General features: G+C 42.5%; 2 protein-coding genes across 8 annotated transcripts; one reads left to right on the forward strand and one right to left on the reverse strand.

The window, feature by feature from the left end:
- Window positions 1-3,668: 3,668 nt before the first annotated feature.
- Window positions 3,669-21,619, forward strand: C6H14orf180 (chromosome 6 C14orf180 homolog). Its single transcript, XM_048853924.2, has 4 exons — window positions 3,669-3,752; window positions 5,498-5,621; window positions 9,287-9,313; window positions 16,518-21,619. The coding sequence occupies exons 1-4, from the start codon at window positions 3,735-3,737 to the stop codon at window positions 16,718-16,720; spliced, it is 372 nt and encodes a 123-aa protein (XP_048709881.1). The 5' UTR covers window positions 3,669-3,734; the 3' UTR covers window positions 16,721-21,619.
- Window positions 3,730-51,927, reverse strand: TMEM179 (transmembrane protein 179). 7 transcript variants are annotated; one of them, XM_048853922.2, is made up of 6 exons: window positions 51,090-51,921; window positions 41,984-42,121; window positions 40,149-40,227; window positions 7,539-7,632; window positions 5,042-5,087; window positions 3,730-3,866 (listed from the first exon to the last, which is right to left on the reverse strand). In XM_048853922.2, exons 1-5 carry the CDS (start codon window positions 51,389-51,391, stop codon window positions 5,068-5,070), a joined length of 633 nt encoding a protein of 210 aa, XP_048709879.1. In that variant the 5' UTR covers window positions 51,392-51,921; the 3' UTR covers window positions 3,730-3,866; window positions 5,042-5,067. The 7 variants fall into 7 exon arrangements, 6 of the variants coding, with proteins under 6 accessions (XP_048709879.1, XP_048709877.1, XP_074986013.1 ...); XM_048853920.2 differs by lacking the exon at window positions 7,539-7,632; XM_075129912.1 differs by lacking the exon at window positions 5,042-5,087 and having other exon boundaries at window positions 3,746-3,866; window positions 51,090-51,922.
- Between the last annotated feature and the right edge of the window lie 20,162 nt (window positions 51,928-72,089).

Raw genomic sequence — 72,089 nt, forward strand, 5'->3', positions numbered from 1 at the left:
TGGCCTACCCACAATGCATGATCCTCTTGCATATTCTTCCCCGAATTTGCTCATAGGAGAATTCCATGCAGAACGTGCTGTACATGATTATAAATGAGCACTGTGGATCAAGGCAGTGAACTTTGCTTTAGAACTGCCCGGTGTATACAGAGCCAGAGCCAGTGTTCTGTCTTCATCAAGTAACTTCTATTGTATTGTATCAGATCTATAACTACGTTTGATATTACGAAGTTTACGGTAACATTTGCAAACAGCAGTTGATATACGCCCTCAGTGCACAGGTGAATTCCTACTGACACTGAAGGGAGTTGCAGATACGATCAAAGGACAGTACATAGCTCTGTGTCATTAATGAAAACTTTTGCAGCAGATTAGTAATATAGAGCATGAAAAGTGCATGGCTCCCAGGCATGAGTATGAGTGACCCTCATGGATAGCAATAGGAATATTGTAGGTTCCTGCATGTTTCTTTGCATTCTATTTTCCTTTACTATGGACGATTGGCCTCATGATACAATGTGTCTGTAGGTATCAACAGAATTAAGAACTACATGCTCTGAAATAAATGAAAGCTGAGCTCTTTCTGTGTCGTTTGATTCATACGAACACAGTTTTAAATATTATCAGACCATTGGTAATTGCATGGCTTCCATTACCTTTTTTTTGAAAACACTCCATGACAATGCCTGCACACTGAAACAACTGTCAAAAGAAAAACTAATCTTCATCCTTCTTGTTAGAGGAGACACACAAAAATTCCCCTTATGAATGATTTTCACAAGAACATGATTTTTGCAGGCCTTCCTGTCTGATAGATATTACAAGTAAGAGCTAGGCTGTATTCCATTCTGTGGGTGTCCTGCTGTGTGGGGATATCTTTCAGGGGTGAATTTGTTTCTCCAGAGGCAAAAAAGTGCTAGTACACCTTTCAGGGTTAACTAGGTGGTGGGGGCAATTAATATTTTTTCTGATGTATTACGTGATGGTGGAAAAATCACACTTTACCATCACAAAAACTCATCTTGCTGCCTACAGGTGCATGGCTAAATTATTAATGGAGGGTACACAGAACCACTAACGGTGGAATACTGAATGAAGGATCAGTTGACACTCAGGAAGTTGGAGAAGATATGGAAGACTCCCTTCTAATTAATCACCTTTCTGTTTTGTTATACTGATCTGCAGCTTCCAGTTACAACTGCACCCCTTGCTGTATGCTATTACGTGATTTTGTTTTCAGATTGTTCAAGATTAAGTTACTTCATTATTAATATATATGCACTGTGCATGAACATAAATATTATATATGTACTTGTGTGTAAACCTATTGGAAGTGTTAATAGTTAAGATAAACTAAGTCCATTATTGCAGTGTGTGACTATTTCTATGACCCTATTTGCAATAAAACCAGATTCAATGATATGAGAAAATTGCTAGGTTTCGAAATAATTGAACCAGGCCAGATGAATCCCCACAAAGGCATCATTTACAAAGTACTTCGCTTGTCTAAGATATTAATTCCTGCTGGAGGAAATGGAAAGAGAGTTCATACAGTTACACTGCTATCCTCTGGGCGTAAAATGGTTTTATTGTGGTATGTTTATTTCCTAGACATCTTCCAGTGGGGGACTGCAGGAAAGTACGGTATGTGCGGTCAGTCCTTTCGAGTAGGCTGCTCATGCGTATTCACTGGGAAGTCATTCATGAGGCTTCGGGGTTGGGGTTTTTTTTTTTCATTTTTTTCTGCTGTGCAGATACTTAAACCCCTTTTTCTTGTAAAGACACATATTTGCATACAAAATGGGAGCCATTAAACTCTGCATTTGTGAACACAGTGCGCTCTGTGCGGCCCTACTCTCCCCCTTCTGTTTCAGATAGGAAATAGCCATGGTAACCTGTGGAGGGCGTGTTGGCTTTAATGATGAAAACTTCACTATAGAAATCGGCCTCAGTCCTCAACCACTGGCTAACAATATTTTTGTTTTGTTTCAAAAACATGGTTAGTTGTTGACTCTTGAGTACTTGTAACAAACAGCTTGCGGCAATCTACGGACCTAGAATTTAGTCCCAGAAATTATCCACCGTTTACATCAGAATAATGAGTATGTTTACAAAAATCACGATCTGCTCATGGGCAATTAGCAAAGCGAGAAAGAGGTGAAATTCATCAGACAAACGCTTGGTTCGGAATTAGTTGTCCAGCTGTACTTCTGACATACCTTGAGTGAAATGAGATCAATGCTTTGATAGGAAATAACTTAAAATAGGATGATGAGGTTTGGAGAGGACACTCTAGACCTTTACAAAGTAACCTGTCCCGATATAGTAACACTGACTTCTTCTTTCAGCATCCCCTTAAAAAGCTCACTGCAGTTATTTGCATGAAATCCTTCCTATCATACATTAAACTCCGTTTGATTCTTAATGTATATGCAATTTTAGGTGACTAATCTGCGATCAAAAACACTTAGCAGGAATGGATCAGTCGCTGTTCTGAAGTTTGAGCTTATCGCATTTTTTCATGCTGGAACATGAGGGCTCAGGTAACCACTGCTTATTCAGACATTTACAATGATTGCTGTCAACGTTCTCAGCATCGAGAGGTGAATAGTTAGAGTGGCACTTTTAAAGGATCCTTTCTTAGAGCTGATTGGCAATTTTGCAACCATGCTATTTTTTTTTTTTGATGGACAACGGCTTTTCAAGTGAACTGTTGTCTTATTGTTGTCAAAATTTATTTTTGTTAAAATTGGAGGGGGAGGGTGTCAAACTGGTAAGTGTTTTTTTTTATTTTTTGAGAACATTAAAACCTTTTTTTTTCCAACCTAAAACTGTCAGTTTTCATTTACTGAAAACCAAAAAATGTTTGGGTTTAACTTTTTGGAAGACCCCTCACCCCAAAATCAAAAACAAATTTTGTAAATAATGAAAAGAGTTTTGTTTTCATTGAATTTGGGGGGTTGGGGGGAAGAAATCATTACCCAAAGTTCTAATGTCTAGGGCTAGATTGCAGCTTGACCTATGCATCTGTGCACGAGAATAAGCTTGAATGAAAGATACTCCCCCCCCCCCATACACTTCTACATGGGCTACATTAGTATAGGGGTATAGAGGTAAGGGAGGATATTCACCTGCTTATTACCATCCTGGGGCATGTGGGTAGGGAATGGGTGGATATTTGGCTCCACCCCCGTACTTGCTGGCCAGAGTAGCTTAGTCAGCATATGGATGCTGGTATAGACCAGCAGCAAATTATGACACCTTTGAGGCAAGGAGGAACCGAGGGAGGAATTGTGACTTAGTACTTCTGGGACAGTGCAGTTTATACACCCTTCCTTGCTCAGGGCTGTGCCTCATGTCAGAACCTAGCCATATGGCTTCATACTGATTTGGGCATCTGTTAAAATTTCATATAAAAATCCTACAAACTAGAACCTCAGATGCGCTGAGGGCCTCCAGGGAGCTCCTGGGTAACTTCATCTCCCAAGGAAATCCCTGGTAATTGAGGCCCCTTGAACCAGGAAGCCCTCAGCAACCTGCCTGCATAGGGTCTTATATGAACAGATTTAAGAAAGACATTTCCCCCCTAAAGAATGTGTTGATACAGCGCAATTCAGGTCTTCCAGACACAGTGAAATCCTTGCAAGAGGCATCAGAGAGTGGATTGCCAGAGTTTTAGAAGCCCGGTAGCTGTTAGCCCCCTGCAGCATGAGGAAGAGTCTTCGGTCTCTCCGATGTACAGGAAAGAGAAGGTAAGGCGAATATCTGAGTTACTTCAAACAGCTCTATTTACATGCAGCTTTCAGTGGAGAATCCCAGCTCATCAAAAACTAGCTGCCGTCCTAATCTGAGTGCTGCTTTCCTGTCTGCAAGTGAAAAGCAAACTTCATTATACTGTCATGCTTTTAGCCCACAGTTTATATTTATATAAATGGTGCAGTCATTTGGCAGGTCCTCAGCTGGTGTATGTCAACAGAGCTTTATCTTCAGTGAAAAACGTGAACACCAGCCCCATCCCCAGCACAGATTTCTTCCCCTGGTGTGCCAATGCACACCATTGGAAGGAGAGGACCAAGGCTCTGTCCATTTCCCACCCTTGCCTGCTACAATGTGCAGGAAGGAAAGTAGCAGCTCCACAGAGGCTGTTCTTCCTCTCCCAGTTGGTGAGGTGGGTAACAAGAGGACAACACACGCCCCATTCTCCCCTGCTGAGATTCATTATCGCACCAGTGTAACTGAGAGCAGAACTAAGCCCACTCATCCCGCTCAGTAATAAATTTGCCCCATGTCTAAGGAGTATTTACCAGGCACTGCTTTGTGGGGATTTCATCAAGCTCTGTGGAAGAGCCTACAAGCAGAGTAGGTAGGCATGCCATCATGGATAAATAGCCCCGGGAAAACAAAACAATAAGCTCTGCTTGTGCTATTTATGCAGTAAAACAATAAAATATCATATTTCAGTGATCAGCACTGGGGTTTTTGATGGAAAAATGTATATTTAATGATGACTGGCCTTCACTGTTTGACAAGGGGCTGTTAAAGCCCCTTTGAGAGTGAATCACATCTCTCTTCCCAACTAAAATTCTATCAATGATTTTATTATAATATCTGTAGAAAATTCTAATGTTAAAATCCCACTTTATTACTATAATAATGAATCTAATTTGTGAAACGTGTAAAGTGAGGCCATAACTGTACTGGAGAGAGAGATATGTGATCCCACTACAGCTAAATCATTTCCTGATGACTTGCGCCCACATATTATCAACAGAAGCAAGATTAAGAGCTGAGCTATTTGCAAGAGTTTGAGATTGGGCACAGTTTCTAAAAGGAAAGCCCAAAATAATCATAGAAATGCAACAGTCATTGTGAAAAACACAGCCTCATTTACATGCATGGATGTAGAGACATTTTGTCTGTGATCTACTCCATCTAACTCCTTTCCCCTTAGCAGAAAAGCCTCACTTTTCAGTTGCCTATCCAATAATATCAAAGTGGAATTGTTGGATATGTCCATATTTATCTTAAATTCACTTATTACCTATTCCAGCTACTTGTCCTGCATGTCTATTCATTTGCTGGTGGTTCTTTTGGAGAACATGCAATGAAACAGAAAGGCAGCAAGTTTAAAACTGATAAAAGGAAATACTTTTTCATATGCATATCTAGTCAGTGGAACTCACTGCTGTGATATATGTTCCAAAAAGAGTAATTCTTGCCTTTTTATGTTTTAACCAAGTTCTGTTCTGTCATTCCTTCTGGTGATGACAAGTTATAGTGAACTCTAGATCTATGACTCTGAAAGGAAGTGCAGCGTTACTTCGCTGTAAATACTGCAACGATCTGAATGTAAACAATGTCGCAACAAGTGTTTCAGATCATGTCTTTTTAAGGACATCATACAAATACTGCATAGCCATATAAAGTTCAAAACTTCATTCAAAAGGCATTATTTCAGTTTGAATAATGGCGTTTTGTGCTTTGATCAATTATCTAGACGAATTGTAGTAAATGTCCGCCTTCAATACTGAGAAAAAGGCCACCCGTGAACCAAGCTGTGAGTGAAAAGCGAAAAGCAGAGAGAAGGGTTCGATTTCGTGAGCCAGAAATCACTGGATATGGTATGTTTAAGATATTAAAACTCTTTATACTCTCCCAAGAGTGGCATTCTTTCCCTCATGCTCAAATAAATTGGTTAGTCTCTAAGGTGCCACAAGTACTCCTTTTCTTTTTGCGAATACAGACTAACACGGCTGTTCCTCTGAAACCATTCTTTCCAGTGTTTCCACATCTTTCCAAATCCCTCTCCTCACCAGTGTCTGTTATCATTACTCATTGTGTTATCTGTGTAAATCAGGAAAGTTTCTTGAGGCACAATCCTTCAGCACAGGTGGTTATGATCCACCTTTCTGCCTTCCCTAGGGGCAAAATAGGCCCTGGCACAAGTTAGAACAGTCACAGAGCTATTTTCACTGACCTCCTGGAACAGTCCCCTAAAGGAGCATTCTAACAGCTCACGATCGACAGAGCAGTAGGTTCTGGTCACATCCCTTTTTCCCCCTTCTCATCTCATCTCATCCCATCCCATCCCAGAACACCCCCTCGGTGGCCCAGGGATGGAGGTGGTGCCCCTTTAAGAAAGATTTATGTGCTGTTTATGTCACTCCGAAGCAAAAGGGATTTAGCCTGGGATTTCAATGGGCGTTGGTCAGGTTCATGTTATCTGTGGGGCTTTCTAGTCATTCAGGATTTGGCACATGAAAGGATCCAGTAAGTTGCCCCTAAGTTCTGTGGATGTCCACTTAAGTGCTTAACACCACGTCTGAGGAGAAATTATTCTTTCCCATCTCACTCCCAGCATTTATGTCCATAACAACAGTGACAATTGCAATAATCTCTCTCTAGTGCAAGTTGGGCAGTGTGGAATGGAATTCTAAGGGATCTGATTCTCCTCTCATTTAGAACCATAGGACCACAGGGTTAGAAGGGACCAGAAAGGTCACCTAGTCTAACCCCCTGCCAAAATGCAGGGTTTGTTGTGTCTAAAGGCAGATGGCTATCCAGCCTCCTTCTGAAAACCTCCAGTGAAGGAGCTGGATAGCCAAGGCAGTCTGTTCCATTGTCCTGCTATTCTTACAGTTAGGAAGCTTTTTCTGAGATTTAATCTAAATCTGATATGCCGTAGTTTGAATCCATTGCCTCTTGTTCTGCCATCTGTGGCAAGAGAGAATTTTTCTCCATTTTTATGGCAGCATTTCAAGTATTTGAAGACCGCTATCGTGTTCCCCCTTAATCTCCTCTTTTCCAAAGTAAACATATCCAGTTCCTTCAGCCTTTGCTTGTATGGTTTGAATTCCCTCCTTTTAATCATCTTTGTCGCTTGCCTCTGGATCGTTTCCAGTTTCTCTACATCCTTTCTATACTTTGGTGACCAAAACTGAACTCGTTACTCCAGCTGAGGCCGTTCTAAGTAGAATGGGACTGCCACCTCCTATGCCTCTGTTAATACAACCTACGATTGCATTTGCTTTTTTTTTTTTTTTTTTTTTTTGCAGCATCATCTCATTGCAGACTCATGTTGAGGCTGTGATCCAGCACAACTCCCAGATGTGCTGCTGCTAAACCAGTTTTCCCTCACTCTGTATTCGTGCATTTGTTTTTTCTTCCCTAAGTGTAGCACCTTACATTTGTCTTTGTTGAATTTCATTTTGTTGTCCATAGCCCAGTTCTCCAATTTATCAAGATTCTTCTGAATTTTAGCTCTATCCTCCAAAGTGTTGGCAAGCCCCCCTCCCCTCAGCTTTGTGTCATCTGCAAATTTGATCAGTCTGCTCTCTATACCTACATCCAAGTCCTTAATAAAGATTAATAAAGAATAAACAACAACAGACTCAAACCATATCCCTGTGGAGCCCCACTTGAGACCTCCCTCCAATCTGACATCATTCCATTAATAGATACTCTTTCTTTGCAATTGCTTAACCAATTCTGTGTCAACTTAATGGAAGTTCTGATGAGCCCACATTTCTCCAGCTTACCTATCAGCATGCCATGTGGAACTGTGTCAAAAGCCTTGCTGAAGTCCAGGTATATTATGTCCACCACTTCCCCCTGTCCACCAAACCAGTTGTCCTATCAAAGAAGGAAATCATAGACTCATAGAATATCAGGGTTGGAAGGGACCTCAGGAGGTCGTCTAGTCCAACCCCCTGCTCAAAGCAGGACCAATCCCCAACTAAATCATCCCAGCCAGGGCTTTGTCAAGCCTGACCTAAAAACTTCTAAGGAAGGAGATTCCACCACCTCACTAGGTAACGCATTCCAGTGTTTCACCACCCTCCTAGTGAAAAAGTTTTTCCTAATATCCAACCTAAACCGCCCCCACTGCAACTTGAGACCATTGTTCTCCTTGTTCTGTCATCCGCTATCATTGAGAACAGTCTAGATCCATCCTCTTTGGAATCCCCTTTCAGGTAGTTGAAAGCAGCTATCAAATCCCCCCTCATTCTTCTCTTCTGCAGACTAAACAATCCCAGTTCCCTCAGCCTCTCCTCATAAGTCATGTGTTCCAGTCCCCTAATAATTTTTGTTGCCCTCCGCTGGACTCTTGCCAATTTTTCCACATCCTTCTTGGTAAATCAATGCCGGCTGTTAGCGATCGCTCTTTCATCCTCCAGGTATTCGCAAACTGAATATTTTATACGTGCTCTAGTAGCTTCCCAGATATCAAAATTAGGCTGACTGGTCTATAATTCCCCGCCTCCTCCTTTCCCCCCCTTTTAAAGATGGACACTACATTAGCCCTTCTCCAGTCTTCCAGGACCTCTCCTGTCATCCATGAATTTGTAAATATTATTACTTGCACTGGTTTCCACTGAATCCTAGAAATGTAGGACTAGAAGGATCCTCCAGAGGTTATCTAGTCTATCCCCCCTGCTCTGAGGCATACCTAGCCCACCCCTGACAGGTGTTTGTTTATTCTGTTCTTAAAAACCTCCTATGTCAGGGATTCCACAACCTCCCAGGTAACCTGGTCCAGGGCTTAACTATCCCTATTGTTAGAAAATTTTCCCTGATAATTAACCTAAATCTCCCTCGCTGCAAACTAACCCATCGAATTACTCCTGACTCATAATGAAGTGTAATTGAGAGGAGAATTGGCCCCAGGTTTTTTTAAGACATGAAAAATTCCCAGCCTTTCACTTCAAGAGCCATAACAAATTTTCTTTATTGCAAACAGCCTGTGATTAAGCCTCCCTTGCTGTTTGTCCACACAGTGCTATTAATACAATTCAGTTAGAGGCTGGTAGGAGAAAGCTTGTTGGCGCCACTGACATTTTTCCATTCTCTGTATGTTCATGCTGGGTTGTGCTCGAGCGGCCCTTGCCAAATAGGCACCATTCCGGGATATTGTTAGATGAGGAATCCATGTTACAATAGTGTTTGTTTTAAACTTAACTTCCTACCTCAGCCTGCTGGTCTGTCTCATTTTCATGCTGGAAATGATTCAGATGAGGCGTTCCTTCTTGGCAACGGCTACGAAACCTCTCATCCCAATCACAACAGCAGCAGTCTCTGGATCTTACTTTCCTGCTCCATTGCTGTCTGTTTTCCATTTCTTCCTGAAATGCTTCTACCGTTTCACACTTGCCATTTTTAGGTAGCAACTTTCACTTATTGGGCCAGATGGCCCAGATTCTCATCAGGCCTCCTATCTCCTATTTCACTCTGCTACCCTGAGGCGACCTTGGTTAACGTGTAAGAACATTTTCATTCTCTTTTCTAGACATTTCCTGCTGGGACTACAGAGTTGGTAAGTTGACGTTTTACATTATAACTGTGAGCTATCCCTGGCACTAACCTGAGATTGCCTACCTGCTGCTGCGATTAATTGTGCAGCGATACTTCATGAATAGGAATTGTTCATGATGTCCGTGTTTTTGTGTGTGCGTGAAGCACAATATGTGATCAGTTCTGCTTCAGTATTTTAAATCAACAGAAGGTAAGACAAGTAGAGGAAACAAGAATTCAGTCCCTGGAGCCATGTTTAATTTAAACATAATTAATACATTTTATGGCAATAAAATGGGTCCAGGTTTTTCACTGAGATAGGGAAGTGAACCCCCTCCCCAGCTAAGCTGTAGTTCTCTCAGCTGACTTCTACCCATGGTGAATATGCAGTTCATTAACGCACTGGTGACGTGGAGGAAATAATTAAAATAATCTGTTTTCTCTTCTTGTGTGTGCAAGAATATTCAAGGCGAACAAAAGTCATAGAAAAACTCCAACAAATCTCTGTGCAAGTGTTATTGACTATATTACAGGAAAATCTGGAGCCCCCCCCCCCCCAACCAAGACTGGTACTAGAGTTGCCAGGTGTCTGGTTTTGAATCAGAACGCCCGGTCGAAAAGGGACCCTGGTGGCTCCGGTCAGTACCACAGACCGGGCTGTTAAAAGACTGGTTGACGGGGCTGGCAAGCTTCCTACCCAGCTTCATGTGGCTCCCTGGAAGCAGCGACATGTCCCTCGGCTCCTAGGCAGAGGGATGGCCAGGGGGGGCTCCACGCTCCACCCCCGCCCCAAGTGCCAGCTCCGCAGCCCCCATTGGCCAGGAACCCCAGCCAATGGGAGCTGCAGGGGTTGCACCTGTGGGAGGAGGCAGTGAGCACATACCGCACAGAGCCACCTGGAGCCAGTGGGACATGTCACCGCTTTCTGGGAGCCCCCCAAGGTAAGCACCGCCTGGAGCCTGTACCCTCAGCACCCCAACCCCTTGCCCCAGACCTGAACCCCCTCCTACACCCCAAACTCCTCATGTCTGGTCCCATCCGAGAGCCCGCACCCCCAGCCAGAGCCCAGACCCCCTCACACACCCCAACTCCCTGCCCCAGGCCTGAGCCCCCTTCTGCACCCCTGCCCCAGCGCTGAGCTCCCTACCGTACCCAAACTCCCTTTCAGAGCCCGCACCCACATCCTCTCATCCCTGATCCCACCCCAGAGCCCGCACCCCCAGCCAAAGCCCTCACCCCCTTGCACATTCCAGCCCCCTGCCCCAGGCCTGAGCCCCCCCCCTGCTCCCCAACCCCCTGCCTCAGCCCAAAGCCCCCTCCCACACTCTGAACCCCTCATTTCTGGCCCCATCCCTGGAGCCCACAACCCCAGCCAGAGCCCTCACCCCCTCCTGCACTCAAGCCCCTGCCCCAGCCTGCTGAAAATAAGCAAGTGAGTAAGGGTGGGGGAGAGCCAGCAACAGAGGGAGGTGGGATGGAGTGAGTGGGGGCAGGGCCTCGGAAAAGGGGTGGGGCAGGGGCAGGGCCTCAGGGGCGGGGCAAGGATGTTCGGTTTTGTGCAATTAGAAAGTTGGCAACCCTAACTAGGATCCATTGTGCCAGGTGCTGTACACATACATAGTTAGAGATCTTCCGGTTCTAAAGAGGCCCACAGTCTAAATAGACCAGTTTGAAAAAAGGGAGAAGAAAGGAAGTATTATTATCCCCATTTTACAGATGAGGACCTGAGACTCATAGACATGTTGCATCAGATCCTCAACTGGTCTAAATCAGCGGAGCTGGTTACAAGTGATTTGTCCCCAGTCACACAAAACATCTGTGTCAAAGCCAGGAATTCAACCCTGAGCTCTTGAGAGCTAGTCTTGTACCTTTATCACAGACCAGCTGCCTCTTTAGTATTCGAGGCCCTTAGTTGGAGCTGAAAGAAAAGGAGTACTTGTGGCATCTTAGAGACTAACCAGTTTATTTGAGCATGAGCTTTCGTGAGCTACAGCTCACTTCATCAGATGCATACCGTGGAAACTGCACTTTCCACGGTATGCATCTGATGAAATGAGCTGTAGCTCACGAAAGCTCATGCTCAAATAAATTGGTTAGTCTCTAAGGTGCCACAAGTACTCCTTTTCTTTTTGCGAATACAGACTAACACGGCTGTTCCTCTGAAACCTGTCAGTTGGAGCTGAGTATGCTATTTGTAACAAACCGTTTAGCTAATGTGTTTAATGGACCCATGGGGGGGATGGAAGTTCCATTTCACAAAAGATTTTTCAATTTTGAAATCTGGCTTGGTTACAAATTGCAGTGAAAAGTGAAAATTACATAATTCTCTGTGAAGGAAAATACCAGAAAAAAATTCATTCTGAGTTGTTCAAAATGTGTTTTAACAAACTCAGAATGTCTCGTTGTCAAATTCCACTTTAAAATTCTTTTTCTATTGTATTACGCTAGATGATGATACAAAATAAAATGTTTTGAAAAGAGAATTAATTTCAAAACAAAAAATGGAAACATTTCATTCCAAAAAGAACTTTCTTTCTTTCTTTCATTTTTAACAACAAAATTCTGGAAAAATGTACCCATTTTCACCAAGCCTTTTGATTTAAACTGAACTGCATATTCTGATGGAAAACAATTCCTCTGAAGTTTCACCACCCAGTTCAAGAATGTAGCCCTTTTTTCTGTTTCCAAATTAGACATAAGCAGACTGATTTTTTTAAAGAATTTATTTACAATTGTACAACAAACATAGTTAACCCTGAAGATTGTTTTCAATGATCAGAATTCACTTCCACTATACCTGTGCACTGTTCATTATTCATAGCATCTGATTGTTGATCTCAGGGTCTGGCTATACTTCAGGCTGGTGGCGTTTATGCCCAGCTGCAGGAGACATACCAGTGCTAGCTGTAATCCAGCTAGCATGCTACAAATAGAGAGAACAGCAGGAAGAGCTAGCTGACCTGAGTACATGCCTAGCATCTTGGATGGGTGCGTAGCCCTTCACACTACAAATGTCCCTGCAGCTATGCTTTACTTTTAGCACACTAGTTCAATCACATGGGTATGCCTCCTTGAGCTGGGAATTACTCCCCCAGCTCAAAGTACAGACATATCCTCACACCGTAATTTTTTCTGCTCCCTCACTGAAACTTTATAAGCAGGAAGTGAGCATTTCCAACATGAATAGGGACTAACGAATACCTACATTTATATATGAAGTGTGATTCCCTTGTTGCTCTCTGCGTGGTTTACATTTGTGTGATTTATAAACCCTCTGCAAGAACTTCAGAGGAGAGGGAATAAAAAGGCCTGAATCAAAATGGGATTCTCAATTCAGACAATCAGTTCCCAAATAATTTTCACTACTATAAGACTAACTGTGACCTTTTTATTGAAGTCTGTCACCCAGTTAAGAACGAAGAACAATATCAGGTGATTCGAGAGACAAATCACACATTGGAAATATTGAATAGCACATAGTTTCACTGAAAGAACTGGTGAGCAATCCGCAGGCTAAAATATGTTCACATAAACCTTTTGTAGAATAATTCCAAATAACAGACAAATTAATAAAAATCGAAGCCTATTCACAGATAATTTGCAAGCAGAAAGAAGGTCTACATTCAAATGAAGAAATTATTTGCTGCAAATAATTCACCCAACTCTATTAGAGAGCATCGATTTGGCTTCTGGTGAGCTTTCAAATGACTGGCTATTAACATTCTACCTTCTCCCCACACACTTTTTGATACATTATTATGTGCTTGTTGCTTGATTTTATGACTTTTACCTTCCTTTATGTACATCTGTATGACAGCTTAATTGACTGCTATGTATTCCAGGGTTGGTAATAGGAGCTAATTTAAATACACTACAGCTAACGTCGGTCCTTTACCCATAACAATACACACCACATTTTTACCTTCTTATTGATCATGTGCATATGCCAGGCAAATAGTTGCGCACTCTCATTTTTTATTCAGGCATGAATTTGGTTTTCGAGAGCACATTTAATACTCAGAGTGCTTTATAAAGTAACACTGACTGTGCAATGACCATGCAGACCAACAGAGTAGCCATTACTCTCTCAGAAATAGCTCACACATGCTGTTAAGGGGTAAAAGAAGGATGGTTTGTGGCTAAACACAAGCCTGGGAATTAAGAGAGTGGAGATCTATTCCAGGCTTCCTGTGTGACTAGATTGCCACAGCCTTTACCCAGCTGGGCAAGGAAAGGAGAGGGAGTCTGGCGCAGCAGTTGTTGTGGTAGGATATGGGGTGCGGCTGCAGAGGCCGAGGGGGTCGCCTTCGATAGTGAAGGATGGGGCTCTGGGCTGCAGGGATACAACCAGGTGAGCAGGCTGCAGTGGACACCAGGCCCTGATTTCTGTCATTAGAGTGTTGTAATCTTTAAATAAACCTAATTTAGTTGCTACATATAAATTTTTGTTACTTCAGTGCAGAGAACAAGACAGGACTAACATGCCCTCTGGCTTACTCCCTTGCTTAGACTATGCCAATGACAGGGAGTACGGCGCTCTCCGCATCACAGCTGTACTCCCTGTCATTGGCAAATGATCAGGGGAGTCAGGGAAAGGGATGGGAAGTCAGCCCCCACAACCTGCCATCCACAGTAGATGACCAGGCACACAGGGGGTAATGAGCTGTTCCAGGAGAGGGTGTAAAGTAACTTACTCCCACCCCAGAGCAGTGGGGAGGAGCTGGGAAGTACACTATGCACTGCTCCTTACTCAAAGGAGATTGTATGGTTAGAGTCTAGCTCTAAGCCTGGTGTGTCTGTTTCTTTGCCTGTATCATGAGGCTGACCCTTCTCCGATCCACTGGGGCGTTGCAAATCTCAGCTTGTCAGGCAGACAGAGTTGACACAGATGCCCACCACAGAAATGCTGACATGTAGAATAGTAACAATCCTTGCATTCAAGGTAACTGCACCAAATTACGCCAGCTGAGGATCTGGCACCTAATGTCAACACCTGTGACACCATCCAACAGAACTGGCCAGTTCCCCCTTGTTTTGATCTACTTTAACCACGGCCTGTGTCTTTGTTCCCAGCTTCCTTTTACTGCTGTTAACCTTCCCCCATACACACCATGACCTGCATACACTGCACTGACCCATGCTGCAGCAGGGAGAATGTACAATTCCTATCATAGAATCATAGAACCATATGGTTAGAAAGGACTGCAAGGGTCGTAATGCCAAAATGCAGGATTCGTTGTGTCTAAACCAGCCCAGACAGATGGTTATCCAGCCTCTTTTTGAAAGCCTCCAGTGAAGGAGCGTCTTCTCCTCTAGCTAGTTCGTTCCATTGTCCTACTTTTCTTACAGTTAGGCCATTTTTTCCTGAGATTTAACCTAAATCTGCTATGCTGTAGTTTGAACCCACTGCCTCTTGTCCTGCCCTCTGTGACAAGAGAGAACAACTTTTCTCCATCTTTTTTAAGGCAGCCTATTCCTCCAGTTGGGATAAGGCGCAGGAGCACAGTGCAAACCTATTGTACAGGTCTCTTATGCAATGAGAAGCATTGTACACCTCCAGCTATCCTCAGAAGTCAGGGTACTCTAGATGCTTGATGCCAGATCCTAGCCCTTAGACTAGAGGCACAAAGTTACTGTAGTGCCAGCTTAACTGGCCAGTGGAGAATTCCTCCTAACTGGGTGTATCTTCCAGTGGGATAGGGATGTTGTAATGCCACTTCTCCTTTATTAGCCCCCAGTTGGTTGGAAGGAGATTATGCCCAATGGCCCCCAAATGGTTGGACAGAGGGGGTTATGCCCCCATTAGTCCCTGGGCTGTCATCGTGGTAGTGATAGGATACACCATGGAAAAGTTAAACTTCATTGAAACTGGTGGGTGTACCAGGTGTTTGTCACTCAGGATACATGTACAAAACAAATGAGCTCCTTTATGGAACCAGAAAGCGGAAACAACAGGAGAACCACCCAGAACACAGGCACATGGCAAGGCTTGAGTAGAAGTTGAACTATGTGATCCAAGGAATTTGCCTGGGCACTGATATAGCAAATGCAGGTACTGGGGCAGTGATTGGTGGATTGCGTGCCTGTGTAAGAGAGAAACACCAATACCAGACACAGAGAAGGAGAAGAAAGCCAAGGGACAGCAGAACAAGCACTAAGGATGTGGCCCTGAAAAAGGGGTGAGAGAGCTTTTTGGGCAGAGTGCTGTAGAAAAGAGGCTTAGAACTATGAGCAAAGAAATTATCTCCTGTTGTGTTCAGGGAAACTGGACTTTGTATATTCTTAAATAAACAGGATTGCCCCCAAAGAAATATCTGGCTCCATCATCAATTTCTCCTCTTAGTGGAAACAACCAGCAGGATCCTGAAAACTGGCTCACTTCTTGCATCATGAAGGGGTAACAGAAAGATTCACTAAAGATGCATTCTCATATCTAAATCTCTATTTGCCCGTTATTCCTGACCAGCCCCTTCGAGAACGTTGCAATGGCATAGCCCAGCTTATAATAGACAGCAGAATGGCACCCAAGCTGTAAAATGTAGCCCAGTGATTTCCACGTGGGTAGTACACCTGACCCACAGTGATCTGAAATTCCTCAGATTATTTTTACAAGCAAGAAGAAAAGTTTACAATATATTCCTTTTCATGATTAAGCACAGCGGACTCTCCACTGTGATTAGCAAGTTTAACATTGAGAGGCAGACTGGCCCTGCGAAAGCATTGTAAACGTGCCGCTGAGTCGATAGATCCTCATGTCCTTCTTATTTTAATTAGCAGGCCCTGTAACAAGTTAATGTTACAGGGGAAAGGCAAGTAATCTACTTCTTCTCTCTTTATGGAACATTTGTGAGCATTAAATAATTAGTCGTGGTTGCTTAATTTTCTCTAGTATTTAACCTAGTGTTTTGCTTAAATGTATAAAAAATAATTGCTGTGAGGAAATTTGAGAACATGCATTAACGATGGTAATCCTGTTCTTATTGTATATAATTAAACCCTTCTAATGCTCCATTAGATTACATCTTTCATATTCAGTAGCCTCTGTAGGGAGGTGTGACTCGCTGCCATTTAACTGATGCATAGAGAAGCACTCACAACCAGAGCACTGCTTAACCTGCTGTTTCCAGAAAACCAGGACAAAGGCAGCAGTGGGGGTCAAATTTGGGAGCTGTTTCAGACAACACTAAAATAATGCCTGTTTCTTTTCTCTCCCCAACCTCTCCCAGCACATGACAGGCCATCAACTGGATTGCCTTTGCTCCTGTGGTTTTCGCTTTGTTTAGTGCTGATCCTGGCTGTGAGTCTGTACTACAGCAGTGTGAAGCAGAATTTCAAAGTCTTGGAAGAATTTCAATCCCAGCTCGTTATCTTCTTTCTTCAGATAAGACACGTTGCTTTGAAATGCTGGACTTGGTTTATGAGGCAATAACAGTGTCACACGTGTGGAACCGTGCATAGCCCAAGACAAAGATCTTAGCAGATAACATCTAAATGCATATTGCAGCACAAGGCTCACAGCCCATTCAAACCAAACACCAGAGAATGTGCCAGCCTTCCCCTTGAAGACTAATATAGAGCTGACCCTGTGGTACACTTACCTTTTCCTGTAGCCACTTGTTTTCCATTTCTTTTATTATTATTGTATATATTACACTAACACCTAGAAGTTGCAACCAAAATCAGAGCTCCATTGTCCTAGGCAATACATAAATATCTGGTAAGAGATAGTCCCTGCCTCAGAGAGCTTATAAACTGAAGAAACAAGAAAAAGCAAAGGAACAGAAACACAGAGATTAATTGATTCAATCAAGGTCATATAGGTAGATAATACCAGGAACTAAACCCAGGTCAATCAAGTCTCAGGTCAGTAGCTTAACCACAAGACCATCATTCTGCTCTGGTTTTGCTACTGCAATATGAGCAAGCCTTACTTCTTGTGTTCAAAGGCTCTCCAATGCTGTATTTTACACATATGTGAAATGATTGTGAGTAAAACCTTGGCAGACGGTGTTCTCATGTCCCCTCAAGCTTTCTCCTATGTGGGCAAAAGATTGCTCTTGGAAATGTTTCACTGGGCTCCCCAGCATGGAAGAGAGCATGGAAACCCGTTTAACCAGGCTATGGGTATTCGCCTAATATCACACATAACAGAGTTGAATCCCAGGTTAATTATCAAGTCAGAGAATTAAACTACTGAGTTCAATTCAGTCCGTAAACCTCATGAGCCAAGTTTACATGGTTTGTGACATCAACAAACTTCTTCAATTTACTTCTAGCTCGTATTCAGTCAGGGGATCACGTATTCATTCTATGCATGCCCAACGATAGTTTAAGGCTTTGCATAATGCTACAACTGACCGTTTATGAAGGTGGAAAGGACAAAGCTCCATTGTCTTGGGAGGCCCCCCATTAATATCTTACAGTAAGGATATTTATGAAGGGGATCTTTTTAACAATGATAGTGCAATAAATGCTGAATGCCTCTTGTGTGTGTCAAAGTGGATCCCAATGTGTCTATCCAAGTGTGTCTCAGAGAGGGCCAACAAATTCATCTGGCCTATGAGACTTTCTGGACTTTATTTTCTCCGTAGGAATAAATAGCAACATCCTTTCTTTCCTGGTCTTCTTTTCAAGTAAAATTAAAAGAAAGTATTTGGACAAGTGCGCTACTGTATTCAGAAAGATAAAGACTACGTGAGAGTCTGCAACAGCAGAAAAAACCCTGCGAAGAAGATGGAAGACAATGCTTGCAAGATCACAGCCCAAAGTCCCATGTCGTGACAACCAACAAAACACTATGCAAATTATTGTTAGTTGATAAAGAATATTCCATATGGCATTGAGGGGCAACAGCACATCATCTTCCAGGCATCTTAAAGTAGGCAAAGAATTAAATCGGAACAGGGAGAAGCAACCTTTTCTCATAAAGAATGTATGCCTCTTCTCAATTGAAAACAGATGAAACAAACTACAGTATTGAGTCTCAAAAGCAGAAAGAGGTGACTTCAGCAGCTAAGTGGATGCTCACCATAGGCTGTCACAGGCCCACAGGCAATTGCATCAGACAAGCTGCCGGTTTGGGAGTCAAAGGATGCTCACATAGGTGTATTCATCCCTGTGACTTTTTACACAAACCGATTGTGTGCTTCAGTCCAATGGAGGCAAGCCTTGCTCCCCCATTTCCTTTTTTTAAAGTAATAAGGTGAGAGATTTACAACTTCTACGTGAGGTTTCAGAGTAGCAGCCGTGTTAGTCTGTATTCGCAAAAAGAAAAGGAGTACTTGTGGCACCTTAGAGACTAACAAATTTATTTGAGCATAAGCTTTCGTGAGTTACAGCTCACTTCATCGGATGCATTCAGTGAAAAATACAGTGGGCTTTTATGTGAGTAACTCATTAAAACGTTTCTTGAGAAAGGTTAGGAAATGGTATATTAGTGAGATGAGCAGGTAATTAAATAACCTTCAATCCCTCCCTCTGTCTACATAGAAGTGCCCCCCCATTTAGCTCACCTTTTCTGGAGCTGAACTGTAATTTCTGGAAGAGGCACATTGAAAACAGGGGGCTTGTTTTGAAAGGGCAGTTTATTCAGCAAGAGCCATGGTGTGGTACTGCAGGTAATACATACAGCAACTTCAATAGTCTGGGAGAGGACGTGCTAGTTTGTACCACCCTGATATGCTAATGTAATGCTTTACACCTCTCAGAAAACAAATCAGAGAGTTAAGAAGATAAAATGACAACTCCAGAATAAGGACTGGAAAGGACAAGAAACAGGGATGAAATCCACATTTAATAGCATTCTATTTATTCACAAGACGGTAACCACCTTTAAAACAGGTCTACAAATTTTTTGAGGTAAGTTATACACAATAGATTATATCAGTCTCAAACAAATTGTATTCAGCATGCATCTTAGGCCCTTGAAATTATTTAAGCCTAACCCCCTTCCTGTGAGGGAAGTGGTATTATTCTCATTTTACAGCAGAAGTCTCAGATAAATCTAATGCCTGCCCAAGTTAAAACAGCAAGTCAGTAACAGAGCCAGGAATCTCTGATCCCACAACTCCTGGCTCCCAAATCTCCTGACCCCAAATCTCCTGGAATCTCTGAACCTCTGAAAGTTGGACAGGTCACTAACTTGGGCACCCAAATCTCTTGGTTAACCACTAGACCATACTTCCCCCCTGCTCTTATCCATTCTATTTTCTCCTCACACATAAGCGGATGCCCAATCCATCCATTCAGAAGTTCTCTCACACACACAGTCTGACTCACTTGTTTATTCTCTTACTATTCTTTATTCATCACCAGATGTACTCGCACCCTTAACTGGACTGGAATCTTCATTACTGATGTTGTATGGATTGGTGTCAAAAGGTGAAGGTAATGCCTTGATAGGACATAAAATCAGAAAAGCTAAGATGGTGCCAAGCAGTCACAGGACACCCATGACTGGAGTTGGAACTGAAAGGACCCACGGTTCGTGGACTGAATCCTGGATGCTGCTGTTTTTTTAATTATAGCCTTCCCCCCATTGGACGTTGCATTTCTGCCTCAGCTATATGACTGAGATGCAAGTTTTTTTCTCAGCTGAAATGAGTCCCGGTGGAAGATCAGGTAATGCAGTTTGCAAAGGCTTCCAACAGTCTGCAGGGGGAATGAAAATACCCTCATAAGTCAGGAAGGCTAACAGGAGTCACCAGCCTGTTCATAATATTGAAGCTTCCCAATGAGGAGGACAGGGAGCCAGACAGTGGAAATACCACATACAGAATGAGTACATTATTAGCAATAGGGATCTAAAACATGTACTGCTAGCGAGGATCATTTTGTCCTTATGAGACAGGCAGATTACACAGACAGGCTGCAAACACTGCAGGCCAGAATCTCAGCTACTGTAAACTAGGATCTCTCTTTTGACTCTTGGAGTTCACTAGCTGAGAATAAGGCCCTACACTAAAATTAGTCCAGTAGAAGTTCAAATGATAGGCATGAAAACACTGAATTTTCAAATGATTTATTTGTGTATAGCTCTAAATCATAAAAGTGCAATGCACTGTCCAGCAAAAAGCATTCAATATAAAAACACATTCATTCAATATCAATAATGCTAGGGTACATTAGTTACACTGACCCCAGTCCTGCTCCCCTCAAAGCCAGTGCAAATTTTGCCAGTGCTTTCGCTGGCAGAAGGATCGGGCTCATTATTTCCATTTTGCCAAATGTTTACAAAGTATTCTATTAAAATGCTAGTAACTGATTTTCCACATGTAAATAAACTGCATCCCTTTCACTATTGTATAAAAACAACAACCGTAAACATTATTCAGACTCTGTGGTTCTGTGAAATTGCATGCAGTTTATCCCCCAAATCAGCAGTTAATAATCACAGCAATAGATAACACAACACATGAGTGCTAATATTTAAAATATACTGGGCCATATCCTCAGTCGGTGTAAACAGGCATGGCTCCAATGATGTAAATGGAGCTACGCCACATACTCCAGTTAAGGATCTGGCCCACTCTTGGTTTTAGAGATTAAAAATTATGAAAACTGCTAAAATTGTGTCCTAAAGAATCTATTGCACAGACCTGTTTAGCAGGATAAAATAATGTTCATCTAGGCTCTCATAAAGCTTTTTCCAAGTGGATACAAGAAAAGAAGAGACAGTAGTTCACAAATATGTAAATCACAGGACATCTATCTAGAAGAGGTTCAGATGCATTCAGACTCTGCATTAAACAAGCAGTAAAGGTACACTTTAAATCTCTGCAGGCAGGAACATACTAAAGATACACCCTTTAAATCTACAATGACCTTGTTAATGTTCTCCTTTTAATAACGGCAAATTTGCAGTGATTTTGGAACACTCACTCTGTTTTACCTCACAAATCACCAGCTACACAGGGGAAAGGCCCAGTTGTATATTATTTCTTATACTTTGATTTGCCAAAGTTAAAGGCACAGCTTTCAGAGTCAATCAGAGAGATATTTCAATTTGCTCACTCAGAAAAAAATTGGATGTTATACCAATCTAAGCACTTTTGCACCAGTATAACTGTGTCTATACTAGGGCGTCATACTGATATAGTTAAAGCCCTACAAAAGCTGAGAGTAGACCAGCACATTTCTCAAAAAGACTTGTTCCACATGCAGTATGTAAAGCTATAACACTTGAATCAACACTGACCACGTGAGCAACGCTAAGACTAAAATGACTGCCACTTTTGCCTACTTAGGGACTGAAGAACTGGGACCTTTATGCTTCGAATATGAATGTTTAAATTCCTCATGTGAAATATATTAACAACTTTCTTTGCTATCCATTTGCATTCTGATTTATGTGGACACTGCATTCTCCAGTTCCCATGAGCGGTTCCTGTCACAAATAGAGACACAAGGAATAAGGATCGAGTGGTTCTACAATGTCAGTAAAACTCTTTATAATCTTTTGTGCACTCTAAAGTTTGCAGAGATGTTTTGAGGATGAAATGAGCCTGGAAGAAGAGATGTCAGTGGTATTGTGGGGTTTTTTTTTATAAACCTGCAGAAACCTTTTAGTCCTGTGCTGTAGATCACACTATTGATTTCTAAATTGCACAGTTTGAGTTGGTAAATAGAGTATAAGTTTGGTTCACTGATTAGAGTAACATCAATTAGATGGCAGGAGAGCCAAATCTTCTTTGCAAACTAACACCCATGAGGTATCCTCAAGATCAACTGCAAAACCCTTTTTGTTTTCCTGCCCTATTTAAATGGATTTCCTTTGCAGTACCATCATTCTGCAGTGGTTATGAGCGCCAATTCAGTCTTTTCTCCCCTTAGGGATGCTATTCAGCAGGAGCTGTTCAAAGTCATTTGCAAAAGGATTTTGATGACCATAACAAGAAGAGTATACTCAGCTCTGAGTGACTTGAACATGCACCTGGGAAGTCAATGTTTAACAGTTTAAAACCACTTGGAACACTTTACCAAGGGAAGTGGCTAATTCATCATCACTTGGAGTCTTTAAATCAAGTCCAGATATCTTCCTAAAAGATATGCTCCAGTTCATGCACAAGTTATTGGACTTGATAGGGTTTGTGCACATAGCAGGGAAGAATGATTGATTCTCCTGCAGGAATTACAGGGTGAAATTCTATGGGCTTTGTGATGAAGGAGGTCATGCTAGATGAACCTTTAAGGCTAGGTTTACACTACCAGCTAGGGGTGTGGCTCCCCTGCTCATTGAGCTAGTGAGCGTATTAACAGCCGTGTAGCCGGTAGCACAGGTAGCAGGAGTGGCAGCGTAGGCATGGCTTAGCTGTGCCAAGTACATACCCAGCCTCCGCTGCTGCGATCCATGCTACTGCAGCAACCCTAAGTACTCGTGCTAGCTCAAGGAGGGCTAGTGCGGTAGTATGTCTACACAGGCAGGGGAATCAGACCCCCACCTCATAATGTAGACATAGGCAAAATAGATGGGTCAAATATTCCCCTCGCCTAACTCCTTTGACGTCACTGGCAGTATGCCAGCAGAGAATTTGGCCCCATGAACCTATGAATGTGCTTTTTACAATTACCTTCAACAGAAACAGGTTTGGGGCTTGTATGAAAGAACTGGGGAAATTTTCAAAAGAGCCTAAGTGAATTAGGAGCCTATGCCTCATTTTCAAAAGTGGCTGTGGCTTAGGAGCCAACGTTTCTCTGGAAGTCAGTGAGATTTTACTTCTAAGTACTTAAATCATCTTTGAAAATAGACTAAGTCGGATGTTTTTGAAAATTGGAACCATGATGCTTTAAACAGCTACAGTAGCTATTAGAGGTAGAAATATTTAAGAGTTGGGGTATTCACATTAATGCAATATCACTTTAAACACAATCTTTTGTCCAGACATAAGATACTCAAGAATTCCATGAGAAAACACTATTGTACAAATACTTCTCCCAATATTAGAATAAAGAGCAGCAGTGCAAGTAGGGCTGTCCGGTCCGGTCGGCTACGCTGTACTAGCAAGATATTTATAGCCGGTACAGAGTACTGGAAAGACAAGGAGCAGAATGTGCAGCAGCCCCACGCCCGCAGCACCTCCAGTGCAGCTGTTCTGCCCCCAGCCCTTCCACACAGGGTCTCCTCCGTCTGTGGAGCAGCCCCGTCAGAGGACAGGGCGGGAGGTGGGCCTGGGGGTTGCACAGCTGCACCAGAGGAGCTGCTGGCATGGGGCCACCCAGTGGCTTCACGTTCTGCTCCTTTCCCTGCTGCGGTTCCCAGGAGAGCCCTGCAGTTCAGGGCTCTCCTGGGAACCGCAGCAGGGAAAGAAGCAGAACCCCCACCCCCACCCTTCCATGGAACTGCGTGTCCTCCGGCACCCAGTAGCAGTCATGCAGGAGGACAGGGCTTGGGGGGCGAGGCTGGGGGCGGTACAGCCGCCGAAGGAGCTGCCAGCATTCTCCTCCTTTCCCTGCTGCGGTTCCTGGGAGCGCCCTGAATCGCCGGGCTCTCCTGGGAACCACAGTGGGGAAAGGAGCAGAACGAGGGGCCACCCGGCGGCCCCACACCAGCACCTCCTCCTGAGCGGCTGCTGTACTGTCCCCAACCCCCCGACCCCGTACTGTCCTCCAGTGGGCCTGGCTGCTGTACAGAGAACACCCTGCATGGAAGGGCTGGGGCAATACAGCCGCACCAGAGGAGCTGCGGGCGTGGGGCTGCTGGGCGGTCACACGTTCTGCTTCTCCTACACAGCAGGAGGAGGACAACACCCTCCCCAGGTAATGGGGGTGGATCATGGAGAGGGGATGGGGAGAGTGTGGGGGCCCCGGGATGGGGGCAAGGTGGGGAGGAGTCACATGAGGAGGTCACATGCCCCCCGTGGCGCCTCCCCCCCCGTACCAGTAAGAAATGGATTCCACTTGTACCACTAATAAAGAGGCATTATCAATCAGCCAACTTTATGGCTACATTGCAATACATACATTGTGCAGTAAATTAGGTGAATGTACATTTCAGTTATGCATTTCAGACACCATGGTTAGGGTTTCTGAGAGACTGAAATGATTGCCTGATCCTTTTGTGCCTGGAATAAATCAGAGGGTTGTCCTTCTCCATAAAGCGTTAGGATCAACATAATTTATCAGGATTTGGTCGCTTTAAAAAAAGTACAAATGTTTATGAGCTGTGTGTCTGTCTGTGAAGGCTGAAATATAATGCAGAAAAAGTTTACTCTTTCTAAAGGAGGAAAAGAATGGGAATGCAGTGCATTTCGGCCTTGAGGAAATCAGGGATAAAATCATTTTAAAACCAACCAAGATTTCCAACACTGTTAGGTACATGTGCCTTTTTTCATTGTGTGCAAAGTAGAAACTGAATGTGCATGAACTGGTATTCCTCTTAGGACAAACTTTAAAAAGGGCACTGCAGTCTCCAGGGTTTTTGCCTGCAGAACAAACATCTTAATAAGACAAAATAGAACATTTCCATCAGCAAAGATTAGTGATTGGGCAGCCCTAGCTACAGATTTCAGATCTGTATCCGAATGCAAACTTTCCTCAGAGTTCACAGGTGTTCACTCCCAGGACTCTGATTTTGAAGTAGACACAAAAGTTTAATCAAACCCCAAACTAAATGTTCATAAGAGAATATAATTCTGACCCATTTGTATGATCAGCCAAATGTTATACATAAAGGAGAACCAATTCAAGCAGCTGTGAGTGATTTACAGAAAATGTCTGGGATGCAAACACTGGAGGACAGGAATTATAAACAAGGTGTTTGTATACAGCGTAACACCACATACACCAAAATGCACGTGCTTTGTATTAAGTAGTCTGCAGATCATTCTGGTTTGGAGGTTTCTCATTTTAAACTGTACTTTACAAAACTGTTATGTGGATGGATGTGTTTAAAGACAATGCAGAGAATCAATTTTTCACACAATGTCAGTCTGTCATTGATTTTTTGCATCTCAAAATCAGTAGAGGCTAACTGCTAGCAGCAGCACTGGGAAATGAGTATACTAAATCTGTACAAAGAAGCAAGAACTTCTCGGACTAGAATTCAAATAGAGGCTCAGTGTAACTGAGAGTCCAATCCTGCCCTCCTTGTGCACTCAATTATGTTTCTCCTATCAATGAGAGTTTTGAGCGCACAGAGATTGTAGGATCAGGCCCTGGTCCAAAGCCCAAAGAAGAGAGTAGAAACACTCCAGTGGACTTCTGTGAGTTTTGGATCATGCCCTAAATGAGTAATCTCTATAAGAAAAACAAATACATTCAGAAAGGTCCTGATATAATTAGCCACCAGAGACTGACCAGCTTTGTCATCCATTTCAGTGACTTAGTATCAAAGCCCTTGTCAATTTAACCAGATATTTGCATATATGGCTCTGAAGGGGGAAACAAGTGTTCAAATGCTTTTAAATATAAATTGCCCAATTTTCAGCTGGTGTAAATCAACATAGCTCTATTGACTTCAATGGAGCAACACTAATTTACACCAGCTGCGGATCTGGCTTCTTATTATCTCATCTAATTGAATAAAACCAATGGGGTTTAAAATGAATTTTCCCCTCTACAGTCCTACCAGTATATAATCGCAGTTCATATACATCTTTCTTCCCTTCCTTGCATTTACTTTTCTTCTCCAATTGATGGATCATTGTTTAAAAAAAACCATGCTAATTGCTTTGGGTCTTACATCATTTGCTAGGCTGTTGCAGAAGAAGAATTAGTTTTGACAATTGAAGGATTAAGGCTTTCAAGAAAATATACTTTAAGGTATTTGACACCTATTTTGAATAAGCATTAATTACTATGTCCTAATTAATAGTAACACTTCCATCAAAGGGTTAATGTGCATCAAGGAGTCAATGCACATTCATGTTACATTAGGAACTTTGTTCAAAGGGAATGTCATCCTCCAGTCATGTAGGATTCCAATGTATTTCAATCTACAAAATGTAACACTTCTCCTGCCTTCATCTATAACTATGCTGTCTTGTTCAAGATTATATAAAAGTATAAACAGTAATCCCTAATACTCTGCATAAGTGAGGATAAACCTTGAGGGATAGGAACTAGTACTCAGTCACACTAACAATGAAATTGTTTGATAACAGAGAGAGGTATCCATATCTTAAGTGGCATCATGCAGATAAGAAAGAAAGAAAAAAAAAGGCAGTGTAGAAATTTAAGCTATTCTGACATATTCTCTGACTGTCTACAGGGGATTTTACATCAATATCATGGTTTAATAATGGGGATTATCCTAACAACCCCTTTAACATGGCATATGTGTGCATGTGTACACACACACACACACCCCTCTCTAATACTGAACACCTTCATCAACAAATCATGCTTATCTGAGTTTTCTTTTGTTATAGTACATATTTCTCTCAGCAGCATCATAAACAAGCACAATCCCCTAAATTCCCAAAGCAAAGCTGCAGAGTTTTACCTACGTGATGCCCATGAGAGATTCAGGGATGAAACACTGCATGATGCTTTGAATATTTAAGGGACAGGACTTTACAAGCTTTTCTGCCCTTTTAAAAACACTTTGCTCCAAACTATTGTTTTACTTGAGCTCTCTTAAAAGAAGTTTTGGTTTTAAAAAACAAAACCACATTTTTACAGTTTCTCAGCTCGATCAGGTTTTTCTAGCACTATGTCCTCTGTCAGCAATGAACATAACTCCTTAACCCAAGTGGTTTTGCGAACAGGAAAAGGGCACTGGTGGAAGCCAGGGCATCTGGAATGTATCTAACATAGCAGGTTACTTGTGTGTCAATACCTTGTTGGTGTTGTAGCAATTCAACAGAACAGTGTCTATTTGCATTTTAATAAATAAGGCTCTATGTAAACTCTACCTTCGTTACTATCAGCCATTTTATGTAGGCCAAAAAGGTGGTCTTTTGAGTCTGATTTAAACATCAGTATGTCCATGAGCAAAATAAATGCAGGCCACATTCTTAACAAGGGTATCTGCTATGGGCAGCAGCAATAGATATATAGGGGGAGGAAATGGCAAAAACCACTGAAACACTCCCTCCTTACAATCCTTCCCAAAAAAAAAAAAATGCTGAGTTCTGTTACATGAAATGCACAACCTTGTTAAACTACTCGGGTCTCAGGCATGGTTTTGGACAATGCAAATTAAAGAAGAATTTGAAAGGTCAAAGAATGGTGATGCATTAATAATGGTGCCTAACTCAATAATGCCTTGGTAATTTACAGCTAGAAAGAGTAACTTGGATGCTGCAAAATATAAAAGAACAAGTTCACATTCTCATCCCTGGCCGTATTTTCTGCCCTAGCCCTCACTTTGGCACAAGTAGTTTGGCCTGGGTGTTTCAGCTTTAGAATATGAGCTGGCAGAGTGCTTTCTCACAGACTGAAAACTAGAGGAAAACTTCTCAAACAAAAAGGCCCAGTTAGGTTAAAACTAAACTACTTCTGACAACCTAGCTCAGAAGTTCGCCTTCTTCTAAACTAGCTTCATAGCTGCTGATCTCTGTCCTCTTCCTTCGAGCTACTAGGGAACTTTCCTTGAAAAGCTCCTTGCTTTTAAGCCCTAATGAACCATCCTAACTAGCTACCTCAACTCATTCCACCTGATTCAGATGAATAGAGACATTCTCTCACCTGTTTGTATTATATTAATTTGGGCTGGGGTTTTCAAAGGAATTTAAGGGAGTTAGGTGCCCAACTCCTATTGGGTTCCTGACTCCCTTAGTCTCTTTTGAAAATCCCAGATTTAGTCTACTGAGCTGAAGAACAAACAGGATAATGAAAGGGCTTTAATTCCTAGAATAAAAGTTATCTGCAAAACCAAACAGACTAGAAACTTTGAGCCAAATATTCTCTTCTTTTTTGGGGGGGGACAGTGGATTGGGGAAAGACAATCAGGCACCTGCAGGGAGGCAGGCAGTGTGAAAGTGGAGGGAAGGACAGCCTCATCTTCACAGCATCATACTCTTCTCCAGAACCAGTGGAAGCATTCCCAAAAGGACAGCCTCTGTTATCTAGGATAGGAAGTGATGGGGAGACATCCACTTTCTACATCAACAACATGTAACTTATGTCCCACCCAGAAAATTACTTAAGTTAATTCTGAGCATGTGAATAGCACCATGGAAGTCAGTGATATTACCACATGCTCAAAATTAGGCTAAGTAACTTGCTGGATGGGGGCCTTAATGCTGAACCTTAAACTGGCATTAACTTTTACTTGGTCTCCATCTCCATCTTCTTAAAATCCTTCCCTGATGTGAATTCACAGCTGGAGAATGCTGTGGCAGTATGGCTCCTGCAGGAATTTTGTTCCTTTGTGGGTAGGAACCAGTACATGGAAACAGGGCCTCTGTGTAGATGGACCTTGTTTCTAGAAACCCTGTTCAGACAGATCTAGTCTCTGGAAATCGTCTGGAACTCTATGACGTGCAGATTTCAAGAGCCAGCTCCCCTGATTGAACAATTCACAGAGTTTCACATCCCCTACATAGGTTCTTCCCACATATGGGAACAGTTTGGCCGTTAATCCATACACAAAATCTTAGATTCTCAGAAACACAGCAGAGACTGTGCAACAGAAGAATTGTAAGTCTGAGTGATTTTTGTGCCTTCAGACCGTGATTCAGCAGTTTACAGAAGTCAGTGGTATTAGTCACATACTTAAAATTAAGCATTTGCTTAAGCACTCTGCTAAACTGGGGCCTCAGATTCCTTTTGTACCTGATGACTATAGCCTAAATACTAGCAATTATTGTTTACAGTGTTATTGTAGCCATGTTGGTCTCAGAATAATAGAGAGACAAGGTGAGTAAGGTAATAACTTTTATTGGACCAACTTCTATTGGTGAGAGAGACAAGCTTTCAAGCTTACACAGAGCTCTTCTTCCGGCTTTTTCAGACCTGAAGAAGAGCTCTGTGTAAGCTCAAAAGCTTGTCTCTTCACCCAGAGAAGTTGGTCCAATAAAAGATATTACCTCGTCCATCTTGTCTCTCTATATACTAACAAGGCATTCATTCTTGAGCGTAATAATTCCACTGCCCTCTGACTTATCTGTGTTCCTAATCGTTGGATATATTTTAGTGTTTTATAATCTCACCCATTATCCTACCATCTGAGCACTTTCTGTGTAAAATCAAGAGCAATAGCAAAGTCCCTAGTGGACTACATAAAGTAAATGGCCCTTCTCCCTTTTCAGGGTGGCAATACTGAATCCTGGAGCAGCCCCTGGCCAATGCGGGGGAAAATAGCCCAGTTCATAAAAGAACCAGCTATGTGATTACTGAGCAGTTTTTACAGTTTACTGTACTGATAGACATTCACAGATCTACTATGCAGCTATTTATAATAATTTCACATATCCTGTTTGAGATAAATAGCACAAATAAACTCTAATACTTGAAGCTGAATAGTATATAATACCAGGGATCAAATTACATATATGAAAGAGCAAGCATTAATATATTAAGATTAATCTCTTGCTATGCAAGCTGCAGTTACTGCCCGTTAGACTACATTTTACAAAGCAGTAATAAATGCTGGCCATGCCAAAGTCTAAGATGAAACATAAACATAAATAGGCTCTACAATCCCTCCAAAAATATACGGTACGTTTAAGATGCTGTAATATCTTATGTCACTGTATGAATTTTACTGTATCTAACATTAAGTATATAGTCAGATACACAGCTCCATATGTTCTAAAGTGATCAAATCAAATGGGAGCAAGGGTTATAAAATTGTTGTTAATATTTCATATGTATACAGCAAATTTGGGGGTATCAAAGGCCCTTTCCATAAGTAGGTCAGAGCAGTGCTAGCTAGAACAACATTAAAACCACGCTGCAAACTACACTAAAGGGGTGGTCTTTAGCGAGGTTTTGCTAGCACAGTTCTCAGAAAACATCCTTCCCTCAATAATCAGGAAAAGCATGCTAGAACCCTGATAGGGACATCCATCTTCATACACAGGCATAATTAGTTCTGCTCCCAGGATGTACAGGAAAGGAAGCCTATTGTATCATACAGTTCATTGTCTATATCCTAACAGAAATATGGCTTCTGACAATTTCTCATTAAAGGACTGTATAATTCTAAATTAAATTTCAGTTCAGGAAAGCAATGATTTCACACACTCACCAATTCTCTTCACTGCAGCTTGTGCTAATGAATTATAAAATTTACAACCTGTACCATCGAGTGGCTTACATATTAGATCATGCCACTTTTCTCATCCTGCAAAAAGGTTCGTGAAGAGGATCGTCCTAGCAGCAGCTCTTTCTCATGGATCAGGCTGTCTAGCAGGTCTTCCTGCCTGTAGTTGTGATAAACCTTCAGGAAGGCCAAAATGGTAATTCCCAGCCAAGTCAGCCAGGCAGCCCAGAGACCAAACTAGGCAGGAAAAGAGATGGCAGAGAGATTAATGTTGTGTTGTCAAGATACAGCCAACCCTCATTTTAAAGACAGATCCTCGTCTGGATGGACTTCAACGGAGTTGTGCCAGTTTACACCAGCGGATGATCTAGCCCATTGTTTCTCAGTCTTTTCAGGTTGGTAACCCCCTTTACATTTACTATAAAAGTAAGAGTAAAAAGATAACGATAACAATGATAAGCCTATATAATATTATTACCACTATATCTTGTGAAATACACTCAACCCACTAAACCTTCTGGCATTTGTGCTGTATTTGGCTGCTATCAACCCTCTGTGTCTAGTAAAGTATGTATGGAGCCAGATAAGAGAAAGTCTGTAAGGTCTACAATGTTAGCCAATATCATATACAATATTACTATATATATCACATATGTTTGTGTATGAATTGCATTTATGTTATGCTCCTTTCAAAATGCTCTTTACTTATGTTAAATCAAGGGGAGGTGTGAAGTGTTCTAATTTCAATGTTAGGTACAGAGACATCCCAGAGAGACAGGGCAAGACAAACAACTTTCTGGATACTTAGCTAACATGCCCTCTGTACCAAGCTAGAGATGGTGCAGAATGTCTTTAAAGTCTTGCTGACTTTTGGAATGCTATGATCAAAACAAAATGAAGAAACTGTTACAATGTCTGTCCTGTTTTCGTGGAGGGGTTGTGTAAAACCTGTCAGAATGTAAGATGTATTCTACATTAAAACTTACAAATGTGTCCCATCTACCAGATACAGTCAATTATTGGCCTCTTGGTAGCTTCAAAAAATGTGTCAGAGAAGACAGACAAGAAATGAGTGGTAGTTTAAAGTAATACAGAGAAAATTGTGAAGCTTCTCTGAGTCAGGTATAAATACAAGCAGGGTAAGCACAAAATCTTTAAGAGTCTCACCAGCTGCACTTCTGTCTTCCAGATTCATTGGCAATGTATTAACCTTCCTTTCTGTATTATGCTGTATTAATCCCTGACGAATAATCTTTACAATAACAATAAACATCAATAAATGTCAATTACATTAGACCCTTAACACACTTTTGAAAATTTCCCACGTTTTTGTCCTTATTTACATCTCAGTCTACCAATATAAAATGTCTTTAAAAATAGCAATGAAGTAAGTTAGATAAAAAGATATGGAATGAGAAGGTGTTAAAATCACACTCATTTGGGCTAATATGTAGTATCGCATATCTGCATTCGTGTCATTAGTGCAACATCAAAATTGTAGCACTCTCTTAAATGGTCTCAACACAGATTTAAGTCTGCATTAAGTGGCTTTTCTATGCCTTTTGAGACATACTCAGCATGAAAGACTCTAGATAAATCTAGCATAATTCAGTTAATGAGTGAAGATCAAAGAAAAGTTCTGGACAAGCTAGAACCAGCTGAATAGTATTTAAATGCCAGCGATCATCAAACTGGTTAGTTTCTCCTTGCAAAGTTTACCCGGGCCCAGCTCTGTAATTCTTATTCAGGAAACATTCCCAGTGTATTCCCTGAGAGTAGTGCTTGGGTATGAACAGCTATATTGAGCCATCAGTGTGCTATACAAGGACCTGTTTTCCTGGACCATTAAGGATGGCCATTCTTGCTCTACTTGCCTTGAAGAATCATTATCACGGTGCCAAAGAAAAACCCATAAACTGGCTCGGCTGAAACTCTGCTTAATGTACCTTATGATACTAACAGATAGCACTGCAGGAATTTGTTCCCCACTGGGATCTTTTTTCACATGATCTACTTCTGGGGTTCCTTACACACTAGCAGGTCTGTGCCCTGAAATTGCATTTCCTTTTGTCAACATAAAAGAATCTGGCAGATGCACCTTCACTCCTCACTCATGAATGTACAGGAGTTAAAGCAGCATAGGCTGCCCCTGGTAGGTCAGTAGTAGGAATTAGGACAAGATTGTTTGGGGCTAGTTCTCCTGTGTACTACAACAAAGTAAACTTTCCTCCTGCAGGATCTCTGTATATGTTGGCACACACTGTATGAAGCAGAATTTTTTCTTGCACCGTTCCTTATTATAGTCAAAAGAAGGTATCCCCCTGCACATAATTTGTCCAATGACCCTGGTGTCAGCAGCTGGATATATAATTGCAGTTTACTCAGTCATATCCTACCATATACTTCTACACTACCCTTCCACTGACAGTGAGGGGAACATCACACACACACACACACAATTATGGTTGGACATGACCCCTGGTGAAGACAACAATATATAGCAAAGGAAACACAGTGAAATTACACCTACATAAGGAAAATGCAGACGAAGCAGAATTGGTATTTATAGGACCAGAATTTGTAAAATATTAACATAGGTTTCAGAGTAGCAGCCGTGTTAGTCTGTATCCGCAAAAAGAAAAGGAGGACTTGTGGCACCTTAGAGACTAACAAATTTATTTGAGCATAAGCTTTCGTGAGCTACAGCTCACTTCATCAGATGCATTCAGTGGAAAATACAGTGGGGAGATTTATATACATAGAGAACATGAAACAATGGGTGTTACCATACACACTGTAACGAGAGTGATCAGATAAGGTGAGCTATTACCAGCAGGAGAGTGGGGGCGGGGGGGGGGGAACCTTTTGTAGTGATAATCAAGGTGGGCCATTTCCAGCAGTTGACAAGAACGTATGAGGAACAGCCCCGGGGGGGGGGGGCGGGAATAGTTTTACTTTGTGTAATGACCCATCCACTATCAGTCTTTATTCAAGCCTAAGTTAATTGTATCCAGTTTGCAAATTAATTCCAATTCATCAGTCTCTCGTTGGAGTCTGTTTTTGAAGGTTTTTTTGTTAAAGAATTGCCACTTTTAGGTCTGTAATCGAGTGACCAAAGAGATTGAAGTGTTCTCCGACTGGTTTTTGAATGTTATAATTCTTGGCGTCTGATTTGTGTCCATTTATTCTTTTACGTAGAGACTGTCTGGTTTGGCCAATGTACATGGCAGAAGCGCATTGCCGGCACATGATGGCATATATCACATTGGTAGACGTGCAGGTGAACGAGCCTCTGATAGTGTGGCTGATGTGATTAGGCCCTATGATGATGTCCCCTGAATAGATATGTGGACACAGTTGGCAATGGGTCCCCCGCCCCAGCTCTCCTGCTGGTAATAGCTCACTTTACCTGATCACTCTCATTACAGTGTGTATGGTAACACCCATTGTTTCATGTTCTCTGTAATCATGAAATTACACTGTATTTTGCACTGACTGCATCCGATGAAGTGAGCTGTAGCTCACGAAAGCTTATGCTCATATAAATTCGTTAGTCTCTAAGGTGCCACAAGTCCTCCTTTTTTTTATATTAAATAGTAGCAATTTGAGAGAAATAAACCACCCAGATGATTTTTAATCTCTGACTGAAAAATTAATAACAAACACTGTTCCCAGAGCTGTGCTCACCTTAAAGTGAATGTCAGAGCCCACAATGACTTTCCTAAGTGCAGGATTTATGACATTTTGCCTGAGTGGCCGGTCATATACTGGTTATAAAGCACAGAATAGATAAATAGATGTGACACAATGGCAGCTAGTTTACGCTTGTTTTTCCTGCGCTCGAACCATGGCAAAACAAAATATTGGCCAAAGAGGAATGATAAAGTTGGTAGGGGGAGAAAATATTTTATAAGCTTCTAACAGGTTATTACAATGAAAAGAAAATTATAAAAATGTAAGGCCTGATCACCATTGTATTATTTCTGTTTTAAGCCCACGTAACTCCATTGATTTCAACAGTGTTACACCACATAAAACTGGAGATGAGAATGGTCAAGGGTATGAAAAAACTCAGTGAATGAGACTGAAAAGATTGTGATTGTTACCTTACAAAAGAGCCAGACAGAGAGGATATGATAAATAATGAATAGTCTACGGAAGGTAGATCAGGAACTTCTGTTTCTCTGTCTCGTGACACAATAACAAGGTTACAATCAGTGAAATTAAAAGGTAGAAAATTCAAAACCAATGAAAGGAAATAGTTTCTCACACAACACATGATCTGAACAAACTGGGGAAATGGTCTGAAGTGAATAGGATGAAATTCAATAAGGGCAAATGCAAAGTACTCCACTTAGGAAGGAACAATCAGCTGAACATATACAAAATGGGAAATGACTGCCTAGCAAGGAGTACTGTGGAAAGAGATCTGGGGATCATAGTGGATCACAAGTTAAAGATGGGTTTCAGAGTAACAGCCATGTTAGTCTGTATTCGCAAAAAGAAAAGGAGTACTTGTGGCACCTTAGAGACTAACCAATTTATTTGAGCATGAGCTTTCGTGAGCTACAGCTCACTTCATCGGATGCATACCGTGGAAACTGCAGCAGACTTTATATACACACAGAGAACATGAAACAATACCTCCTCCCACCCCACTGTCCTGCTGGTAATAGCTTATCTAAAGTGATCATCAAGTTGGGCCATTTCCAGCACAAATCCAGGTTTTCTCACCCTCCACCCCCCCACACACAAACTCACTCTCCTGCTGGTAATAGCCCATCCAAAGTGACAACTCTCTACACAATGTGCATGATAATCAAGTTGGGCCATTTCCTGCACAAATCCAGGTTGAGACAACAGTGTAATACTGTTGCAAAGAAAACAAACATCATTCTGTGATGTATTAGCGGGAGTGTTGTAAGAAAGACGTGAGAAGTAATTTTTCCGCTCTACTCCGCGCTGATTAGGTCTGAACTGGTGTACTGTGTCCAGTTCTGGGCATCACATTTCTGGAAAGATGTGGACAAACTGGAGAAAGTCCAGAGGAGAGCAACAAAAATGATTAAAGGTCTAGAAAACATGACCTATGAGGGAAGACTGAAAAAAATGGATTTGTTTAGTCTGGAGGAGAAGACTGAGAGGGGCATGATATCAGTTTTCAAATACTTCTAAAAGGTTGCTACTAGGAGGCGGGAGAAAAATTGTTCTTGAGGATAGGACAAGAAGCAATGGGCTTAAATTGCAGCACGGGAGGTTTAGGTTGGACATTAGGAAAAACTTCCTAACTATCAGGGTGGCTAAGCACTGGAATAAATTGCCTAGGAAGGTTGTGGAATCTCCATCATCAGAGATTTTTAAGAGCAGGTTAGACAAACACCTGTCAGGGATGGTCTAGATAATACTTAGTCCTGCCATGAGTGCGAGGGACTGGACTAGATGACCTCTCGAGGTCCCTTCCAGTCCTACAATTCTATGAATAAACTGGAACCACTGTCACAGAAAGTCATTGAGGCCAAAACCTTGCCAAGATTCAAAAAGGGAATGGCCATTTATGTGGAGATAAAGAATACCCAGAGTTACCATAGTCAATGTTAATGGACATTTTGGAAGAAATATTAAACCTTGCCCTTCAGGGGGGTTTCTTGCCACACATGGTGTCAGGAGTGGGAATTGATGCAGTGGATTAACCCAAGGTCAAGACAGATAATTCCCGAGAATGGATGACATGACGAGGGTACTGGTGCAGGCCACTGTGGTAAAACCAATGGCTAGCAGAGCCCAGATGGCCACTCAGCAGGAATCTGTATGAATACAACAAGAGACAAATCAACTATTGGTGATCCAGGAGGCACAGGACCGAGCAACCCTACAAGAGACAGTAAGACAACTGAAAGCCCTGGCCACTCTGGGAGGTGGCCATGATGGAACATGATTCCTAAAGGCCAGCAGTTATCTACAAAAGATTATGACAGAGGATGACATTGAGGCATATCTCCTCATGTTTGAAAGAACAGTCCTAAGTGAGGCTTGGCCCCGAGACCAGTGAGCCAGTATCCTCGTTCCTTTCCTGTGTGGAAAGGCCCAGAAGGCCTACTATGACACCGCAGTGGAAGCTGCTAAAGACTACTGCCAGGTGAAAACTGAAATAAATACTTGCAAGATCCTGAGTGACTACAGCCATAAGAGCCCAGAGATTCCATGAGTGGAGGTACTGGAAGAGTAAAGCACCAAGATCACAACTGTTCAACCTTATCCACCTAATGCAGAAGTGGCTGTGTCACAAGACCCACAGTGCAGAAAAGTACTCTTAGTTTTGGACAGATTCATGAGACGCGACTACCACCAAAACCTATGAGGGTGGGTTGGCTAAAATGATCCTTCCTCTTATGATGATTTGGTCACCCTCATAGCGAGGCATTTAATGGCCAGAGAGCTTTCTTGGACTACTGAATAAGATATGTGCTGGACCAAGAGTTCAACCCCAGTCCCAAAGGCCCAGATCTCCAGAAGTTCAGATACAATTATATTGGGGAGGAGGGATGCCAAAGAGTGGCCTGAGGGCACGAAGGAATTTGGGGAACTGGCGAGAGAAGGCCACGGGATAAGACCTAATGGAATAGGTCTTAGAATAGGAGGATATCCCGGGCTGTGTATTGATGTTATGCTTGTGGTGAACTAGGGCATATAGCAGCTCAAAGTCCTAACATTGAGAGGTCCGTGCATTGTAGTCTGGGTGACAGTGAAAAGGAGTCACTATAAATATTTACACTATGCACTATTTACATGGCCAGTTGGAATGAATGGTACGGAGACCATTGCATTAGTAGACTTAGGAAGTGCAGTTACGCTGGTCTCTGGGAAACTGGTGGGGTGGAACCAGCTGATTCCAGCCAAATGCATGGGAGTAACCTGTGTACATGGGACAGTTAATTACTACCCAGCCATTCCCATACAAATAGAGGTTCAGGGAAACACAAAAAGGGTGACAGCGGGAGTAATCCCAAATCTTCTATATCCTGCATTCAAAGGACAAAACTTCCCAGACATCTACTCCCAATGGAAGGGTTGGAGGAAAACAGTAACCACGGAGCTGATACCATGGCCCCAGGAAGTAGCCCATCTCTTATTTTCTATTATTTAGCCCTTCAGCCCGACACTTATTTTCAGCAACTGGGAAATCCTGGAAGGTTAAACAAGAAAGGAGGGCAGACAAAAGAATGGGGTCCAAAATCTTGGCCCAGAATCAAAAGGTGGTGTTCATGGGTAAGTAGTCTCATCCAGCAGGCAAGGAGGCAACTTAGACAGTTAATGAACTTCAAGCTGAGCCCAATTCAACTGACACTAATCCTGGGGGTGAAACAGAAATAGCCCCCTTTTAGTTTGGACATATTGGTCTCTCATACAAGTATTTTGGGCAGGACCAAGCCAATGATGCTCTGTACCACAGTATTAGAAAGGAAGTAGTCAAAGTGATTGGGGTCCCAGTATAGGGGAAAACCAAAGGCCCAGGCCACATTTTGTGATGAAAAGGACTTATTATATAGAATAGTCTGACTATAGGAGCAAGAACTGGAGCAGCTACTAGTACCTCAAGGATACCAAAGGGCAGTATTAGACCTATCCCACAGTCATTTGTTTGGGGGACATTTAGGGGTGGATAAAACCCTAGACAGAATCCTATGAAGGTTCTCTTGGTCAAGAGTCCACCTGGAGGTCTGACGCTATTGCACCTCCTGCCCTGAATGCCAATTGCAAGGCCCACGACCTCAGTACCCCTACAGATTATTAAAGTCCCATTTGAGAGGATAGTAATGGACCTGATAGCCCACTGGAGAAGTTGGCCCAAGGACATCAATGTGTGCTCATGATCCTAGACCACACTACCCATCACTTGGAAGCTATACCCCCAAGAAACATGATGTCCAAGATGACAGCAAAGGAGTTCATCCAAATTTTATCTTAAGTAGAAATACCCAAGGGACTCCCTTGAAATTAAGCTGCAATAGGATCTTTCAATTACATTGTTTTAAAATTCAGTTTGAAAAGTGAAAAGTAATGCATATTGGAAAATATAATCCCACCTATACATACAAAATTATGGGGTCTAAATTAGCTGTTACCACTCAAGAAAGAAATCTCGAAGTCATTGTGGATAGTTCTCTGAAAAAATTCACCCTATGTGCAGTGTCAAAAAAGCTAACCGATTGTCAGTAACCATTAGGAAAGATTTCAGAGTAGCAGCCGTGTTAGTCTGTATCCACAAAAAGAAAAGGAATACTTGTGGCACCTTAGAGACTAACAAATTTATTTGAGCATAAGCTTTTGTGAGCTACAGCTCGCTTCATCGGATGACCACTGAATGCATCCGATGAAGTGATCTGTAGCTCACGAAAGCTTATGCTAAAATAAATTTGTTAGTCTCTGAGGTGCCACAAGTACTCCTTTTCATTAGAAAAGAGAGATATAATAAGACAGAAAATATCATCATGTCACTGTATAAATCTATGGTAAATCCACACCTTAAACACTGTGTGAGTTTAGGTCACCCCATCTCATAAAAGATGTATTAGAATTAGAAAAAGTACAGAGAAGGGCAACAAAAATAATCAGGGGTATGGAACAGCTTTCATACAAAGATAAATTAAAAAGACTGGGACCTTTAAACTTAGAAACGAGACGACTAAGTGGGTTTTGATATAAGTCTGTAAAATCATGAATGGTATGGAGAAAGTGAATAGGGAAGTATTATTTACCCCTACATATAAAACAACTAGTGGTCACCTGATTAAATTAATAGGCAGCAGGTTTAAAACTAACAAAAAAAAGTACTTCTTCACACAATGCGCAGTCAACTTGCGCAAGTAATTGCCCGTGGATGTTGTGAAGGCGAAAAGTATAACTGGGTTCAAAAAATAATTAGATAACTTCATAGAGGATAGGTCCATCAGGGGCTATTAGTCAAGATGGTCAGGGATGCAATTTCATGCTTCGGGTGTCCCAGAAGTTGAGACTGGATGACCAGGCGTGAATCACTTGAAGTTGCCCTATGCTAGTCATTACCTCTGAAGCATTTGGCACTGGCCACTGTCAGAGACAGGACACTGGGATAGATGGACCATTAGTGTGACACATTATGGCCGTTCATATGCTCTTATCAAAAATGTATTGAGGGTTTGACTTTGCAAGGTGCTGAGTACTCTGGTCCAATCCACCACAACACTTGAGCACATGCTTAACTTTAAGCACTAAAGAAGTCCCACTCAAGTCAATGGACTGTTCACATTCTTTAAATTAAGCACGTTAAGGCTGATATATTTAAGGGGGGGAAGGAGGGATAACGGAGGTAAGCATCCAAATCCCAACACAAGTCAGTGGGAGTTGGGTGCTTAATTCCCATAGGCTCCTTGGGAAAATCCCAGACTAAACATTTTGCTGGATAGGGGCCAAAGTGCTCAGAATTTTTCAGGAATGAGCCTTGCTGAGACAGTTACATTTCAGTAATGAGCAATAAAAACAGTAGGTACAAGTCAACATCTGAAGCTATCTATTTTTAATTTTTACTAAAAAAACATGCCCATCATTATGGCTCCACCCAGCACCTACTGAAGTCAATGGAAACACTTCTACTAGCTCAGCACCAGTAGCATCAGGTCCATGTCCAAATGACTAATGAACTGAAACATTCTTGTATCTTGTTCTGACTTACCTGTGCAATGGCAAACTGATCATAGAAGGCAGAGGTTTCTAAATTCAGTTCAAGATCTATATCCTGTAGTTCTTCACAGCTACAAGAAGAAGGCATTGGGGGGGGGGGGAATTATTTCAGAGATTCCAAATAAACAGACCAAGCATAAGATGAAGTAGCCACTTAAAAACTGTCCTTGCTAGAATGGTTTTCTAAATAATAACAAAAGAGCATAGCTATAAACAACATAGGTATGACAATGTTGCCATTAGAAAGATTATTCTGCTCCCTTTGAAATAAGTATAGGCTTCTTTTGTTATGTCCACTCCCAGAACAAACTGTTAAATAGTCCTAATCAGTTTCCGTTATTCTAAACAGAATTACCAGAATAAAGGCTTCAAAGAGTAAGCAGTTGAATAGTCTATCAAATAAGCTTTCAATTATTGCCATAACTGGGCTGCTTGCCAATTTCCTCTCACATTAAGAGAGAGATTATATTATTTTTTAAATCTATATTTAATTATGTAAATGAACAACACTGATTTTCTAAAATGTGTAACATAACCTTCATTATGCAAATAATATGCTTAAAACCCTCCTTTTCTACCGCCCACCCCAACACCTCCTGCACAAGCACACACATTTGGATCACCCCAGATGTTTGTTTCACCCCTAAATGCAACAAAGTGTACGAGCCTCCATTACCTTTTGACATCATCAGGCAAGGCTTCAGGAGAAGGGATTGTGTGGGTGTTTTTGTTTCAGAAGCTCCAGCAAGGAGGAGATATAGTGATGGTAAAAGAGAGGCTGCCTACTGATTTTACAAATAACTTGGACTTTTATTGGTGGTATGAAAAAAATCCCAGGATTTTGAGGATGTCTTTCTATCTCTTGGTTGATTTCTGAAGGCTCTTCTCTGTCCTTTTCAGTGGTGTCAGCCATCTTGGATTCTTATCCGAATATTCGATTAGGCTTTTTTTTTTTTGACAACTGAGATAGAATTTTTAACCGAATATTCGAATAATTCGATTAATCGTTGCAGCCCTAAACAGAACATTTACTATGGCATTTTGCAACATATGACAATGTGAAACATAAATTTATGCTCTAGTAATAGTGTTACTCAATATCATATGACATAAAATGTCACTTTTTCCTATCTCTTCATTGATATTTGTTTGATTTGAAAAATTCATCTCAAGCTATCATCTGCCTCCTACACTGAACCCAAATATTATTTTATTAACTATACATTCTATAACTCTTAAGATAACGTTGGTCATCAGTACTCTGCACTTATACAGTGGTTTTCATCTGAGAATCTTGGTGTAAACAACACCACTATGAGGCTAATATTTTATACCAATTTTGTAGATGGTAGACTGAGGCACATAGAGGCTAAATAACTCGCTTAGGTTCTTATAGTGAGTCAGTGTCCAAACTAGGATTTGGAACTCAGGAGCCCTGACTCCCAGTTTCCTGCTCTGATCACTAGACCACATTCCCTCCCTCACTAGAGAGTTATCACAACTAGGTTTTCTTTTCACAGCAGTCTATAAACATTGTGTGTTAATTTCTTTCTATCCTTCTTGTGCTTTTCCATATAACTATGACTCTCTAATAGGCAATGAAACATCAATGAAATAACTATACAATGTTCTTCTTTCATGTGGACTACCAGCAGAAGGTTTATTCGTTGTTTTGATCCCAATCTCAAAATCATATCTTTATAAAAAGACTTTCAGGTTTTAAATACCTTTCCTTGTCTGCTTTCCCTGCATTTAATAACTATATTTGGTTATACCTCCATTTATTTGTGCATATGTGAAACAGAAAATTTTTCCTTCAGTACTAACCTATTTGGCATGCTTCCTTTTTCGGTAACAGCATCACACCACATGTTAAATCCTACACTCACTATAGTGCTAGCAATAAAGATGACAAAAACCACAAAGACGCTGATCAGCAGATTCAGGAAGGCATAAAAGAAAGAGCTGCAATAAAAGGGAAGAAAAATGTAACACATAAACAACTGAAACACAGCATCAGCAGTCTTGTAAGCAGCACGCACTGGGCACATATGAAAAATACCAGTCTCCATTTGAAACACATCTGCTTTAATTAAGAACGCCTAATACTATTGACAGACTAAGGATTATGATGTTGGTTCTTATTATGCCCATCACTTAAGCTCTTTCGCTTTTTTCTTTTTTTAAAACGTAGGAGGCCCAATCTGAATCATAAATAGAAAGTTGTGTGATTGCTCACACGCAGCACGGCTTTCATTAGCTCTAATGATTAAAATCACCATTGTTAAAATAAATGTTATTAAATTATATAGTAACTTGAGCTAAAATTATTTCATGACTATAGTGATAATTGGGACAAAAATTGCCTACCAAAAGAAAACTAAAAATAAAACAAAATACTACTGATAACTATAATTATTTTAATCTAGCAGCATGGGACAGGGCTCAGTTGAGTGTGTAGTGTGCACAGCAGGCCAGATCCTCATCTGGTATAAACTAGCATAGGTCCATTGAAGTCAACAGAACTATGTCAATTTACACCAGTTGAGGATCTGGGTCTGCACTGCAGCTTAGAATACGACCAGCTATGACATGCAGTTTAGAATCCACGGCCAGCTCAAGGCATATGATGCGTGTCTTATTTCTAACTGTGTTTGCAGAAACTAGGACTGTCCTTGCCAGAACCTACCCAGCCTGTTAGAATTTGATCACTGACTTGAAAAGCATTTCAGTGTTTAGTTTAATGGAACACTTGAGAAAAATGATGATAGATTCTTCATCCTTATGAGCTATTTGCTGCTGTTACAGGAGATGAACCTTAACAATCAGTATGGGAAATTCTGGGCCCCTTATAATACCAGGGATAAAATCCTGCCCCCAATGACAATTTTCAACCAATGAGATCAAAGGCAATTCCTATTGCTTTCAGTGCAAGGTGTCCATGAGGATCAAAGACAGTGTAGGCCCACCACATTTTCTAGCTGTTTTAGGTCTTTCAGGAGAAGGACTTCAGCGTGGCCAGTCTTCCAGAAACACAAGATCGGTCGCTTGGAGCATTCACATTTATGGCCTGTTTCTATTCTTATTGAATGCAAGTTTTCCCACTGAGTTCACTAGGAGTAGGCTATGGCTGTCACTGGACATGTAAATGTTAAATGCTTTAAGTCATGATAATGAGAAAATTAAATAGAAATTAAATACTTAGCATTAACATAGTGCTTTTTATCTTTAAAGGACAAGTCAATTAATTCCCAGGACCTTCCCATTAAGCACATAAACAAATTTATTCCCATTTTACAGATAGGGAAACTGCAGGGGAGGAGGGGCAGGATAAAGGAAAGAATTTAAGTGACTTGACCAAGCCACAAAAGGAGCCTGTGACAAAGCTAGATTTAGAAATAAGGTATCCCTGGCTCTTTGGCCTGCGCTTAGATCACTAAATCATGCCCCTTACTAAAATTAAGCATTGCCAGTTCTTACAGTGATATTGCATGGAGCAAGGAAACGGCAATACACAAATCTATTTGTCAACTATAAAATTAAATGATTGACTTATCAAATATACACTGAAAGCTTATACAGGGGGCTGATCAAAGACCAATGGGAGTCTTTCCAGTCAGTTCAGTGGACTCTGATTTAGATCAAGCCCCTACTGCAGAAAGCAGTGGCTCACCCACTTAGTAGACAGTTAGCATGAGCATGGAACATCTCCACTGGATGTTCGGCACTGACTTTTCATCTACTTGCTGGTGTAATTCAAGACGCTGATAGTCTTTAAATGTGCAATCTTGGGGTTAGGACTGAAGGTGTTCTCAGTGGAACGACCCAATCCTAAAACTTGCTCCTTCCGGTTGGTCTACCAGAGCTCAACTCTGTAAGCTTCACATCTTACAAATGCGCCATCAAGCACATCGTTTGCACTTTGCAAATAAACAATGATAACAGTGTGATGCAAGACTCATCTTTCCAGGCAACCCTTTCATTAATCTACAGTGCTGTTGTGTTGTCTTTCTTCTTAATCTTCAGCTAGTTTTCTGTTTGTAGTAGTTTGTAGCTGTATGCCACGCATCTGACTGACAATCAATGGATGCTCTGTAAACTATTTAATAAGGTGAATATCCTCATATTTTAACTAGGAGTCACTTCTTATTCATCATGGGCCCAATCCTCCTTCAAGTGAAGTCAATTGCAATGCTCTCATCAACCTCAGTAAGTGCAAGGATGTGCAGCAGCATTGCTGCAGAATTTCCTCCTGAACAACCTTCAATCAGTATAGCAAAGATGTGCATAGTTTATGATGCCCAAAGAGCACAAATTCCTCTACCTCTCCAGAAATAAAGGGCCATTTTCAGGGTTAGTCGCTCATGCATGTTTGAAATGTTAATGGACCTTTGCTCAGTGTTAACACAGCATAACTCACTTAGGATGCTACATTTGCTTTTCAGATTTGCCATGACAAATCTGGGCATGGGGTGGAACTTCCCTTTCCCAGTGTTTTATTAGACAGGCTACATGTTGTCCTGTTTTAATCCATATTTTGACCTTATGTGGCACTAGACTTGCATATTTTATTATAACAATACACATAATCTTGGCTTTCAAACACATAGCAGCCTTCCAAATCCTTTCTTACCCAGATCAACATTTTATTAACTATGAATAGTGTTACCCAAAGGATAATACACAACTGAAATAGAAGAATCTCAAAAGCTACTCATAAAGAACAAATCTCAACAAAAGAATTGTACAACACACCAAAATAAAATAAATACCCAAAATTGGAAATAGATCAAAAATCGTGAAAGTCTTGTCCAAAATACACCATTAAAAACCTTATTAGTTCTGTTTCTTCCAAATAAGCTGTTTTTAAACTATAGGAAATAAAATGCATCTGGATTCAACCAAACATCTACAGCTAATTGAGGTTTATGATATTTGTTTAAAAATACACTTTTTTTCAAAGTGTATTAAAAAGTCTCCTCTTATAGGATAAGCTTCAATCCTGAGAAAGCTAGCTATTGCTTTATTAAAAATCTGTTAGGGCACTTTTTAACAGTGGATAGTCTAAGGGTGGCCAGAGAATATTAGAGAATAATAGCCAATCCTATTATTATTTGCATTACAGTAGCACCTTCAGATCTCTACCAAGATTCACAGATTCTAAGGCCAGAAAGGACTATTGTGACCATCCAATCTGACCCACCTGTATAACATAGGCTGTAGAACTCCTCCCAAATATTTCCTAGAGCAGATCTTTTAGAAAAATATCCAGTTGTGATTTAAAAATTGTCAGTGATGGAGATCCACCATACCCCTTGGTATACTGTTCCAAGACTAGGGCCTCATTGTGCTTGGCACTGAACAAATACATAGCAAGACAGTCCCTGCCCCAGAGAGCTTACAATCTAAGTAAAGACAAGACAAAGGATGGAAGGGAAAATAGAAGCACAAAAAAGCTATTTATCCAAGGTCACACAACAGGTCGCCAGCAAGCTGGGAACAGCATCCCACTCTCCTGACTCCCAATCCAGTGCCCTAGCCACTAAAACAATACAGCCTCCCACTCATTCTGTACATCTTAGTTTACTCCATAACTAAATATTGCTTCCAGTACCCTTTGTGTATTTCTTATTCCACATAATCAGGTGCCAGTTTGATCACTTTATTGTTGCAGGTAATGCTAAGATTGGAACTGAAATGATAGTGAGATAATAATTTTCATAAATAACTATCACCGTAACCACTAGTACCATGTCGGAAAAATGGTAAAAATTTTCATCAGTTGAATCAATTCCCCTTTTTTTCCCCCATGAAAAAGTTTCAAAATTCTGAATTTTTTGACCAGCTGTACTGACCACACAATGTACATTATTTAGTGACTAGAGGAATGAGGAGGAGGGTGTGTGTTCCTAAACTGAGTTCTTCTAGTGCCTGGAATTCCTAGTGGTAACTCACAAATGGCCAGATTCACTGGAATGTCCCAGCTGCTTTGCACTGGCCTGATGGCACAAAGCATCCATATACCCGTTTCAACTGGCTGGTTTCAGAGTGGCACAAGGCAGCAGGAGCATACCAGTAAAACTAGAGCAATGCTTATAAATGCCTGCAAGGATTCACAAGTGCAGTATGAAGAGGCTTGGCAGAATTTTATTTTTATTTCTTTAGAGTTTGATAGATAATATTGATGTTTATTTTTAAGTGTTTTTTCAGTTAATTTAAATTTTCACAGTTGTTCAAGACTATGGGTTTTAAGCATTTATTTCTATTTTTATCTATTGAGCAGATGTTTTCAGAGAACTATCCATAATGACTCCAAGATCTCTTTCTTGAGTGGTAACAGCTAGTTTAGACCTCATCATTTTGTATGTATAGTTGGGACTAGGTTCTCCAATCTGCATTACTTTGCATTTATCAACATTGGATTTCACCTACCATTTTGTGGCCCTGGCATCCAGTTTTGTGAGATCTCTCTATATCTCTTTGCAGTCTGCTTTGGATTTAACTATCTTGAGTAATTTTCGATCATCTGCAAACTTTGCCACTTCACTGTTTACCCTTTTTCTAGATCATTTATGAATATGTTGAATAGGACTGGTCCCAGTATAGATCCCAGGGGGCCATGGCCCCATTACTTTTAAAAGTGGGAGAGCCCTCCCACTTTTTACCAGCCGTAAGGGCATGTGACGGGTGGCAGAGGAGTGAGCGCGGTCTTGGGGGGGGGGGGAAAGAGGTCGTGTGGGAGCAGGGCTTAGGCAGAAGCAGCAGCAAGGGGCAGGGCCTTAAGGAAAGGAGCAGTGCAAGGGCAGGGGCTTAGGGAGAAAGGGCAGCACGAGGGGGGGGGCTTGAGGAGAAGGGGGGACACAGGCGCGTAGCCTTTTGGGGAAGTGTTGGGGTGGGGCCATGGTTAGGGTGCCCGTGGCCCCCCCACTTTTACAGAGCTTCCATCGCTTCTGGACCCTGCTATTTATCTTCCTTCATTGTGAAAACTGACCATTTTATTCCTACCCTTTGTTTCCTATCTTTTAACCAGTTACTGATCCATGAGAGGACCTTCCCTGTTATCCCTGACAGCTTACTTTGCTTAAGAGCCTTTACTAAGGAACTTTGTCAAAGACTTTCTGAAAGTCCAAGTACACTGTATCCACCGGATCACACTTGTCCACATGTTTGTTGACCCCCTCAAAAAATTGTAATAGACTGATGAGGCATAATTTCCCTTTACAAAAGCCGCATTGACACTTCCCTAACATACTGTAATCATCTACGTGTCTGATAATTCTGTTCTTTACTATAGTTTCAACCAATTTTCCTGTACTGAAATTAGGCTTACTGGCCTATAATTGCCAGGTTCACCTCCGGAGCCTTTTTTAAAAAGTCAGCATTACATTCGCTATCTGCCAGTCATGTGGTACAAAGACTGATTTAAGCAATAGATCAGATACCACAGTTAATAGTTCTGCAATTTCATATTTGAGTTCCTTCAGACCTCTAGGATGAATATCATCTCGTCCTGGTGACTTATTACTGTTTAATGTACCAATTTGTTCCCAAACCTCCTCTCTTGACAGCTCAATCTGGGACAGTTCCCTCAGATTTGTCACCTAAAAAGAATGGTTCAGATGTGGGAATCTCCCTTTTTTTTTTGGTCCTCTGGTTTTTGGTTGTTGTTTTTTTAATTTGGGTATACTTATAGTTTGAGCCTCTATTATGGTGTTTTTAAAAAGTTTCCATGCAGCTTGCAGACGTTTCACTCGTGTCTATTCGTTTTAATTTCTGTTTAACTAGCCTCCTCAGTTTTGTGTCATTCCCCTTTTTGAAGCTAATGTTAATGTGGTGGGTTTCTTTGACATTTTCCTCTCTACAAGTATGTTAAATTTAATTACATTATGGGCACTGCTACCGAGTGGTTCAGCTATATTCACCTCTTGGAACAGATTCTGTGCATCACTTTGGACTAAATCAAGAATTGCCTCTCCCCTTGTGGATTCCAAGACAAGAAACAGTCATTATTGATATCTAGAAATTTTATCTCTGCATCCTGTCATGAGGCAACATGTTCCCAGTCAATAAGGGGATAGTTGAAATCCCCCATTATTAGTGGATTTTCTGTTTTTGTAACCTCTCTAATGTCCCTGAGCATTTCACAAGAACCATCACCATCCTGGTCAGGTGGTTGATAGTATATTCCTAGTGCTATATTCTTGTTCAAGCATGGAATTTCTATCCATAGAGATTCTATGGTACAGTTTGATTCATTTAAGATTTTTACTATATGCTTTCTTTCACATATATTGCCACTCCCCCAGCAGTGCAACCTGCTCTGTAATTGTATATATTTTGTACCCTGACATTACTATGTCCCATGATTATCATTCTTCCACCAAGTTTCTGATATGCCTATTTATCAATATCCTCATTTAACACCAGGTACTCAAGTTTACCCATCTTACTATGTAGACTTCTTGCATTTGTATGTAAGAACTTATAAAATTTGTCAATATTTAGTTGTCTGCCTTTATGTGATGTAACTGAATGGGATTCTTTTTTGTTTGACTGTTTCTCTTCAGTTCCTACCTGTACTTTATCTACTTCTATCCTCTCCCCTTTACTGGGATATAGAGTATCCCTTTAATAGATCCTGCCCTACATGATGTGTCTATCCCAGCTGTGTACTTCTCTGCACCTGTCAGCTTTCCCCCTTCCCTCAGTTTTAAAAGTCCTCTCCGATCTTTTTAATTTTACATGGCAGCAATCTGGTTCCATTTTGGTTTAGGTGGAGCCCATCCTTTCTGTATAGGCTCCTCCGTTCCCAAAAGGTCCCCCAATTCCTAATAAACCTAAATCCTTCTTCTAAACACCATTCTCTCATCCTCGCATTGAGACCCGGTCATTCTGCCTGTCTAACTGGCCCTGCGCATGGTATTGGAAGCATTTCGGAGAATGCTGCCATGGAGGTCCTGGACTTTAATCTCTTACCTACCAGCCTAAATTTTCTACCTTTCCCTATGTCATTGATACCTACATGAATCATGACCACCGGCTCCTCCCCAGCACTGCACGTAAGTCTGTCTAGATGTCTCAAGAGGTCTGCAACCTTCGCATCCAGCAGAAAATTCACCATGCAGTTCTCCTGGGCACCACAAACCCGACTATCTATATTTCTAATAATCAAATCCCACATTAATGTTACCTGTCTCTTCCTAATAACAGTGGTCCCTTCCCCTGGAGAGGTATTCTCAGTGTGAGAGGATACCATGACATACCTTGAGAACAAACAAAACTCTGCAAGAGTAAAAAGAACGCAGGCAGAAGTTCAGCGGCAGAGTGGGGGCCACCCAATTTATTGCATTGAATGCAACATGAACGAGGAGGGTCCCAGCTCTGGGATCGCTTCCCTCTGCTCCAGCTTGATGTTCTCCTTCCCCAAGATGTTCATCCTCCTCAGCAGCACAGAGCCTGTCAAACTGGGGGTGGGATCACTGTGCTGTGTCCCTGGAAGTCTCGTCTCTGTACCTCTCTATCTTCCTTAGCTCCACTAGTTCAGTCACTCTGGTTTCAAGAGCCCGTACTTGGTCTCTGAAGGCCCTGATCTCTTTGAGCCGAATGCACACATATGTCACCTGCCCACAAGACAGATAATCGTTCATGTTGCATTCAATGCAATAAATTGGGTGGCCCCCACTCTGCCGCTGAACTTCTGCCTGCGTTCTTTTTACTCTTGCAGAGTTTTGTTTGTTCTCAAGGGTGGGGGGGAGTGTTATTGGCCTAAATTTAGAGAATGTTTATCAGGTGTATCTGGCTCTCATGGACTCTCCAAACTCCCCCACCAAACTCAGTTTGCTGCTCCTCTGGTGGCTTAGCTGGCTTTTTAAACCTCTGTTCTCCCTGAATTAGTCCCACCCCTTGCCAACCGACCCTAAAGGATGGCAGGCTAGAGCCTCTCTAGGAAGCTCTCAACCTTGCCGAACAGCATCAAGTATAAAGCAAAACTTCTCTAAGGACTGACCCTGCTCCAGTTAAGTTGGTGATGCCAACACCCAAAGTCATGTCCTTAGTTGCGAGGGCAAAGGTCCAGATGGAAGTCTCCAGGGGGAAGTGTCAGATCCCAGCTAATACCTTGTTTCCTGGTGTCCCCTGTTCACCACCAACCCCTGGCAGGCCAATGTAGGTGGGGGTGGCACTGCTAGGTCCTGGATGTCCCAGCACCGAGGCAGAGCATAGCCCCCCTCTCCCTGTGCCCCCTTCCCTGCCTTGGCCCTGCAGCTGCAGGGCTTCCTCAGCCAGCTGGGGATGGGTACTGGCAGATGCGGGGGGCTGGCTCTGGCGAGGGGGAAGGTTCTGGCAAGGGGCAGGTTCTGGGGGGCTGGTTCTGAGGGGGCAAGTTGAGGGGTGCAGGTTCTGGCAGGAGGCAGGTTTGGGGGGCTAGTTCTGAGGGGACAAGTTGGGTTTGGAGGGCACAGATTCTGGTAGGGGGCAGGTTCTGAGGGGGCAAGTTGGGGGGCACAGGTTCTGGCAGGGGGAAGGCTCTGATGGACTGGTTCTGAGGGGGCAAGTTGGGGGGTGCAGGTTCTGGCAGGGGGAAGCTTCGGGGGGCTCAGGTTGTGGCAGGAGGCAGGTTCTGGGGAGGTGGTTCTGAGGGGGCAAGTTGGGGGGTGCAGGTTCTGGCAGGGGGCAGGTTTGGGGGGCTGGTTCCGAGGGGGCAAGTTGGGCGGGGGCAGGTTCTGGCAGGGGGGGCTCAGGGTCTGGCGGAGGGGCAGTTTCTGGAGGGGTGGTTCTGAGGGGGCAAGTTGGGGGTGCAGGTTCTGGGGGGGCTCAGGTTCTGGCAGGGGGCAGGTTCTGGGGGGACAAGTTGGGGGGCTCAGGTTCTGGCGGAGGGGCAGGTTCCGGGGGGGGGGGGGAGAAGAGTCCCCTAACCCCCTCCCCCCTTACTTACTCCTCGTGGCCCTTGCAGAGGAAGAAGAGCGTCCGCCAGGCCTGCGCGGCGGCCAGCAGCAGCGAGAGCAGCCCGGCGAAGACGCTGAAGCGGCAGGCGGCCGGGGGCCCCCACTCCTGCACGGTGAAGCGCGGCCGCTCCGCCGTCAGGTTGGCGCTGAGCCACATGCCCTCGGTGAAGAGCAGGCAGCGGCCGCGGCAGTCGTTGCTGTTCTCGGACAGCGGCACCACCACCACGAAGCTGCAGAGGAAGGCCAGGAAGTAGCCGACGCACTGGGCGAAGAGCAGGTTGCTCAGCGCCATGGCGGGCGCTGGGGCGGGAGCCTGCCGCAGCCGGCCGGGGGCAGGGAGGATGCGCGCTGGGGACCCCTCCCCCGGGCTGAGCGCAGGAGGCCGGGAGCCGCGGCCAGGCGGCGCCACCCAGCTCCGGAGCGAGCCCAGCCTCTCCTCGAGGCCTCACGGCGCAGCCGGCCCGGGGCTGCTCCCCACCCCCGAGATCCGGGCCTGGAGAGCAGGTGTAGCCGCCCCCCGGCGCCGCTGCCAGCCGGAGCCGGCCTCAGCCCAGTGCAACAGGGCTGCAAACCCCGCCCCCGGTCTGCACCCCGCCAGCCTGGGGCGCTGAGCCCTGCAGATCCCTCTGGCTGAACGGAGCCGCTGTCTAGCCCCAGCCTTGAGCGCCTCCAGTACCCGGCCCCTGCTGGTCCCGGCTGAGCCACCTACACCCAGCACCTGCCGCCTACCAAGACTTGGCCCTGACCGCTGCCCCCACTAGGGGGACCAGGCAGCAAGTGTGAAAAATCGGGACTGCGGGTTGGGGGGTAATAGGAGCCTATATAAGAAAAAGACCCAAAAAATCGGGACTGTCCCTATAAAATCGGGACATCTGGTCACCCTAGCCCCGACCCAATCCTGTAGGTGGAGAACATGTCCAGCCTCTCCTTGCCTGCCTACCAGGCCTGCGCCCCAGCACAAAGATTTGGATCCCAGCAGTTGACCTGCTCTATTTTCAATCCCTAACCCCATGGGTCTGGCCATTAAATTGAGGGAAACTGCATGGCTCCACTTCCACAGCAAAAATCCAGCTCCCTATTCAGTAACAGTCCAAATCGCATGTTCAGCACCTACCCCCTGCTGGGGACTACCAGGTTCGGGCCTTTAGTAACCAGACCGTATCGCCAAAACAGGCAAGACATGTTGCCACTTGTCCTGGAGGAAAAACAATCCGGACTCCAACACATCCCACTACAGGAGCAACAGCAATGCAAATACCTCGAGCTGACACCTGGGCCATGATGGATGGAGCAGATATTCTGGCCACAAGCCACTACATTTTACTGCATAGTTACACACTCCTCGTCCACTATAAAAGCCAGTCCCTGATACATCCTGGCACGTAAGCACTTGAAAACTCCAGCAAGATCCAACCCACTTTTGTTGTTTTGTAAGGGGACATGCAATAGGGAGCAGCTGCCATTGTTCTCTATTTAGCTTTTAGAATTTAGGGGTGTGAGCTAGAAAAACGTACTAGGCCAAGCAGGAACCAGGTACCATGATGAAGTTGTAGTAGTATCACCAGGTTGCATCAGGGTCCAGACATTTTTAGCTCAGAAGGAGCAGCTACACTTGTTTTCTGGCCACACAGTGAAATCGGGGAGATTAGGACCAAAAATTGGCAGGATCCAGCTGCTGGACCGAACCGTTCTGCCAGGACGGGCTGGGGTTTGAAGTGTTGGAGGAGCTGCCCCAGCGGAAAAAAGATAAAACCTGCATCTGCTGAAGGGCAAGCTCGCATCAGCACCACGGACAGCTCTGCTGCTCTGCGTACAAGTCACTGCAGAACAGCATCCAGCCTTGGGCCTCGCATACAGACAAGGGCCAGCTTCGTGCCTGGATGAACCCCAGGACAGGGAGATTCTGATTCTGCAATCCCTTAGGTCTGATTCTGCAATCCCTCATACTAGGTGTGTCAGCTCGAAATCACTTTGGTGGAGTTACTGCTGAATGACACTGTAAGAAGGGTACAGGATCTGGCCCTGTGGGGATGAAGCTGTTCTCATTTACATCCATTCTGCACTTGCCTCGCTTCATCAACGCCCGTGGAGTTATGCCAGATCAACACTGGTGTGAGATCTAGCTCTGTGCATTTCAACTGCACTTCCACTATATTGTGTGCATTATTACTTATTGATTTCCAAATAAATCTTTGTTGCATAGAAGAAGGATCTTTAAGTACACCCTACTTATCACCTGCCACAGGCAAGGGAAAATAAAAAACAGATTAATTAAGATTAGAGGAAAGTGACTTCAGTCTGACCTTAAACATCTGAAGGGGCTCACGTGGAGCTGGATTGTAACCTGTCAATGTAGTCTGAGGAGGATCCGGGCAGAGCCTACAGGAGCCCTTTTCCTCACACAGCATGCTACCCCCTATGGGACAGCTCAGCTGTGCTGGGTGGAACATAAGCTCCACTGACCCTCCCCTCCCCCGGTCACCTGCACAGGAGGAGAGTAGTAGCCTAGCAGCAGTTGCTCTCTCTTCTTCCCCTAGTCTCCCTATGCAGACTATGGCAATGTGGTAAATCACATGCAGGAGGAAGGGACTTCCTTATGCTTTTGTGTGGGCATGCAACCATTGATCACAAGTGAGCCCATAGGGACCATCCAAAACCCATTTGGAAAGATTCTCATTGACTTCAGGGAACATCAGATGAGAACCTGATCTACACAAATCTGTGCCAGCATAAGGGGGAGGGTAAGGGCCGTGCACAGCACAGCAGGGCTGCAAGATTTCATTCATCTTCTTCAGCAAATTGCTGTCCTGTGCACGCATGCTACTCCCCTTCTCACACAAACTCATCCCCCATCTGAGCTCACTTCCTACTTCCCAGGATACAGGTCACTCCAATCCCAGCTCATCCCAAATCACGTCACACCTAATCCCAACTCATTCCCCATTTCAACTCACCTCCTAATCTCCACTTATCCCCACAACATTAGATCACCCCTAATCCCGACTTCTCCCAAATCACAGATCACCCCAATTCCAGTTTATCCCTACAAAAACACATCATCTCTAATCCCTTCCTATCTCATCCAAATCTCAACACCAATCATGCATCATGTTATTTGTGTTTGGTAGAGGAAGAGACTGAGAGTGGGCCTCCTTATACTAGATGAAGGATCTGGGACCCCAAATTTAGGCATGCAGGAGCCCTTTTGCTAAAATGCAGTTATTTCTCTACTCTTATGTGAGCAGCTTTCGATACAGACCTGAAACAGCACTGGTGAATCTGTTAGCAAATATAGCTGCTACTTACTCAAGTGTCTATGACCGTATCTGCTTTAAGTAGGGGTGCATGCTGATTCGGTTTTGACTGAATAAATGAATTCATTCATATTGTAAATCATATCCAGGCAGTATTACCTTAAAGTCTTTCTCTGCACTAGTAGGGAAAGAATATTTCTTGTATAGGCCCCTGTGATAAATGAAGGTGGGGTAGCTCTCTTTTATGGACACCTTGCCAGCCAGTTAGCTGTAAAATTCCTCTTAGTAGCTGTTCTCTACTTGCTTTACCTGTAAAGGGTTAACAAGCCCACAGGTAAAAGGAAAGGAGTGGTCACCTGATCAAAAGAGCCAATGGGAAGGCTAGAACTTTTTAAAATTGGGAAAAAACTTTCCCTTTGTGTCTGTTGTCATTTTCTGGAGAGCGGAAACAAAGAGCAGCAATGCTGTAAGCAGCTTTAAAACCAGGTATGAAAAAGCATCAATTCACACCTCGAATCTACTTATCTGAAACCCCAGATGTGTAAGTAGATGAGGAATGTCTAGAAAGACGCGATTAGGTTTATTTCTTTTATTTTGTAAGGCTTGTGGACTCCTCTGTGCTAACCCCAAATGCTTTTGTTTTGCTGTAACCTTTAAGGTGGACCTCAAGAAAGTTATTCTTGATGTTTAATTTTTGTAAGTGGGTTTTTTAAATCTAGCAAAAGCCTAAGTTCCAGGTGTGTTTTCTTTCTTTTTGTTTTTAATAAAATTTACCTTTTTAAGAACAGGATTGGATTTTTGGTGTCCTAAGAGGTTTGTGCATGTTGTTTAATTAGCTGGTGGCAACAGCTAATTTCCTTTGTTTTCTTTCTCAGCTCTTCTGTGGGGGGAGGGGGGGCGAAAGGGCTTGAGGGTACCCACAGGAAGGAATTCCCAAGTGTGCCTTCCTGGGTTCCAAAAAAAGGGGGTTTGCATTTGGTTGGTGGCAGCATTTACCAAGCCAAGGTCAGAGAAAAGCTGTAACCTTGGGAGTTTAATACGAGCCTGGAATGGCCAGTATTAATTTTTAAAATCCTTGCAGGTCCCCACCTTATGCACTCAAAGTGCCAGAGTGGGGAACCAGCCCTGACAGCCCCAAATACCTTTGTTGTAGAATAGAAACTTTGTTCAAAAAGTCTCTATTTGATTAGAGGTGTTAGGCCATTTTTTCTGACCATTAACAGTCTCTGACCCTCAAATATTTTATTTCAATTTTGTATGATGAATTATGGAGCCTTGGCCTGGCCATTTGGGAACAGAGAAGTCACCAAAGTGGTCTCTTAGTAGACGAGAATTGATTGATATTTCAGTGTAGGGACGAGACAGAAAGTTTATTGCTGCTAACCTCTATTTCAAGCAGAGCTAGGTTCACAGAGAGTTTTTTCCCTCACTCTGTCTGGAAGAAAATAAGACCTGGATTCATAGATTTTAAGGCCAGAAGGGACCATTGTGGTCATCTAGTCTGACCTCCTGTATAACACAGGTCATATGACAGGTTTCAGAGTAACAGCCGTGTTAGTCTGTATTCGCAAAAAGAAAAGGAGTACTTGTGGCACCTTAGAGACTAACAAATTTATTTGAGCATAAGCTTTCGTGAGCTACAGCTCACTTCACCGATGAAGTGAGCTGTAGCTCACGAAAGCTTATGCTCAAATAAATTGGTTAGTCTCTAAGGTGCCACAAGTACTCCTTTTCTTTTTGCGAATACAGACTAACATGGCTGTTACTCTGAAACAGGTCATATGAGTTCTCTGAATTAATTTTCTATTCAGACTAGAGTATATCTTTTAGAAAAACATGTGATCTTGATATAAAAATTGCCAGTGATGGAAAATCCACCACAACCATTGGTAAGGTGTTCCAATGTTTAATTATCTTCACTGTTAGAAATGTGCACTTTCTTTCCAGACTGGATTTGTCTAACTTCAGCCATTGGATCTTTATCTGCTAGACTGAAGAGCCCCGTGTTTCTGTTCCCCATGTAGGTATTTATAGACTGTGATCAAGTCATCCCTTAACCTTCTCTTCAATAAGCTAAATAGCTTGAACTCCTTGAGTCTATCACTATAAGGTATTAAGTATCAGAGGGGTAGCTGTTTTAGTCTGAATCTGTAAAAGCGGCAAAGAGTCCTGTGGCACCTTATAGACTAACAGACGTATTGGAGCATAAGCTTTGGTGGGTGAATACCCACTTCATCAGATACATGACGAAGTGGGTATTCACCCACGAAAGCTTATGCTCCAATACATCTGTTAGTCTATGAGGTGCCACAGGACTCTTTGCCACTATAAGGCATGTTTTCCAATCTTTTAACCATTCTCATGGCTCTGTTTGAACCCCCTCCAATTTATCAACATGGACAGAGCTGGCAAATTCCTTTTTTGAAACCTGATATTGCACATCTATCCAGCATTTTCTGAAATTAACTTGGCTATCAATGCCAACATCAAACTCAGTTGTTGCTTAGAGTGGCACCCAGGATAGGGGTTAGTTTCAGGTGTATACCCAGCAGGAGCTTCTGGAGGTATTATGCCTTATGCAGGTAGAATGTCTGGATCATACCAACTGTCATAAATATAAAGGGAAGGGTAACCACTTTTCTGTATACAGTGCTATAAAATCCCTCCTGGCCAGAGGCAAAACCCTTTCATCTGTAAAGGGTTAAGAAGCTAAGAACCTCGCTGGCACCTGACCCAAAATGACCAATCAGGGGAAAAAATATTTTCAAATCTGGAAGCGGGGGGGAACAAAGGGTTCTGTGTGTCTGTGTGATGCTTTTGCCGGGAACAGATCAGGAATGCAAGCCTTACAACTCCTGTAAAGTTAGTAAGTAATCTAGCTAGAAAATGCGTTAGATTTTCTTTTTGTTTAATGGCTTGTAAAATAAACTGTGCTGGAGGGAATGTATATTCCTGTTTTGGTGTCTTTTTGTAACTTAAGGTTTTGCCTAAAGGGATTCTCTATGTTTTGAATCTGATTACCCTGTAAAGTATTTACCATCCTGATTTTACAGAGGTGATTCTTTTACCTTTTCTTTAAATAAAATTCTTCTTTTAAGAAGCTGATTGATTTTTCATTGTTCTTAAGATCCAAGGGTTTGGGTCTGTGTTCACCTGTACCAATTGGTTAGGATTATTAGCAATCCTTCCCCAGGACAGGGGGTGTAGGGCTTGGGGAGGATACTATGGGAGAAGATGTCTCCAAGTGGTCTCTTTCCCTGTTCTTTGTTTAACACGCTTGGCGGTGGCAGCATGGGATTCAAGGACAAGGCAAAGTTTGTACCTTGGGGAAGTTTTTAACCTAAGCCGGTAAGAATAAGCTTAGGGGGTCTTTCATGCAAGTCCCCACATCTGTACCCTAGAGTTCAGAGTGGGGAAGGAACCTTGACACCAACCAACACCAACCAATTGCACATTTCACAAGAAAGCTAATGAAGAGGTAGAAAGTGATAATCACTATTAGAGTTTGCATCCAAAATTACATTTGCAAATGAACTAGGTCTTGCTAACATGTAAATTGCAGAGTACATGTTAAGGTGTTCATAAATGGAGAATAACACTGCTAGATCCAGGAGCATGTTGCACATTAAGGCACAGAACCTGGTCCAATGGAAGGCATACATAATATAGTGCAGAAAAATAAAACATGATTTTCAGCTCTCACTCATTTGGCAGGATGTCTGAATTTTCTTATACACCTCTCCCACGTAATTCTTAATGAACATCTACATTTCATTAATGTACATTATTTCCTTCTAGGAAAGAGCGGAGTCTGTTTGAAACTTTGCCACATGAAGGTGAGATAAAAAAAATGCTGTTTCATTGGAATAAAGTCACCTGCACCGTTGTAAACCTCGAAAACTAGTATTTTTCTTGAGCGCCATATTTCAGCTTTGGTGGGTTTATGGACCATTTCTGCCTGAGCTTCCCTTTGCACTGCTCCCTCATCTGTGTTAGCAAGAGGCTTGTGATACTTTAACAGGCAGCTGGGGCTCCATGAGGGAGCTACCATTGAAGCAGGTATGCAGAATGCCTCCACTCTGCCTGTGCACTGTGCGGGAAGACCCTGCAATGCTCACATACATGGTCAACATGGAGGGAAGCAATGGGAATCAACCTGAGAAGCGGGTATTGAATGCATGTTTGTCCAGCTCCAGTGGCAGAAACAGCCCATACAAGTAGCCCAGACAGGTTGTGGCTTCTTTTGGAGCCCACACACTGAGTAGTAGCCACTGGGATTCAGCACTCCAGCCCTGAGCTCAGAGGCTTTTTTCTACACAGCAGTTGGTTAGACATACACATGGTAGCTTAGCTCCAGCTAGCACCTGAAAATAGTGGTGTGGCCATCATGGCATGGGCAGTGGCTCAGGCTAGCTGCCCAAGGACATAGCCAGGGAGCTGGACAGGATTGTACTCAGGTGGCTAACCCGAACCACCACCCATGCTACCACAGCCATAGTGCTATTTTTGTGCACTAGCTCAAGAAGAGCTAGAATGCGTACATGCACCCATACTGGGAATTACACCTCCCAGCTGCTGTGTAGCCAAACCCAGAGAGTAGCTGTCCCTTGCCAGCTCCTCTGTACTATAACCACATAAAGAAAGAATACTTAGGCTTTAGGTAGATGAAATGAATTTTGCCTATAGAAAAGAATAAACTCCAGAGGGACTTTAGCTGGGGAATGGAGAGGGTGTGTTCAGCCTCATACAGAAGTAAGTCCAAAGCTTGTAAATTCCCTTTTATTTACCCTAAAGAAAATTCACATGAACAAAAGATGCTGTGAGATCACTTGCTGCTGCAGCTTTTTTGATAAACAGAAAACAAGAAGGATAAATCAAGATCAGATATGCCAGGTCTGGATGTATTCCCCTTTTCCCCATATCTCTCCCGTCTAAATTCCTAGGGGGCAAGTAACTGTACGAACTGGATTGACAGTGTGACTGATGACTGAGTACATTTTTGACTGTGCACCTCCATGTTCCCTCTAAAGTCATTAATTATTCTATCTGACATAAGCAGTGCTCTCAAGCTGGTATTTCTAAGATAAGTGATTAATTTCCTCTCCTCCAGATAGCTCATTAAGACATTTTTTATTACAGTAAAAAGTTGCTGATGAATTAATTAATCAGGTAAAAACATTTTTGTGAGCATTTTTTTATCTTCCATACATGGTTGCTGTTGTCCAAAAAACGAATTACTGTACATTTAAAAGATGAGCACCACCTCAGTGTCAGAAATGTTTTGTTTATATCTTGAATCAGACCCAGAGACACGTCTGGAAAGGGTCTGCCATGGGATCAACATTGCTACATTCCAGACAAATAGAACAAGTTAGAATCGCCGCTGTCACAACAGCTCATAACATCTGGAGCCACAAGGGCTTCAGATTTCACAAGCATACTTCACAAATGCACAATCTTCCCATTAGATGCTACAAACCAGATAAAGATTCTATTCTGTTTTTATATTATATTATTAAATTATTATTAAAAGAATAATTAGTATTAATATTAATAATAATTAATAATAATAGTTTGACCAGCATTGCCCCAGGAAGGCTGCCCTCTGATAACTATGGCAAGTGTCCTGGCATCAAGCATTCAGTACTGACATTGGCATAATTACCATAAGTACCACATTTTGGAAAAGGGTTCTTATGATAATCACTATATTTAAGAAGGTGACAGCCACTAGTTCAGAGGGTCTCTAGACAAAACACCCTGTCAGCCGCCTGTCGGATATGCCTTTCTTTGCAACTACCTGCAGCAGGATGAATCTCTCAGTACATCTCATCTAGGAGTATCTTGACATTTTTCCACTTTTTGTGGGGGAAAAAAACATTTTAAGTGCCTCCATTCTGGAACCAAATCTGTCTTGTCTTCCAGGAGATTACAGGCTGAGAAGCTGCAGTGGTGATTGACATTAATGAAGCAGTTATCACAAGACAACTGAATGTCATTAACATGTCCAAACGCATTGACCTCTGTGTTTTGATAGCCCAAGAAAAACAAACATTTTCCATTCCACTCACAGCTGAATTGAAGTCAAGACTCAGCTGAGAGAAAACGTCTTTTTAAAAAATGGTGGCATTTCTTTTGCTTTTCAAAACAGCAGAAGCAGAAGCTATCAGTGACTGACAGACTTCAAACATCACACACTAGGCTTAGGATGAAACTGAAGCTTCTGGTTGCAACAAAGGAAAACAACATTTTTAGTACCCAAAAAATAACAGGGGAGGGAATGATTGTGAACCTAGGACATGCATGGCCAAAATGGCATATGTTGATGCTGCTGTAATGTGGCTTCGAGGGAGTCTGGGTGAGTGGCAAGGATGGTTAATACACTTTTGAGTATCCAATGCCAAATTCTTCCAATTGTTGTGTGGACAGAACTAAAACCCAAGCACTGTATTTGATGCACCCCAGAGGTTTTCCTGGCATCAGGAAAGATGATAGGCCAGCATCACAGAGTTGAAGACAATCTGAAAGTAATGTGGAAGACTGGGATAAAATAAAGGAGAGGAGAACTGAAGGGAGAGCAGTAGAATGGGGAAATCATTGAGTCCGACTGAGCAAAACTGGAGCTAGAGTGAAGTCCTAATGCTGCATCTCTTTTGATAAAAGAGGCCATTGTGGACGAAAACGGAACATTATCCAACCATTCTCTTGCCCCTGGAGCTTAACTTGTTGCTGCTCAAACTAAAGCATCATGCCATATGATAGTCTGAGGTCATGCAGCCAATGAAATCTCATTCAATTCCATAAACAATACAACACTAGATCTGGTCAGTACTTGTGTGGGAGATGGACAAGGCAAACACAGATGCTGCAAAAAATAGTGATGATTCCCTAGGTTTCGTTCTGACTGTGAACTAATCAACGCTCCAACATTTCTGTAAAGACTACTGGGCAGCTGAAGGTGCTGTCAGATGAGACTTAAATGCAAAGTTTTAGCTCCTTATGGTCATTAAACATCTAATGGCCCTTTGCATAAGTGTCAGCCTTCCAGTCATATTCCAAGTCTTCGGAAAGTAATTATTTTCTGGCTACCTAAATTTCCCCTGCACTTTCAATTAGATAAACCACAGAGGTCCCTCCTGAAAACAACTTGTATTATACTCCTGAGGGATTTCTGCGCCAAAAAATTAAAAATTCTGTGCACATTTTGAAATTCTGCATATTTTATTTGTTAATAAATAAATGTGGAGGGGAATGCAGGCCACTGGCTGCATGGAGGTGGGAGATCACCCTGGAGCCCACCCCACCCCCTACTAAAACATAGACTCGGCTGCACCCAACCCTGACGTGACACATACAACACAAGGGCCAGGCCTGCCCCAGAAACACCCCGGCTCCCTGCCCCTCTGCACCAGGCACACCAAGATAGCAAGTGAGAGGGAGAGTTTTGCACACACACTCAGCCCTGGCACCCAATCCAGTTGTGGGGAAGGCTCACCTCAGAAGGATCCAAGTGTGGAGGGGTTTAGTGTGTGAGTATCCAAGTGTGAGACAGGGGTGAGAAAGTTCTGTGGGGGGCAATCTGGGTATGGTGGGCTTCTGGGGGGCTCTGGGTAAAGGGGATCTGGATGCACAGGGGGTCCTTGGGGGGTTCCCAGTGCAGGGGGGTGGGACTTGGTGGGGGAGTATGGGTGCAGGGGGTATGGCTTGTCAGCAGGGTCTGGGTGCAGGGGGCTCAGGATAAAAGGGGTGAGGCTCAGCAGGGTGGGGGTTCTGGGCTCTCAGTGGGGGGTGGTTGGATGCAGGGTGGTGAGGCTTGGCAAGAGAGTCTGGGTATGGAGGGACATTAGATGCACAGGGATTGGACAGATGAGGGAGCAGCTACCCATACAGTGACCCCTGGGGGCAGGTAGCAAAGGGGAGGGGTGTGGAGCTTCTGCAGCTGGGGGAGTGTAACTGGGTTGGCACCCACCTCCCACGAGTGCCCCCTTCTGATTGGGTGTGTCTGCATTCTTTAGTTCTGGTGACCCCTTTCAGTGTTTCTCAGGTGGGTTTGTCAGTAACACAATGCTCTGGCCAAGTGACCCTGTCTGCCTCTTAACCAGCACAAACCCCTTCTGGGATATACCCCTCTGGTGGTGTCTCTTTCTAGCCCTCCCTGAGCTTTGGTCTTTAAGTAGTCCAGCCCCGGGCTTCCTCCTTGTAGACACTATCTTCCTGCAGCCCTCCCCAGGCTCAGTCCCTACTCAGTCCTAGCAACCAGCCAGGAGCTCCCTCAATACTCCCCGGTCCCTGCTACCAAACCGTCTATGGCCCGGCTGCTTTTCCAGGCAGCCAGGCCTGCAGTCCTTTCTTCTCCTGCTCCAAGCAGTAACTGACTAGTGGTTTGCTCTGCAGCACCTTTTATATGGCCCTCCTGGGCCATGATTGGCTGCTTCCCCGACAGGCACTCTAGCCTGCTTGGAGGACCTCTCCACTGCTCCTTCCTTGGGATGGGTGTGGCAAAACCCTGAGGCCTCCAGCAGTGGGCCTTTGTACCTAGTCCACCCCATCACAGGGATGTTTCTGTGGGGGTGGGTCTAACCTTGCCCCAGCCCCGGCCACTCCTTGCAGGGGAAGAGGAATTCCCATGTTCCCCACCCCCAGCCCAGCTGAGACTAGCAGCTGAGTCTGGTGCAGGGTAGGAGCCACTGGCCAGGTGTCCCTAGCCTCGCCCCATCCATGGTGATTTACCTCTCTGCCAGCTGCTCCAGGTGCCTGAAATGACACACCGATGCTGCTGCAGAGGGCACATGACCACTCTTGTGGCTTCCCTTTGCTTCCCCATCAGAAACCATTTTTCTGCAGAGAAGCAAAGAAATCTGGGAGGGACATGAATTCTGCGTATGTTGAAGTGGCGCAGAATTCCCCCAAAAGTAAAGTTACAGTAGTAGTGTCTAGACAGTGTAGCGCAGTGTTGTTGTGTCTCAATAAATACTGTGGTTGAAATTCTGACCCTATTCAGGTCAATGGCAAACCTTGCAGGTAGCTTCATTTCTATGGTGGATGTTGCCTGTGACACACAAATGTTATCAAGCACTTTGAGATGGAAGCTTTTCTATAGCTACAAGATGTTTTCACCATATGGAAGAATAATCCAAAAACAGCCAGATTTGCAATTTACCCTTGGTAAAAATACTGCACTTTTCACATGTTGAAATGTGTTGATTGCAGGCATATGGGACCAGCATCACAGCCGGTGTAAAATTAGCGTGGCTTCATTGACTTAAATTGAGTGCCAGTGATTTATAGCAGCTGAGGATCTGGCTTACAGGCCTGCTTTTCAGAGGTGTTGAGCAATCACAACACTCATTGGCTGACTTGAACAATCAGGCCAGTGTTTTTCAGAAGATTAGTAGGATGCTTTCTAATCCTAATATGACTTTGAAAAAGAATTTCAGCCTTTACTCCCTTTGGCTTTCTCCTTTAATCCACTTCATGCACAACCACTGACTAATTTGTATCTTAAGGTCAAATAATTTCCCCAGGAGATACTCAAGGTCAGTAATCAAAGGGCCATCACCAAGTGAGCTAAAAAACAGCAAAGACAATCTCTCTTAAGTAAATTGTGTAATATTTTCAAATGAGTGCTGAAATATTAATCAACTCTATTAAATATGTTTGAGGCTGCCAGGGTTGGGGGGATATCAAAAGATGCCAGCTCTGTTCATTATAATTATATGAAGCCTGAATGATATTTTAAACAAAGTTGCATCAAAATCCTGGGCCAGATCCTCTGCTGGTGTAAATCAGCATATTTCCATGTACTTCAGTGGAGCTTTGCTCATTTACACTGCCTGGGGATCTGACCTGCCTGTCTTTAGTAGTTTCTGTTCCACTTACAGAAGCACATTCACTAACAGTAGCTAATGGATCGTGTGCCAATTACTCTGCCATGTACTTGCTCTATATGTGACATATTGTACCATGCATTGATTTTTAATCTGCTCAAAATAGCATTTGTCATGCAGGGTGAAAGTCTGATGTGAGAAATAGCCTCTTCATTGTCCCTGACAATTATTAACACTGAGCAAGTCTTCATTGCTCATGCCGTAGGCAACATTTCCTGCCAAAAATAAATGCAAAGAACAAGAAGAGAGCTAGTTTGCAAAATTAAACTCTGACTTAAAAGTGCATAAATCAGGATGTGGGAGAGGATCCTCAGCTCCTGTAGAGTGGAGTCGCTCCATTATGCTAATTTACCCCAGCTGAGGATCTGGCCTATGGAGTGGATGTAGGCAAGAAGGAACCCATAACAGAACAGCAGACCCAGCTCACTCTTGTCCTGTGCATAGGGGGTAAGTTGCAGCTACAATAGGAAGGGCAGGATTTTGCCCTTAATGTGGAGAGTGAGAAAAGAATAAAGAGGGGAGCACATAAGAGCCGTGAGAAATTCTGGTACTTGCCATGGAGGGCTTTAAAAGTGCATGTCTAGAGCATTGTGGGATCAATATTCCAGATACAGCCTCCTGCACTGATATCTTCTGATTTCCCAGAGAAAGCCCACAAGATGGGCTTTACTGGGACAGTCCATCATCAGCCCATGGCGGGGGATTATGGAGATGAATGACCCCCGTGGAAGCATCCATTGGACCTGAAGCAGACTGGATGCCTCTGGGGGCTGTTGTGGAAGACACAGCAGCAGCAACCATGGATACAACCTATAACAGGGTGCAGGGTGCACTTCCCCCTCTGCTGGCCCAGCTCAGCTCACCAGGGCACCACGTGAACAGGGCCACAGCACCACCCCACTCCACTCTCATGGACTTGCACATAAGGAGCGCAAGGGCTTGGACTGACAGGCCTGTGTGCTGGGGCTCAATGGAGAGAAGACTTCTGTGTCCTCTCCCATTCCTTCCACATCCACTCAGGGCTATGCCACAAGCTACCCCTAAATGTTCAGCATCCCATTTCCTATCACAGGGCTTCCAACGCGCCTTGCTGGCTGATCAGTCACATTGCTGTATGCAATCTGAGGAACAATACAGAAGATGTAGCCAAATTCACAGCTGAAGTCAATGGAGCTAAGCTGATTTAAATCAGCCAAGGACCTGGCCTAGTATATCATCTCTTTAGGCCATTATAAAAGAAAAAAAAAGAACCCTGATAATAGTTTACTGACTATCCTTTGAAATGTGGCTGATAGTTTTCATCCCAATGGCAAAGTCCAGGAAATTATAAAGCCATCTGCATTATAAAGCCTGATTTCTGCATCCTTTGCTAAATGTACTTACCAGTATTCTTTGGTGAGTTTGATAGCTGACACATGTTGGCTGGCCCCAAATTATCCAATAGCTCATCAGCTATGGGCATTGGATATGCATCAGCCACTGTCACTGAATTCAGTTATTGGTAATCAACAGAAAATTGCCTGGACGTATTTGGCTTTGAAATCAATAAGCCCATGGGCTTTCTGAAGGTCAGATAACTCCCAAATGTCTCATGTCATTATTGTTTTCTTATCATTAGCCTCGCTTGCAGTGTTGTGGGGTGTTTGCCAAATGCTATCTCATTGCATTTCTGAAAAAGAAGTGTTTCACAATATATTCCCCATCTTGTCTGAGAAATTATTAATTTTCAATGTAGGGAAGGTCAATTAATACGTTATATTCAGGATCACAGATTTAAAAATCTGTACAATGTAAGGTAACACAGACAGGTAAGGTAATATTGATTATTGCTGTAATGCAAGTAGAAGACCAGCAGGCCAAAGGCCTGTAAAGTAGTAGCTTAGCATGACTAATCAAGTCCTAGGTTGGAGGTTGACATACAAGTGGGTCTTATGTCAAAAGATGAAGTATAGTGATCAACAAGTGCAGTAAGTCAGTTGACTGGTATGAAGTAAGAAACTGCAAATGCTAGTTATTGATATTTTAGGGTATTTTAAGGAACACAAAAACTCACAAATATCGACTGTAACAATGCTATAGCAATAATTGATGGAATTGCTAATGCACATGAAGTAAATGGATAAGTAACCTAGAAGAAGTGGGGCTCCTAAAAGAAGTGAAGTGTAGAAGTGCAGACAAGGAAAAGTGGGTAGAAACCATTATGAATATACATAAGATAAGATGGGCGTTACCGTAACACATTATAAAAGATGTTACCTGACATAAGTGCTGGGGGAGATAGCAGGAAGACAACCACATTCCAACACTCAGGTATCCCCAAAGAGGGTGGTGTGAGTAATGCAAATGCTGGATGTTCTGTATTACTTCTCTCTCCTTTGCAAGGCTGGAGTTCGTGTATTTTTTAGGGCTGTCAAGCGATTAAAAAATTAATTGTGATTAAAAAATTAATTGCAATTAATCGCATGATTAATTGCACTGTTAAACAATAATAGAATACAATTTATTTAAATATTTTGCATGTTTTCTACATTTTCAAATATATTGATTTCAATTACAACACAGAATACAAAGTGTACAGTGCTCACTTCATATTTATTTTTATATATTTATTTACAAGTATTTGCACTGTAAAAAAAAAACAAAAAAAATTGCATTTTTCAATTCACCCAATACAAGTACTGTAGTGCAATCTCTTTATCATGAAATCTGAACTTACAAATGTAAAATTATGTACCAAAAAACTGCATTAAAAATAAAACAATGTAAAATTTTAGACCCTGCAATTCCACTCAGTCCTACTTCTTGTTCAGCCAATTGCTCAGACAAACAAGTTTGGTTACAATTTGCAAGAGATAATGCTGCCTGCTTCTTGTTTACAATGTCACCTGAAAGTGAGAACAGGCTTCTCATGGCACTGTTCTACCGGCATTGCAAGATATTTATGTGCCAGATGCTCTAAAGATTCATATGTCCCTATATACTTCATCACTATTCCAGGGGACATACATCCATGCTGATGATGGGTTCTGCTCGATAACTATCCAGAACAGTGCAGACCAATGCATGTTCATTTTCATTATTTGAGTCATATACCACCAGCAGAAGGTTGATTTTCTTTTTTGGTGGTTTGGGTTCTGTAGTTTCCACATTGGAGTGTTGCTCTTTTAAGACTTCTGAAAGCATGCTGCACACCTCATCCTGCTCAGATTTTGGAAGGCACTTCAGATTTTTAAACCTTGGGTCGAGTGCTGTAGCTATTTTTAGAAATCTCACATTGGTACCTTCTTTGCGTTTTGTCAAACCTGTAGTGACAGTATTCTTATAACTTAAAACTTCTACTGACAGCTTCTTTATAGGAGGCTGCTGAACGCTGACAGTCCACAGCATGCTAAAATATATTTAACATTGGGAGACCAAATGGACACAATGCCAGTTACAGATTAGGCTACATGCACAACCTAATTAGGTAACCCTGGTGCTCAGCTACTGTAAGAGACAGTTGTTATTGTTAGTCTAACTAGTGTCAGGGGGCTTAGAAGTTTTGTGAGGAGTTTTTTTAAAAATGTTGCATATGATGAATAAAATAAGAATAATAATAGTACACCAGCAAATCAGTCATTCATACCTGAGGGGGGAGAGAACTGCACGTTTTATGGGGAAGACAAAAAAATGCCTTTTCACATGCTTGTATGCAATGTTGTTGTAGCTGTGTTGATCCCAAGATATGAGAGACGAGAGGGACAAGACAATATCTTTAATTGGATCAGCTTCTGTTGGTGAAAGAGAGAGAGGCTTTCAACTCCACAGAGTCTGGGAAAGGTGGAACAGCTTAAACATAAGGAGTTAACACATATTGCAAGAAACCATTCAGAATGAAGTAGGCAATTAATACAAGAGCAAGTTAGTGGATTACAGATTGTTGTTGTAATGAGAGAGAAAACCAGTGTTTCTATGGAGTCCATGATTTTTCGTGTCAAGCAGAGTTATTAGTTTAAACTCGCAGGCTCGTCTCTTAAAGGTGTTGAGGACAAGGCCTGAGAAGTCAGATATGGAGTGATCATTCTGTGACAGTGTTTGACATAGGTGATAGGGTGTTTTTGTCTTTTATCATTTTCTGTCTGAGTGCATTCTAGAGCATTGTGATGGTCTTATTTCATAGTTTCATTTGTGTTTCCTAACCATGAACTTCGTGTTGTGTCACTGTTCTCTGACTCTGGGTTATGTTCTGAAGAAAACTTTCAACATATAAAACCTTGGGGCCTGCAGAGCTCAGGGAAATTGGTGATGGGAGACAAAGGCTTTCCTCCCTGAATAAAGAAAAGGAGTACTTGTGGCACCTTAGAGACTAACCAATTTATTTGAGCATGAGCTTTCGTGAGCTACAGCTCACTTCATCAGCTGAAGTGAGCTGTAGCTCACGAAAGCTCATGCTCAAATAAATTGGTTAGTCTCTAAGGTGCCACAAGTACTCCTTTTCTTTTTGCGAATACAGACTAACACGGCTGTTCCTCTGAAACCTCCCTGAATAACTGATTCATGTCTAACTCTACATTTGATGTCTTACTTTAATCACTGATGGTGAAACAGAAACAGATATTTATCTAAAATGTCCATGAGTAAGAGAGAATGCAGAAGGTGATCTGGAAACTACTTTGAAATCAATTTATTTTTAAACTTGTATAGTTTTCAATAGGTGTGGTTCAATTAGTGAAAATCCTGGGCCCTCTGAAATCAATAGCAAAAATCACATTGACTTCCATGAGGTCAGGATTTACCCAATTTGCCTATCTTCCTTCTCTGAGTTGTCTCAAGTGGACGCAGTATGTTTCCTGTGTTCCATTCTTGGGCACTGACTAAAATGTTCATGTTCCATTCCAGAGTAGCTGCATGTAGGTGAGGGATTAAGTGCTTCCTTTATATGAAGGACAATTTTTTTCCATTCAAAGGTCTATGTAAGGCTCCTATTGATTTAAGTGGGAACTCTGGATCCACCCAATAACATAGGATTTGGCTCTCAGAAAGCTTTCGGGACAAAAAAAGGTGATACATAAATGAATGAAAGCTATTCTTTTTATTAACCTTTTACTTTTAACCTTTTACTGTAAATGTAAAATTAAAAAAGGGACTATTTATGTTTACACGGCCATGTGCCGATATATTTATTTTTACTGAAGATCAGAAGACTGGATTTATTAATGCTATTTAGTAATGGTGATTATATTTATCTGATAAAAAATGCCCATTAAAACACCACTTTAAGAGCATGCAAACAGCATACATCTGAAATGAATTCTGGTGTTTAAAAAAAACAAGGACATTTAAAAAATTCAAATCCGTAGTTTTTTGTTTTTACAAATAGCACACCAAAATCAATATTTCAGCACACTGTGATATAAACTAAAAACATTGGTCTATTAACATCTTTTTATTAGCGTGTCAATTGCAATGCACCAAATTTACACATATGGGCAAAGAAATTGTTTCCTGAGAATGTGCAAATTGCTACTTCACTGCATGTAAATGAAGTGCTAATTGCTCTTTGCAAACAATATTTATGCAAATTATCCCCCTACTATTTGCATAGCTGTGTGGATAATACATTTACATTTGTCACACTTTTTTTCTCCAAACAATCAGAGAGTGCCTGGACAACAGGACCTGGGCTATTCCTCATTTGCTCTTCAAAATATTTTGTGTAGACACTGAATGGGTGAAGAATGGAAAGGCATCTGAAGCTAGTAATATTTCTTGACCCAGAAGGGCAGAAGATTTTAACCAGCTCTGTTATTCTGGTTTATTATTCACAGAGCAAGATATTTGCAAGGGACAATTTATGTCAACTTTTGCCTTTTTTTTTTTTTTTTTTTTTTTTGCTGTTTGTCCACAAATATGTCATGACATTCTCCAATGTAGACATTGCTTGAAATTCTTTGCAAAGTTTTCCTATGAGTCTTCAGATTTTTCCACAGTATGTGGGGTATATTTACAGTTTGTGCAGTGTTGGTTAGTTATTCCTATGGTATGCTTTCTATTCCCTGATTGGATGTCTTCATGCAACTAACCAACACAGTGAATATTACACATTGTGAATTTTTACAGACAGATAAGCTATTTGAAATTCACTTTGGACAAGCATTCGAGTGTGTGGACAAGAGTCATTTTTCATTCCATTTTGAATAAATATTTGCAGATTTTTTTCTACAATTCACTGAGTTTTAAAATTTGGTCCCACTCTTTTTGCCAGCTAACTTCTCTAAAGTCAAAAGATTTAGTCTAGCATTACACTGGCATAAGTGAGAACAGAATTTGATCAGTTAAGGTACATCTCTTTTGCCGCTTTCATGAACATTGACTGGAAATTTGAGCCTCAGTCCTTGTAAATCTCTCATCTACGCCCAAACATTATGCTCCTCAAATCTAAGGATGAAATCATGACTCGTTGAAGTCAGCAGGAGCTTTGCCATTGACTTCAATGGAGCCAGCATTACACCCTAGCAGTCTAAAAGCTTTACACTTCTACTTTGATATAGTATGCTATTTGTTTCGCAAACATTTTTTTTTCATTGCCTATGGGAGCTTCAAGATCTCTGCCAGTCGACCCTCTTAAGCTTATGTTCAAGGGACTACAGTTAAACTACAGGGCTGTAAATTCTGTAAGCCGGGATTTTCAGTGCAGCATACGTAATTAGCCATTCAGCTGCCATTAAAAGTCAAAGCAAGTCAGGCACCTCACAGTTAGACTCCTTTAAAATCCTAGCCACCACAGACATATACAGGAGTAGCTGCACAGAAATCAGTGACGTTAGACCAGTGTCAAACCAACGTTAGGGAGAGGCAACTCTGTCCTATATAGATAGATATAGATATATAAAATCAGAAAAAAGGGTTTCCTTAGTATTTTTTCTGCACTTTCATAATTATGTTAACACATGGGACGATAACTTGGCTGAGGTTTCCTCAACTAGGGAGCATATGTCACAAAGATATATATACACATACATGCAACTTCTTAAATGAAGAGCTGACAACATCATGAAAATGCTTTCATATCTGTAGCCAAACTTCTCAAAGTATAGTCATTTGTCATTATTTGTTAAGGGGCCTGATCCAGCAAACACTTACATGCTTACTTTGACATACAGGAGTTGCCCCATTAAAATTATAGGGACCACTCACATGAGTAAAGTTAAGAACACTTGTAAGCTTTTGAAGGTTTAGGCCCCTTAGAAAAATACTTTTACCAGGCTATGGAAAGTAAAAGGGATTCTTCGAGATTTAGTTGGTGCTGGTCCTGCTTTGAGCAGGGGATTGGACAAGATGACCTCCTGAGATCTCTTCCAACCCCAATCTTCTATGATTCTAAGTGGGCTTCAATTGCAACCAGCTGTCTCCCTAGTTAAGAAAGGAAGGTAATTTTTTCATTTCTTAGGGGGTTGCTTGGTTCTCTTTCCTTATTATTTAAAGCAATAAGATACCTCTATCTAGTGCTTAAGAGGCAAGTACAATACAAGTGTAAAATACACACTGGGGGTGTTTGGGCCACATGTCCAGCGAAGAAGTCAGATTTGTTTGTATTGCTCTCTAGAGGCAGACAGGCTGAGTACTGCTGGCAATGCCATATGGCCTGCATTATCCTTTCAAGTTTCATGTCTGTTTTTGGCAGATAGTGGGCGTGCTGTCTATGCCCGTAGGATAAAATGTCAAATCCTTCCTCCGTTAAGGATGTTGATAGCTCTGCTCTCTCCTACAGCTATACAATTCATCCACAGTCTGATCAGCAGTCGAGGGCTCCTTCTTTAAGTTGGCCGAATTGTGCTTTCAATGAGATAACTTGTTGCCAAGCATTGCT

This window comes from Caretta caretta, chromosome 6 (assembly GCF_965140235.1).
Source record: "Caretta caretta isolate rCarCar2 chromosome 6, rCarCar1.hap1, whole genome shotgun sequence".
In the NCBI taxonomy this organism is placed as follows: Eukaryota; Metazoa; Chordata; order Testudines; family Cheloniidae; genus Caretta; species Caretta caretta.

What these genes read in the sequence shown, in the direction of transcription:
- C6H14orf180 (XM_048853924.2), top strand. An exon ending in GCCAGAAATCACTGGATATG is followed by an intron (nt 5,622 to 9,286) that starts GTATGTTTAAGA and finishes TCTCTTTTCTAG; the next exon opens with ACATTTCCTGCTGGGACTAC. An exon ending in CTGCTGGGACTACAGAGTTG is followed by an intron (nt 9,314 to 16,517) that starts GTAAGTTGACGT and finishes AACCTCTCCCAG; the next exon opens with CACATGACAGGCCATCAACT.
- TMEM179 (XM_048853918.2), bottom strand. Translation starts at nt 51,391, where the DNA reads ATGGCGCTGAGCAACCTGCTCTTCGCCCAGTGCGTCGGCTACTTCCTG. An exon ending in AAAGGAAGCATGCCAAATAG is followed by an intron (nt 40,228 to 41,983) that starts GTTAGTACTGAA and finishes TTCTTCTTGTAG; the next exon opens with CTGTGAAGAACTACAGGATA. An exon ending in ATCAGTTTGCCATTGCACAG is followed by an intron (nt 7,633 to 40,148) that starts GTAAGTCAGAAC and finishes CTTCTTTGATAG; the next exon opens with GACAACTGGTTTGGTGGACA.